The 70,321-nt window shown below is 44.1% G+C and overlaps 3 protein-coding genes and 1 pseudogene across 5 annotated transcripts in view; 2 read left to right on the top strand and 2 right to left on the bottom strand.

Moving 5' to 3' along the window:
• The window catches only part of Wdr53 (WD repeat domain 53), a 13,291-nt gene extending 12,872 nt beyond the window's left edge, over nt 1-419 (bottom strand). The window contains exon 1 of the mRNA XM_070029939.1: nt 386-419. The gene's annotated coding sequence lies outside the window, so the exon portion shown is untranslated. The remainder of the gene's footprint in view (nt 1-385) is intronic.
• The window catches only part of Fbxo45 (F-box protein 45), a 21,978-nt gene extending 53 nt beyond the window's left edge, over nt 1-21,925 (top strand). The window contains exons 1-3 of the mRNA XM_070029944.1: nt 1-553; nt 10,402-10,758; nt 17,795-21,925. The exon at nt 1-553 is cut by the window's left edge and continues 53 nt beyond it. Coding sequence (XP_069886045.1) covers nt 242-553; nt 10,402-10,758; nt 17,795-17,980 — 855 coding nt within the window. The 5' untranslated portion in view covers nt 1-241 and the 3' untranslated portion in view covers nt 17,981-21,925. The remainder of the gene's footprint in view (nt 554-10,401; nt 10,759-17,794) is intronic.
• A 14,468-nt stretch (nt 21,926-36,393) lies between these two features.
• Nrros (negative regulator of reactive oxygen species) lies at nt 36,394-68,321 on the top strand. Of its 3 annotated transcripts, none has more exons than XM_070029933.1 (4): nt 36,394-36,490; nt 38,851-38,934; nt 64,861-64,981; nt 65,618-68,321. In XM_070029933.1, exons 3-4 carry the CDS (start codon nt 64,874-64,876, stop codon nt 67,586-67,588), a joined length of 2,079 nt encoding a protein of 692 aa, XP_069886034.1. In that variant the 5' UTR covers nt 36,394-36,490; nt 38,851-38,934; nt 64,861-64,873; the 3' UTR covers nt 67,589-68,321. The 3 variants fall into 3 exon arrangements, with proteins under 3 accessions (XP_069886034.1, XP_069886035.1, XP_069886033.1); XM_070029934.1 differs by lacking the exon at nt 36,394-36,490 and adding an exon at nt 38,652-38,728; XM_070029932.1 differs by lacking the exons at nt 36,394-36,490; nt 38,851-38,934 and adding an exon at nt 53,052-53,159.
• Nucleotides 39,066-53,125, bottom strand: LOC138831844 (pre-mRNA-splicing factor SLU7-like; annotated as a pseudogene).
• Nucleotides 68,322-70,321: the final 2,000 nt, after the last annotated feature.

Here is a 70,321-nt window from a genome sequence, read left to right as displayed (position 1 = left end):
CGCCCGCGCTGAGCTGCGGGGGAGGGGAAAGGGACGCTCGTGCAACCGGTGCGTCTGCCCTCAGTGAGGCGGGGCGCGCAGCGGACGCCCCGGGCAGGGGCGGGAGTGGTGGTGGCGCCGGTGCCTGACACTGAAAGGGGCGGTGAGCGAGCTGCTCGGGTCTGGAGGCTCGGCTCGGCCTCCTGCGCCAGGACGGAGGGAAACGGCAGAGGCGGCGGCCCTCGGGCCGGCTGGTGAAGTGATGGCGGCGCCGGGCCCGGGGGCTGGGGCAGCCTCGGGCGGCGCTGGTTGTAGCGGTGGCGGTGCAGGCGCCGGCGCGGGCTCTGGGTCCGCGGGGGCCGGGGGCCGGCTGCCCAGCCGGGTGCTGGAGCTGGTGTTCTCCTACCTGGAGCTGTCCGAGCTGCGGAGCTGCGCCCTGGTGTGCAAGCACTGGTACCGCTGCCTACACGGCGACGAGAACAGCGAGGTGTGGCGGAGCCTGTGCGCCCGCAGCCTGGCAGAGGAGGCTCTGCGCACGGACATCCTCTGCAACCTGCCCAGCTACAAGGCCAAGGTAAGGGAACCCCCGGCCGCGACGCAGCCCCAGGTTCTGTCCTTGCCGCTCGCACTGCTTTCTCATCCAAGCTGCTGGGTCAGACGCCTGTAGCCTCACCATCCGCCACCGCTCCAGTCAGTACATTCCTCTCCCCCGCTTCCATACAGATCTTGGGGATTGAAGTTCCACGCAACCCACTCCACTTTTTAAAAGACTAGTTTCCTATCGCTCCTACTTTCGCCAGTCTTTGCCCTCAGAGTAACCAGACGATTGTACCTTTTAATAACTATTATTCTTTTCCCTGGCCTCCTAAAAGACTTTTTTGTTACATTACATTCTTTCCGCTGCTTTTAATAGGAATTAGTTTCTAAGATCTTGCATTTACCTCACCTTTCCTAAGCTCTGATTTGTAATCACATTTTATTTCATGTTTCCCCCCTCCCCCTCATATTTTCTTTAGTTCACTATATTTCAGGCTTACAAGTGAATGTCCTCGGTCTTCTGCTAAAGAACTTTTGAGATTACAGGCTTTCATAAACCATTGGTACCGCATAGCTGTCATTCTGCCCTTTGTGACTATTATTTATTGGCTGCTTCCTTGCTAACTTTTTCATAGTTCTACCTTGGGAATGTCTCATCATCTGTTCCCTTTGTCATAAGTTTCTGAATCCTTTGTTTTCTCCTAGCTTCTTGTCCGTATTCTTTCACTGTCATAGTACAAAGTAAAATGTCGAATAACAGATTGTGGTAGGGCTGTGGGGATTCTTGAGGCCATGTAAACAAAGAGCCTTAGATATTGTTATTCAGTATCCATCAATATAGATGAAAGAGGATAAAGTCTGACCTGGAGTGTAATAAACATCTTTTTTTTTTTTAATGCTATAGTCAACGAAGGGTCAGAGGAAGAAGTCAATTATTTTTTCATGTAGAATGTGTGTTTGTGTATGTATATATTTAATTTTGATTTTTCTTTATTGAGACAGTCTTGCTGTTTGTAGCTCAGTCTGGTCTCCAACTCACCATCCTGCCATCCTTCTGCTTTCTGAGTCCTGTGATTATGGGCCTGTACTACAACTCCTGGTTTATTCGTCTATAAAGACAAATCTTAGTTTAATAAGGTAAAGAATAGTGTTATTAAAGATGTCAACTATTAGATCTATTGTTTTTCTCTTTAAGTTAACATTTTCCAGGAGAAATTGTATAATAGATACTTAATGGATACTAGTTGTAGTTTATAGAAGAGTGTAGAAGATTAGTTTTGTCCTAATTTGTTTAATGTGTGGATTTCATTTAATAATTTTTAATGGAAAAAGTTCCATAAGTTTACTTTTTTGGCTTAGTTTAAGACTTTTCTAGTAATAAATATATTCATGAGTCATGAATGTATAACTCATGTAACAAGTAATAGATTACATGCCTATGTGAGTCAAGTTTCAATAGAAGCAAAATAATATAAAGAAAAATGTCTTCCTTTGGTGCTTACCCTCCTTATCCTTTCCTTCCTTGAAGGCAACCTATATTATCATTTGTCTTGTATCCTTCCAGAGATATTTTTGTTTTCTTGCCTGCCTGCCCTGCCTGCCCTGCCCTCCCTCCCTCCCTCCTTTCCTTCCTTCCTTCTTTCCTTCCTTCTTTCTCCCTGCCCACCTTTCCCTTCCTTTCATTTTGTGCCAGTTCATGGCTTAGATGCTGTCCTTGAGGGTTTTTGTTGTTGTTTTGTTGTGTTTTTATTTTTGTTTTGCTCAAGCCTGGAGCTCTGTCACCACAACCACAGCTCCACTTCTAGCTCTTTGGTGTTAAATTGAAGATAAGAGTTTCATAGACTTTCCTGTCTGGGTTGAATTTGAACTGAGATTCTAAGATCTGTCTCCTGAGTAGCTAGGATTACAGGCATGAGCCATTGGTGCTCAGCTTATTTTAGTTTTCTTAAGCTTTTAGTATTTTATATACCTTTCTACTATGAACACTACAGTATTAGTCTTGTACTAGTGATAGATTCTTTTCTGGTGTTGCATGACCTTTTCTGAAAATCTTGAGGATGAAAGGGGTTAGATAGTCTAGTAGGAAACTCTTAAATGTGGTAGAAGAAGGAAAAAGGTATAGAAATAACTTTAGTGCATGGAACACATTGCTCCTTACTGTTAGATGTAAAAAGGTCTACTAGAAAATCCAGTGAAAGAAGACAATTAGCATTTGAGTGGAGAATTTATAAAGATGGGATGGATTTGAGTAGTTTGTGAAGAGGAAGTACTCTGAACAGAAGAACAATAAGAGGAAATACAGGCACCATGGTGAATTAAAAACACAAACTTATCGATGCTGTTCCCATTGGGAAGTTACTTGGTAGTGGAGGAATGGATATTAATTGAATATAGTTGTAAAACTATATTTGGTAAGTATGATAAAGGAGAGATTCTTGATATCCTGAGAGTAATGGAAGATTGGATTTAGGTAGGGAGGTTAGGGAAGGCTTTCTTAATACATGGCCTAAGCCATGTATTAAGAGAACATTTTAGAATTGAACACGATGATTATGAGGAAAAGGAAGAATGAAGCTGAAACATATCCAGCAAAAGTGATGCTGGTATGAGATAAAATGGAAGAAATAGTCTGGGGCCAAATTATAGGGAAGACATTTCCAAATATAAGCAATAGATTTAGGGACATATGGATTGGTAACATGATTATTTTGCTCTTTTCATTAGTATACATTATTTACACAGAGGGAGGAATTTCATTGTGACCTTTGCACACATTTCCCGAGTATGCCAGTCAATCTGATCCCCTCTCTATCGCTTTCCCTACCCCACTATACCTGATTATTTTTCTTTTTCTTTCTTTTTTTGGTTGGTTTTGGGCCTTGATCTCTGGGCTTGGGCGCTGTCCCTGAGCTCTTCAGCTCAAGGCAAGTGCTCTACCACTTGAGCCACAGCGCCACTTCAGGTTTTTGGGTGGTTAATTGGAGATAGGAGCTTCATGGACTTTCCTGCCTGGGCTGGCTTTGAACCAGGATCCTCAGATCTCAGCCTCCCGAGTAGCTAGGATTAAAGGCGTGCCACCAGAACCCGGCTTATTTTTCATTTTAAAGAGGTTATTTCTGATTTCACTGTGGATGGGGGCATTAAATCAGTTAGGAAGTAGGTAGTGAGGGAAATAGAGATAAATTGGCAGATTCAGGAAATAAAATGATAGAATTTGGCAATAGGTTTAAAATAGGGGTGAGGAAAAGGGAGGTGCTAAGGATGACTGGTAGGTATCAGACTTACATAATATAGGGATTACTGAGTTAGATTTTGCAACAGTGGCAACAAGTTCAGCAATGATAGATTAAAATTCAGTGGTTTTGAGACAGCTAGAAGTTGGAAACTTATGAGGTTAGAGGTTAGTGAAGGGGTCTAGGCTAAAGATCTGAAACATTTATTTAAATGAAGGAAAACAATGGTTGTAAGGTAAGCTGGAACTTAATATATCATTGAAGGTCTTTTGAAATACAATCTTAGATCTGTTGTTTGGGTTTTCAAAAGAGGAATGATGGACTAAATAAAAGTTGTACTTTTGAAGAGATTAGGTCTAAGAGATTAGGTCTATAACAAAGGACAGGGGTTAGTCTATATACCGAAAATACAGTATAGAAAAGAGAAGGATATGGCTGGGAGAACTTAGAGAACAATTGACATCTGACTGGGTAAGTGAAATGAGGGAAAAGGCAAAACTAAGGAGACAGTAATAGAGAAGAATGAGAACATATTTAGATAGCATAAAGGTGGAAGGTACTTGAAATTGGTCTATTTGGAACCTTTCTTCCTCCCTTCTCTTTTTCCCTTTTCTCCCTTCTCCCTTCCATGCTTTTCTCCCTTCCCCTTTTCTCCCTTCCCTTCTTTCCCATCTTTCCTTTCCTTCCTTTCTTTTCCCTTCCCTTTTTTCTTTGCTGTAGATCATACTCAGACCTAATGCTGTGTCACTGATCTATATCAAGGGATTTTCTTTTTCAAAATTCATGTTTTACATTTTACCAAATAATAAGTAGTTATCTTAGCCATACTTTACATCTAACTATAGTTCTCTAAATTTCAGACCTAGCTAGGTCTTAACTATTTTCTATAATATGAAATTCATGAAACTGAGATAGAAACTATGTATGTATTTATTTATTTATTTATTTTTATTTTGCTAGTCTTGGAGCTTGAACTCAGGCCCTGGGCACTGTCCTTGAGCCTCTCTGTACTCAAGACTAACGCTCTACCACTAGAGCCACAGCACCACTTCCAGCTTTTTCTGTTTATGTGGTACTGAGGAATCAAACCTAGGGCTTCATGCATGCTAGGCAAGCACTCTACCACTAAGCTACATTTCCAGCCCTGTTTTTACTTATTAATTTTGTAGTTTTCCATTGCATCTGAAATTTTCAGTATATATTTCTACAGAACAAGGACACATGGTGTGGGTCCTGGCTCAAGTGATAAAGTATTTTCCTAGCATGCCTAAGGCACTGGGTTCATTCCTCAGAACTGATGCCAAGAGGGGAAAGGGAATATTTAATATAATTATTATACTGTTATCATTTCTAAAAGGAAATTTACAATAATTTCCCTTCGTTCCCTCCTCCTTCTCTTTTTCCTTCCATCCCTCCCTCCCTTCTTTTTTTTTTTTTTTTTTTTTGGTCGGTCGTGGGGGTTGAACTCTGGGCCTGGGCACTGTCACTCAGCTCTTCAGCTCTTCAGCTCAAAGCTAGAGTGCTCTACCACTTGAGCTACAGCGTCACTTCCGGTTTTCTGGTGGTTTATTGGAGATAGGAGTCTCATGGTCTCTCCTGCCCGGGCTGGCTTTGAACCGAAATCCTCAGATCTCAGCCTCCTGAGTAGCTAGGATTACAGGACTGAGCCACCAGTGCTCGGCCCCTCCCTTCTTTCCTTTATTTTTTGGGGATGGTTTTGGAGTTTGACTTCAGGGCCTGGATCCATTTTGCTCAAGGCTAGCACTCTGCCACTTGAGCTCCACTTCCAGTTTTTTGTGGTTTATTGGAGATAAGAGTTTCACAGATTTTCCTGCCTGTGTTCCTGACTTGGATATTCTCAGGTCTCAGCCTCCTTAGTAGCTAGCATTATTGGTGTGAGTCACCAGTGCCCAGGTATAATAATTTCTTAATATTAGAAAATCACTGATTTCCATTTTGTCTCATAAATGTCAAATACTGTACTTTTAACTTGTTTATTCAACATCTATATAAGATTTCCATGGAAATATGTCTTTAAGGCTGTGTTAGTCTGTAGATTGACTCTCTGCCTCTTACCCATGCAACACATTTGTTATCATCCCAGGTTTTACTGATATTGTTCCCATAGTATTGATTAACATGCTTTTCTGTCCTCTGCGTTTCCTATAGAGTGCAATTAATTTAAATTTTTTGGCAAGGTTTTTTTCTCATTAGAATCAAGTTTATAGATGTGTTAGAAAATAATACCTGTATAATTAAATATAATATGAAGTAGACAATGGTTGGTAGGAATTTAAGAGAGAAATGAAAGAGTGAGTGGCCCAGGTTAAGAATAGCTTTATGGAGGTGGTGTTAGAAAATGTGTGGGAAGAGGAAAGCAGATATGATACTGTATACAAGGAAAGTAGAAAAGGAAATAGGAAGACTGATCTGGAGGACAAAGAATTTGTAGTTGATGTACTAAATGTGAAACTTATCAAAATTTATTAAAACTGGCATGAGCTGATAAAGGTGTTATTTTAGAATTTGAGGCGATAGAGAAAGGGTGGTCACTAAAAGAACATAGTAGAAGTCATTCCAGTGAAATAGGAAGATTTCATAGATGTGGAAGAGGTTATCAGTACTGCCAAGATGACAAATGAAATAAAAAGTAACAAGAATTTATATGACTTAGGAATATAAGGAAGTATTAAGTCTTTTATAATTAGGAATTCTCTTGATGTTATTCTCTTAAGTAGGTTTTTTTTGGGGGGGAGGGGTTGGTCAGTCATGACCTCAGCCTAGGTACTGTCCCTTTTGCTCTTTTGCTCAAGGCTAGTGCTCTACTACTTTGAGCCACAACTCCACTTCCAGTTTTCTGGTGGTTAGTTGAAGATTAGAATCTCACCTTCCTGCCTGGGCTGACATCAAACCACAGCCCTCAGATCTTAGCCTCTTGAGTAGCTAGGATTACAGGCATGAGCTACTAGTGCCTGACCCAGCTTCGTAAATAATTCTTCTTGAGTTATTTATTTATTTATTTATTTATTTATTTGGGTCCGGACGTGGGGGCCTGAACTCTGGGCCTGGGCACTGACCCTCAGCTCTTTAGCTCAAGGCGAGTGCTCTACCACTTGAGCCACAGAGCCACTTCCAGCCTTTTTTTTTTTCCTGCTTATGTGGTACTGAGGAATTGAACCCAGGGCCTCATGCATGCAAGGCAAGCGCTCTACCACTGAGCCACCTTCCCAGCCCCTTCTTGAGTAATTTAGACAATACTTGTTTGGGATATTTTTCTCCCTTATTTCCTTTTTTTTTTTTTTTTTTTTTTTTGGTAGTGGTGGCACTGGAAATTGAATCCAGAGCCTTGAGCCTGCTAGAAAAATTCTATATCATTCAACCATATCACCCAGCCTTTCTTTCATTAACTCTTACATTCTGATCCCTTAGCTACTTAAAAGTATATACTGATACAGATAGAGAAAACATAGGAATATTTCAGCTTTACAGCTTCCTTAGGAATATATGAGATATACCTGAAAATTGCTATGCAGCAATTTTTTAATGGCTAATAATAAATGAGCACACTTGATGAAAAGACTGAATTCCTGATTTCTGGGCTCCTATACTAATTAGCTGTTGACTTTTAGGCCTGTGTCCTCATTCCAGATTTGGACTAGTCTTAATGCTGAGACTCTGGAGTCTCAGCAATAAGTCCTAGCCTTCTACTGCTATGGGATATTTTTTAAAAATTATTAAGTGGGGGCTGGGAAGGTGGCTCAGTGGTGTCTCACATGCATGACGCCCTGGGTTTGATTCCTCAGCACTACATAAGCAGAAAAGGCTGGAAGTGGCGCTGTGGTTCAAGTGGTAGAGCGCTAGCCTTGAGCTGAAGAGCTCAGAGACAGTGCCCAGGCCCAGAGTTCAGGCACCAGGACAAAAAAAAAAAAAAAAAAAAAAGTGATGTACAAAGGTTACAATTCCATACATCAGGTTATCAGTACAGTGTATCTTGATCAGTGACACCCCTTCCACTCTTCTCCATTCTCTCCTGCTATCCCTACTTTCAACTTATGGTAGTTCAGTTCTTACCTAATGTACATTGAATATAATGACTACATTTGCTCAGCCTGCCTCTCACCTTTTATATGTGTTATGGGATATTTTGATTTAACTTAAGAAGGGATTGTTTATTTTTATTATTTTTGAATTTTATAAATTTTATTATAAAAGTGATGTACAGAGGGATTACCAATTCATAAGTCAGGTAACCCCTTCATTCTCTCCCAATTTAGTTTAGTTCATTTTCAACATAGCTTCTAAAGAGAAGGGATTTTTAAAGTGATGTAGAAAAGTTTTTGTTTTTTTTTTCCATTTGGTCATGGGGCTTGAACTCAAGGCCTGGACCCTGTCCCTGGGGCTGTTTTGCTCAAGGCTAGTACTGTACTACTTTGAGCCACAGTGCTACTTCCGGTTTTCTGATAGGAGGTAAGTCTCTTGTACTCCTGCCTAGGATGGCTTGAACTGGGATCCTCAGGTCTCAGCCTACAGAGTAGTTAGGATTACAGGCATAAGCCACTAGTACCTGCCAAAAGTTTTAAATTATTAAAACACAACAAATTGGGGAGGGGGGAGGCTGGGAAGGGATGTGAAGGGTAAACAAAGGAGGAGGCTGCAATGCTTGGTAAGAAATGTACGCATTATCCTGCCCATGTAATTGTAACTCCTCTGTACAGTATGTTCACAAATAAAATGAGCCGGGCGCTGGTGGCTCACGCCTGTAATCCTAGCTACTCAGGAGGCTGAGATCTGAGGATCGCGGTTCAAAGCCAGCCCGGGCAGGAAAGACTGTGAGACTCCTATCTCCAATAAACCACCAGAAAACCGGAAGTGGCGCTGTAGCTCAAGTGGTAGAGCGCTCGCCTTGAGCTGAAGAGCTGAGGGATAGCGCCCAGGCCCAGAGTTCAAGCCCCACGACCGACCAAAAAAAACAAAAACAAAAACAAATAAAATGAAATTAAATTAAAAAAAAACACAACAAATTGTTACTATTTAAATGAAGTAGCTATTTTTATAGTGTTTTTTGGAGCTTAAATCTACAATTATTGAAGAGTTAAAATAACTTGTCTTATTGGTAGTTTGCTCTTAATGGCTACAAGTCCTATTGGTTGAATTAACTTGCTATGTAGAGGATCTTTATTTGGTAAAATGAGAGTGGCAATGTCTCAGTGTATGAGTAATACCTAGCAAGTATGCTAAGGATCTACGTTAGTTTGTGGTTACTAAAAATTTTCATAAACTGTCAAGCTGTTATGACTAAAGTATTTTATTTAAAAGAGATTTTTTTTCAGTGCTGAGGATGGAAGCCAGTGCCTTGTGCATGCTAGGCATGCACTCTATCACTGAGTTATACCCCCAGCTCCAAAGTATAATTTGTTTTGATTATAGAATTATATGAAAATATATATCTCGGGGCTGGGGGAGTGGCTTAAGGGGTAGAGTGCCTGTTTGGCAAACAGGAGGTCCTGAGTTCAATCCCAGTACCACACACACCAATAAAAACAAAATGCTTTTAAAAAGAAAAAAGAAAAAGAAAAGGAAAAATGTACAAGTGAAAAAAAAATGCCTTAAGGAATTTCTTTATACTGATCAGCAAGTTTTACCAGTGACTCATGACAAATCTAGTTTCATGTTTACCCAACACACTCTGTCTTCCTCTGTCCCTGCATATTTTTAAAAATTTCTACTTACTTTTGTTTCATCCAAAAACATTTTATTGTTTCTAAAATACAAGGATTCTTAGGCATATCTTTTGATATTTTAAGAAGCCTACTTGATAGGCCAGGAAGGTGGCTCAGTGGTAGAATGCTTGCCTCATATGCATGAGACCCTGGATTCGATTCCTCAGCACCACATAAACAGAAAAAGCCAGAAGTGGTCCTGTGGCTCAAGTGGTAGAGCAGTGCTAACCTTGAGCTGAAGAGCTCAGGGATAGCACCCAGGCTCAGAGTTCAAGATCCACGACTGACCAAAAAAAAAAAAAAAAAAGTCTACTAGAAGAATTTATATAGTACAGTTTAGAATTTGGTCAGCAACAAGCAGGTTGGCAGTTGTTTGTTACACAAGGTCTCATTTTGTTTCCCAGGATGATCTCAAACTGGTTGAAATGGTCCTTCATTCTTAGTCTCAAGAGATGACTGCAGGCATGTATCAACATACCTAATTCCATTTGGAAGTTATTTTTAATGTATAATCCTCCTCCTCTCCCCCTATTTGTAGGGCTTGAACTCAGCGCCTGGGCACTGTTCCTGAGCTGTAGTTGCTCAAGGCTAGTGTTCTACCACTTTGAGCAACGTGTCCACTTCTTGTTTTCTGGTGGTTAATTGGAGATAAGAGTCTCATGGACTTTCCTGTCTGGGCTGGCTTTGAACTACAGTTCTCAGGTCTCAACCTCCTGAGTAGCTAGAATTGGAGGTGTGAGCTACTAGCACCCAGCATGTTGTATAATCTTAATGTTTGCTTCCTATCCTAAAACTTAAGCCAATATTTGGAAACACTTGGTTATTTAAAAATATAGCCTTATTATTTAAAAACATAAGCCTCAAATTTGGGTACTTTTCAAATTTAAGAAAAATTAAATTTGTTTTCTTTGATATGTTTCTCATCTTTTTAGGTACGTGCTTTCCAACATGCCTTCAGCACTAATGACTGCTCCAGGAATGTCTATATCAAGAAGAATGGCTTTACTTTACATCGAAACCCCATTGCTCAGAGCACTGATGGTGCAAGGACCAAGATTGGTTTTAGTGAGGGCCGCCATGCGTGGGAAGTATGGTGGGAGGGCCCTCTGGGCACTGTGGCAGTAATTGGAATTGCTACAAAACGGGCCCCCATGCAGTGCCAAGGTTATGTGGCATTGCTGGGCAGTGATGACCAGAGCTGGGGCTGGAATCTAGTGGACAATAATCTGCTGCATAATGGAGAAGTCAATGGCAGTTTTCCACAGTGTAATAATGCACCAAAATACCAGGTGAGAAACAGATATTTTCTCAACTGTAGGCCTTGTTGAAATCACACATAAATTTGTTTAAACTTAGAAATTTTTATTTAGCAGTTATGAGGTTTTTTTGGTTATAATTGTTTAAATGATATATATTGTTTAAATGATATATATTGTTTAAGTGATATTTATTTCCTAATACATATTTGACCTTGAACAACTTATCTTTGCTATAGATCAGGGGTTACCAAGCTTTTTCTGAACAAGACTAGGGTAGATACTTTAAGCTTTGCAATTTGTATGGTCTCTGTCACAGCTTTTAACTGTTGTTACAGCATGAACCTAACTATATTTTTTATTTTTATTTTTTGGGTCCGGTCGTGGGGCTTGAACTCTGGGCCTGGGCGCTGTCCCTCAGCTCTTCAGCTCAAGGCTAGCACTCTACCACTTGAGCCACAGCGCCACTTCTGGCTTTTTTCTTTTTGCTTATGTGGTGCTGAGGAATCAAACCCAGGGCCTCAGGCATGCAAGGCAAGCGCTCTACCACTGAGCCACCTTCCCAGCCCCATGAACCTAACTATAGATACTGTGAATGAGTGAATGTGACTGTGCCCAAGTAACTAGTTATAGTCTTCAGGGCAGATTTGGTCCAGTGACAATAGTTCACCCGCTCATCTCTTGCTTGAAGTTTTCATCTTTCCTATGTTGTGGCACATCCAAATCTTTCTTGTGTATAGGCTAGTACTGAGGCTTGAGCCCAGTAGACATTGCATAGTGATCAAATCAGTATAAAGTAACATATCTGTCATCTTAAACATTTATCATTTGTGCTGAGAACAATATTTTGAAATCTTAGATAACATTTTTGTTAGAGTTCTAATATTACACAGTACAATTTTTTCCTATCTCACTATAATTTTGTACCTACTGATTCTACTTATATTGAGTAAACTATTGAAATCTTCTGATGTACCTTGTCTTTTTTTGGTTTTGTCAGTTTTTGGTTCATAATTTAAGAACTGTTATTAGATGCCTATATATTTCTAATTGTTACATCTTCCTGTCTCTTGAGGTTTTTTAATTCTTATATGGTCTTTGACTCTGTTCATATTTTTTGTCTTTAACCGTTTTGTCAGATTTTAATTTTAGTCCTTCTAGCTTTTTTATGCTTAATATTACAGAGCACTTTTTTCCCCCGACTCTCAGTTTTAACCACTCTTGGGTTTTTTAGATCACTTTAAATGGATCTTGTTTTCTTTTTTTGTGCCAGTCCTGGGGCTTGAACTCTGGGCTTGGGTGCTATCCCTGAGCTCCTTTGTGACCAAGCTAGCACTCTACCACTTGAGGCACAGCACCACTTCTGTAAACTGATTTTTTTTTTCTTTTGGTCCGTCATGGGGCTTGAACTTGGCCTGGTGCTGTCCCTGCGCTCTTCAGCTCAAGGCTAGCACTCTACCACTTGAGCCACAGTGCCACTTCCGGTTTTCTTGTGGGTGATTGGAGATAAGAGTCTCAAGGACTTTCCTGTCCGGGCTGGCTTTGAACCGTGATCCTCAGATCTCAGCCTCCTGAGTAGCTAGGATTACAAATGTGAACCACCATTGCCCAGCTAACTGATTTTTTTTTTAAATTATGGAAACAGCTTTATTCTCTGAAGTATATGTTTTCTTGTAATAATAGACAGTTAAGTTGTATAAACCCAAACTTTAAATTTTGTCTCTCATGTGGTATGCAGCAGCAAAAGAACTTTTTAGTGTGCTGTTTTTGGTGTGGTTCCTTGGTACTTGTCCTGCCAATGTAATCCCTGTGGTCTCACTAAAATTTGGGCAGTTAATTCTCAGATTTGGAGGCTTATCCTTTCAGTAGTTCCATTGCACTGGAGTTTTCACAGTTCTCATTGTTCTGCCATTCCAAAGTACCCCAACAGTAAAACTTCTGTTTTGTGCATGTGTGTCTGTTTGTATGTGTGTTGTTTATATGTGTGTTGGTCCTGGGGCTTGAACTCTCAGGGTCTGGGCACTGTCCCAAAGCTTCTTTTGCTCAATGCTAGTGCTTTACCACAGCTCTACTTCTGGCTTTTTACTGGTTAATTGAAGATAAGAGTCTTAAGGAGTTTTCTTTCCTGGGCTGGCTTCAAAGTTTGATCCTCAGATCAGCCTCCTCAGTAGCTAGGATTATAGGTGTAAGGCATCAGCACCCAGCTGGATTTTGTTTCTTATATTGTGTACATGGTATACACTTCAAAATGAAGCATACTTGTGAATTTCATTATTTATTTAGCCAGTCCTGGGGCTTAAACTCTGGGCCTGGGTGCTGTCCTTGAGCTTTTGTGCTTAAGGCTAGCACTGTACCACTTGAGCTACAGCTTCAGTTCTGGCTTTTTTTTGGTAGTTTTAGTGGAGATAAGAATCTCACAGACTTTTCTGCCCAGGCTGGCTTTGAACCATTATTCTCAGATCTCAGCTTGCTGATGAGAAGCTAGGATTTTAGGCATGAGCCACCAGTGCCTGGCTAGTAGTATTGTTTTTGTCTGCTTATTTTTATCTCCCATAAAATAGTAATAACCCTGAGATTGATGTAAGGTTAAATGGGATAAAGACAAAAGTCAGTTACTCAACAAAACATTAACATTTTGTGGTTCTGAGGATTGAACCCATCCTTAGGACTTTAGGCCTGTCCCCAGCTCTTTTGTTTGTATTTTGTTTCTTTTTTTTTTTTTTTAATTTTATTTTATTTGTGAACATACTGTACAGAGGGGTTACAATTACATGGGCAGGATAATGCGTATATTTCTTACCAAGCATTGCAGCCTCCTCCTTTGTTTACCCTGCAACAATGAGAGTACAAGTTGTCATGTCCAAAACGAGCTTTACAATGTCGGTGGGGGGGGGGGAGGGGGGGAAGGAGAAGGATTGTATTTTGTTTCTGAAATAGGTTCTTCCTTGCTTTGCTTGATTGATCTGGAAGTTGAGAGCCTCTTGCTTTAGCCACTCACGTAGCTGGAATTAAAGGAGTGTGCTACCACACCTTGTTTTTGTTTGTGTATTGTTGGGAGCAGTGGTGATGATGATGATTTGGAGAGTTTTAGGTCCCTAAAATAGATTATGGGTTAATGAGTTACTTGGGAAAGAGAGGCAAAAAAAAAAAATTGCAGTTATTTGTGAGAATATCATGAAAAAATTGATTTTTTATTATAAATGTTAAAACTTTCTATCTCTTCTTCTTCTTTTTTTTTTTTTTTTTGGTCAGTCATGGACCTGGGTCTGGGCCTGGGCACTGTCCCTCATCTCTTCAGCTCAAGGCTAGTGCTCTACCACTTGAGCCACAGCACCACTACCTACTTGTTTTCTGGTGGTTTATTGGAGAAAAGAGTATCACGGGCTTTCCTGCCTGAGCTCACTTTGAATTGCGATCCTCAGATCTCACCCTCCAGAGTAGCTAGGATTACAGGTGTGAGCCACCAGTGCCTGGCTTCTACCTCTTAATTATATAGATTCAGAATTCTTTTTGTACATGCAAACTATAAAGGCAAGATAGTCTTCTTTCAAAATAGTAAAAGCACTGGATATATTGAGTTTCCAGTTTAGTTTAACAAATGGTGCTGCTGTTCCTAAAGCAATTAAGTGTTTTAGAGCAATAGAACACAAACTGTTTAATAAGTCCCTTTTATTGGGGGAGGAGGGAGAAAGCAGGGGGGAAACATGGGTCTTAGGCCTTGAATTCAGGACCTGAGTGTCCCTGACTTTCTTTTGCTCAAGAGTAGCACTCTACCACTTGAGCCACAGCACCACTTCTGGCTTTTTCTGAGTAGTTTATTGGAGGTAAGTCTTATGGTATTTGCTGCCCAGGCTGGCTTTGACTCTGATCCTCAGATTTCCAGCCTCCTGAGTAGCTAGGATTACAGGAGTAAGCCACTAGCCCCCTGCTGCATTTTTTGGTAGTAAAAATGATAAAGTTTATTAGGAAAGAAATACGAAAGAGAAGGGAGGTTGCATGGCACAATATTATGAGAACCACTCTGCATTTTTAGCATCTACAGTTACGTTATTTATGATTATATAAATTCTACATTGTATGTAAAACTGCTTTATAAACTTCAAACCCATTATTACTAGAGTGATTTTTACAATTAATGTTTTTGGGGGGTTTTGTTTTGTTTTGTTTGTCAGTTGTGGGGCTTGAACTCTGGGCTTGGGCGCTTTCCCTCTTCAGCTCTTGAGCTCTTCAGCTCAAGGTGAGCTTTCTACCCTGCTTGCACAGCACCACTTTCAGTTTTCTAGTGGTTTATTGGAGATAAGAGTCTCATGTACTTTCCTGCCTGGGCTGGCTTTGAAACGTGATCCTCAGATCTCAGCCTTCTGAGTAGCTAGGATTGCAGGCATGAGTCACCGATGCCCCGCTACTCCTAGCTTTTTTACGCCCGGCTCAATTAATGTTATTTTAACCTTTTTTATGTTACAAAAATTATTTTATGCTGGATTCTGGTGGCTCACACCTGTAATCCTAGCTACTCAGGAGGCTGAGATCTGAGGATCGTTGTTCAAAGCCAGCCCAGGCAGCAAAGTCTGTGAGACCCTTATCTCCAATTAACCACCAGAAAACCAGGAGTGGTGCTGTGGCTCAAGTGGTAGAGCACTAGCCTTGAGCTGAAGGGCTCAGGGACAAGGGCCCAGGCCCAGAGTTCACCCACAGCTTCCCCTCCCCCCCTCAAAAAAAATTGTGCCAGTCCTGGGGCTTGAACCTGAGCTTTTATTCTCAAGGCTAGTCCTCTGCCACCTGAGCTCCCTTTCTGGCTTTTTGATGGTTCATTGGAGAGAAGAGTCTCATGGGCTTTCCTGCCCAGGCAGACTTTGAACCACAATTCTCAGACCTCAGCCTCCTGAGTAGCCAGGATGAACCACTGGAGGCAGCACCTGTTGTTGTTGTTGTTGTTTCTCCCCTTTAAGCTAGGGCAATACTAGAGTTTGAATTCAGAGCCTTACACTAGCTAGGCTCGAGCAATACCACTGATCCATCCCTCCAGCTCTGTGTGTATGTGTGTGTGTGTTTGTGTGTTATTTAGGATAGAACCTCCTCTTCCTCCTCCTCCTCTTCTTCCTCCTCCTCCTCCTCCTCCTCCCTCTCTTCCCTCCTTTCCCTCTTCTCCCCCTCTTCTCCCACCGTCTCCTCCTCCTCCGTCTTCTCCTCCTCCCTCTCTTCCTCCTCTCTTCTCCCCTTCTCTTCTTCCTTCCCCTCTTCGTTCGATCCACCCCCCTTCTTTCCTGCCCAGGCTGGCTTCAAATCCAATCATCAGATCTTAGCCTCCTGAGTAGTTAGGATTACAGGCATGAGTCACCAGTGCATACAGGTTCAAGCTGAACTGCTCCAATTTACCTTCTGTGGTCATTTGGGCTTACGTGTTTTTTTTTTTTTTTTTTTGGTCCAGTCGTGGGGCCTGAACTCTGGGCCTGGGCGCTGTCCCTCAGCTCTTCAGCTCAAGGCTAGCACTCTACCACTTGAGCCATAGCACCACTTCCGGCTGTTTTTTTTCTTTTTGCTTATGTGGTGCTGAGGAATCAAACCCAGAGCTTCACGCATGCAAGGCAAGCGCTCTACCACTGAGCCACCTTCCCAGCCCTTGGGCTTATTTGTTTCACCTGGCTTGGCATCAGAATCTTTCTCACCCCAACCCCTCAAATAGCTAAGATTATAGGCTTGAGACATGGGTGCTGGGCTTTGTCATTCTAATTATTTTTAAGCATTCAGTTAAATGGAATTAAACACATTTACAATATATAATCATAACACTATAGCCAAAACATCCTTCATCCTCAATATAAACTTGTTACTCACTAAACAGTAACTCCCCATGTCTCCTGTTCCCCAGCCCCTGGAAATCTATATTCTATTTGTGTCTCTGGTTATACTAAGAACTTCATATAAATGGAATCAATGTAAAGACAATATTTGTCTTTTTATGTCTGGCTTATTTTATTTAGCATAATGTGTTGTAACAGGTTAACATTTCTTTTTCTCTCTACTATTACATTATATGTAAATGCTATAGTAATTTTCAAAGACAATTTAGGTAGACTTTTTATAGTAAAATATACCAAGTTGTAGAAAAGCCTTTAAGTGAAGAACAAGGAAAAATGTAAGGGCTGTTCAGGGGAACATTTGAGATGCTTATAACTAAATGTAGATCTTATATGAGTTAAAAAAAAAATGATCAGGGGCTGGGAATGTGGCTTAGTGGTAGAGTGCTTGCCTAGCAGGCATGAAGCCCTGGGTTCGATTCCCTGGTACCACATACACAGAAAAGGCCAGAAGTGGCGCTGTGGCTCAAGGGCTAGCCTTGAGCATAGAGAGACTCAGGGACAGTGCCCAGGCCCTGAGTTCAAGCCCCAGGACTGGCAAAAAAAAAAAAAAAGATCAGAGTAAGAGTGAGCATTTGTGGAAAGAATGAAGTGTGTTAGTTATTTCTCCTAGATGGTTTCCCCTGGCCAAAAAGTTTTCCTGAGCCAGGTGCCTGTGGTTTATGCCTGTAATCATAGCTACTCAGGAGGCTGAGATCTGAGGATCACTGTTCAAATCCAGCCCCGGCAAGGAAAGTCCGTGAGACTGTTATCTCCAATAAACCACTAGAAAACCGGAAGTGGCGCTGTGGCTCAAGTGGTAGAACGCTCGCCTTGAGCTGAAGAGCTAAGGAATAGCACCCAAGCCCAGATTTCAAGCCCCACAACCGACCAAAAAAAAAAAAAAAAAAAAGAAAGGTTTTTCTTTCTAGATAGCTTTTTTTTTTTTTTGGTCATGGGGCCTGAACTCTGGGCCTGGGCGCTGTCCTACTACTGGAGCCACAGCGCCACTTCCTGCTTTTTCTGCTTATGTGGTGCTGAGGAATTGAACCAGGGCCTCATGCATGTGAGACAAGCACTCTACTACTGAGCCACCTTCCCAGCCCCTCTAGATAGCTTTTAAGATATATATTCTTAATTATGTTTTCAACTTCTTAATTGGTGTCATTTTTTTTTTTCTGGCTGTGCCTTTGGTGGATTTTCTTCTAACTTTATGTAATGTCTGTTTACAGATAGGAGAAAGAATCCGAGTCATCTTGGACATGGAAGATAAGACTTTAGCATTTGAACGTGGATATGAGTTCCTGGGGGTGGCCTTCAGAGGACTTCCAAAAGCCTGCTTATATCCTGCAGTTTCTGCTGTATATGGCAACACAGAAGTGACTTTGGTTTACCTTGGAAAACCTTTGGATGGATGACAGTGGCTTTTTTGGGTTGAAAGACAGAGTAGAGGAGACCTACTTGTGGAAAGTAGAATCATGAAGTGACAGTCATGTGTGCATGTCCAAGAAACATCCTGAAAACACATGAAGTTTAAACTGGAGAAGCAACTCTACAGCAGAGATTATCTTAGTGTTTCCTCTTTCCACTGGGCCAGAATAATCCTCAGGGTTGCAGTTGGTTGAGTGGGCAGTTAACATATGCATGTTACAACAGATTTATCTCCTAAGTTGTCAATGTGTTCTTTCCAGCGTTAAAGGTGAGATGTTAGAGGTGCTGTAAAAGGGATAAGATAAGGAAAAACAAGATTTTTAAGTAGTTTGTTTGTGAAGAAAGATTGATTCCATCTTACAACTGCCTGTTCTTTCTCCAGTCTCCAGTCCTTTTTTTTTCCCCCCCAGCCAGCTTGACTATTAGATAAGTATGAAACTGGTTGGGGTTTATTTAATATTTTTAATATATTGAGAAGCATGGTCTGCCTGGACTGCACTTCTCTAGCAATGAGAAATAAAATTGTGCAGCTATTTTAAAAGTTGTATATACAATATGTGTGTAAAAAAAAAAAAAAGGACAAAGGGTTGCTTTGTTCTAGTTAAATTTCTTAAATAAACAGACCACTACATGGTACAAAATTAGAATAATATTCGGGGAAAATTGGGTAACCATAAAGAAGAGGACTTTAAGAGGACATGTGTTGTGTTGGCTCATTTTGTGTTATTTTTGGTTTACAGTTCCTATAGTTATTACAGTTGTCTTTAAAAAAACAAAAACAAAAAAACCCCAACCAGCATCATGATAATGGTAAAGATTCCTCACCTCCTGACTTAAGATTGAGGGAAGGTAATTCTTCTAATTATACCTATATCAGTAAAGATTATTCTAAAACATAATAGTAATATTCATCTTTTGGTACCTGGTTTCATTTTTTGGCTTTCTGAGAAAGTGTCTCATTTTACAGGACAATGCTATGTGCTCTTATAGTCCTCAAATATGAGAGCTGTTTGCCATAAACCGTAGGAAAAGAAATGGTTAATGGTTCTTTCATTTTCTAACTTTATAATGGTGTAGATGTTGTCAGATAATCTTAATTTAATATTGTTTACAACAAGCAACAGTCTAAGCCTCAAACTCTTCATTGGGGCTATCAAGAAAATGTTTACTCACCCATATGAAATAGCGCCAACCTGAGCTCAGGTTAAGAATATTCTTAATCTCATTATAGGTAATTGCTCCCATGGGACTTGAAATACAACACATTGTGCTGAAAATTTAGGGTTGGCAATATTTTGAAAGTTGTACTGGAGAAGAGGTTAACATTTCCTATTTTACCTGATAAATCTTATCTCTTCACTAACTCTTGAGTTAATAATCCAACACATAAGAGCTGAGATTTTTCTTTTGTTAGAAGAGAAACATCTTTCTGTGTGAAAGTATAAATTGTATGGTTTCAGATACATAAGAATTGATCAAAGCAAGTGAAATCTTTGTACTTTTTAGATTATTGCTCTATTTATATTTTGCTTTAAATCTAACAAAATTAGGGACAGCAAGCAGCTTGCTGGGGTTCTTGGGTTGCTCCTAGACAGTTAAAATGAACAATACTCCTATGAAGCAGGAGATTTCAGCCATAGAACAAAAATTTGTTGTTGCTACCTGAAAGGTTTACAAGTATTTATTATGTTTCTGGTCCATTGCTTGAAAAGTGAAATTTGTTATTTCCTTTTGATAGCCCTATCAAGAAGAAACTTAGTTGTATAGAGTGAAGTTGTATGTTAAATGTATTTGAGACTGTAGTTGACACAGAAATTGATTTTTCAACTCAACTCAATTTGATGAGATGTAAAATTTGACTAACGATGAGAACTGGGTCAGGATGAAAAATGACTGTTTAGACAATGATGAAGTCCTTTAAATACTTGTTGCATTTTCAGGTTGTGATGCAGCCAATTTCAAGAGCTTTTGCTGATAATTTCATTTGTAACTTCTGTTTGTCCCATTAGTAAACATTTGTAACCTGGTCTTGAAGGTGCTGATTGGAAAAACATATAGCAAACACATAGGTGTTTAATACTGAACCTAGGATCAGATAATTGCCTGACTATTTAACAAGCCATTTGGATCTCAAAGATTTGAATTTGCAAGTTTTATAAAATAGAAGTTGCTAGTTAGTGTGAACATTGGGGGAAATGAAGAGCCTTCATTTATAACCTGATAAATGACTGGTTACTAGAGACTAATAGCAGCTATCCAGATTATTAAAACGAACTGTTCAATGTTCAAGGAAATCCCTTTTTTCATTGGTGCTGAGAGCATTTAAGTAGAAGACAGTTGCACCTGAAGGTGGTATGTAACTCACCCTAAATCATTGCTTCTCAACCTTGGCTGTGCTTTGGAATCACTTCAAAATACGTTTTTAAAAATATTTATGCGCAGATCCCATGCCATAGTTTCTGATGGTGGTTTGGGATATGACCTGACCATAAGGATTTTTTTTTTAACTTTCTGATGGTGTCAGTATGACATTGAGAACAGTTGATCTAAAATTCACATAGGATTTTCTTATCTGCAAAACAAAATTCTTGCTCCCTCCCTTCACTACCTCACAAAGATACTGAAGGTAAAGGAAAAAGTAATGGGAAAGTGTGCTGTGAACAAAAAGTACTATTGGGAGACAGTAGCACTTTCAGCCACAACAATGATCAGGAAAAAATGTGCAATCCAATTTACAGTGTTGCCTTGGGAGACAGGGAGCATTCCTTTGGTTCTTTAATGAAGCATGCAGATGTGGAAGCAGACATTACTATTCCTCTGAATCATACTATGGTCTTCTGTTGTACTCAAGATCAGCTGTTTTAATTATCTGGTTTGACGTAGGAAGGAAGAAATATTAAGGGGGAAGCCTGTAATGTTCATTGCTCATAATTCATTAAAATTTTTTCGTACAAGGAATTCTGTGGTTTAGAAATCATTTCATAGTTGCCATTACAGTTTCATTGTTTGACTTTTCAGTGTTCAGCTGTTTATTTCATCTTATTCCTGTAAGTTTAAATACAGATTTGATTATATACCTAAAGCAAGAGGGCTTTGCTCAGTTGAGTGTTTGAAATTGTGTCTCAATGATTAGGCATCTTTTTCTCTTTAGATAAAACTTGATTAGGGAGCTTTAAAATTAACAAAGACCCAAACCCTACTGAATTTATCATTTTAACTCCGTAAAGTACTGTTTATATAGATTGTAATATTAGAATTTTTAAATTGTTTTAAGAAATGAGCATTGTTTTAAGAGATAGAAGCTTAAAGAGTTTTAAATATTAATGTTGAACCCAAGACCACATAATTGGGACTGTGGGATCTAGGACCACTTTGAAGCCTTGTATATTAGGAAAGAATAGTCCATACCCAACCCAGATGTTGTCCTCAGAAAGCATTCTGCATATGCTCTAGCTGAATGTAATTGCTTCTTTGACATTGTTCTTATTTTATATTTTATCTGTACTAACTCATATTGTGTGACTTGTACCTTGTACAAAATATTTATATTTATTGATTATTTATTGGTGTCTTAGCTCCCTTACATTAGGATGGGACCTTTGATGGACTTATCTTTGTGCTCACATCTCTAAGCTCAGTAGGAAGGTGCCCACATAGATGCTGTGGAACAGACAAAAGCTCCTCTAAACTTATAGGAACAAAGACAGGTGAGAAAGACATTCTCTGCCGTAGGTCAAGGAACAAGGAAGTTAAGGGATGCAAAGCTGAGGCTAGCAAAGAAATAATTACTACAGATGCATTTTAGCCATTCCTCTTTATTTACAAATATTGTAGATTTCATATTTGTTTAGAATTGAAGTTAGAATTCTGTATTTTAATTTTTTGGGATTCTGTTGTTTTGCTTTAGTTTCCTAATAAAAAGTTAAAACAAACCTTAATTACCTGTGATTGCTTACATCTTATAAGGAAATTTGTTAACTCTGGTCAAAATTGGGGTGCTGTAGTGGCTAAAGGTAGTGATGGGACTGACATAAATTTCATGGCTTCTAGTTTACTACATTCATAAGGGAATACTATAGAGAAGAGTAATCTCTAGGGTCCTGTCCTTACTGGCCCTCCCTGCAGCTAACAGTTGACTATGTAGTTGTTTGCTAACTCCTCTATTGGGTGGATAAGGGACTCCTGTGAAGCAAAACCTTCCCAGAGGATCAATTCATCATGTTGTTAAAGTTGTTTGATATAGTAATATGTTAAAATTTATACAAGCCATTTTAATTTTTGAAAAGGTAGGGGTGAAATTTTCATGAGTGGAAAAAGATCAGAAACAGCTTTACTAGGCTATCGTCCTAGTTTCTTTTTTGGATCCTTCCTCAAAACAATTGCTTCTTATTTAATGCATTCAATAGAATACTGTTGACAGAATATACTTCTGTCAACACCACTTCTGGTTTTCTGGTGGTTATTTGGAGATAAGAGTACTATGTACTTTCCTGCCTGGCTTGCTTTGAACCACAATCCTCAGGTCTCTCCTAAGTAGCTAGGATTATAAGCAGGAGCCACCACCACCCAGCTTAGAATACATTTTGATGGAAGTAATCACTCAAGATTTCAGACTTGGGGCTGGGAAGGTGGCTTAGTGGTAGAGTGCTTGTCCTGTATGCAGGAGGCCCTGGGTTCAATTCTTCAGCTCCACATAACCAGAAAAAGCCAGAAGTGGCACTGTGGCTCAAGTGGTAGCGTACTATCCTTGAGCTGAAGGGACAGTGCCCAGGCCCAGAGTTCAAGCCCCATGACTGGCAAAAAAAAAAAAAAAAGATTTCAGACTTGTACGTTGGATACTCACTGACAGCTCAATTTCTGTTCTTTTAAAAATATAGCCAGGCATTTGTGGCCCCCACTGGTAATACTAGCTACTAAAGAGGCTGAGATCTGAGGATAGCAGTTCAAAGCTAGCCTGGAGAATCTGTTAGACTATATCCAATAAACTCAAAAAGTTGGAAGTGGTGCTGTGGCTTAAGTAGTAGAATGCTAGCCTTGAACAAAAGAAGCTCAGGGACAGTGCCCAGGTCTAGAGTTCAAGCCCCAGGACCAACAACAAACAAAACAGGGAAGTCAAATCCTGCCTATTCTATATGCAAGGCATAGTGTATTTCTGATCCCTTCTTTCCTCGATAAAATGGGGGTGGGAGGTACATGGCTTTGAGTTCTATCTTCCTTGGAGAAAGGCTCTTTGAGGTTATTTACTAAAATGCTAATGTCCCAAGTTGGTTAGTTAGAGGCATATTAAAATGTGAATAGGGGGCTGGGAAGGTGGCTCAGTGGTAGAGCGCTTGCCTTGCATGCCTGAGGCCCTGGGTTCCATTCTTCAGCACCACATAAGCAAAAAGAAAAAAGCCGGAAGTGGCGCTGTGGCTCAAGTGGTAGAGCGCTAGCTTTGAGCTGAAGAGCTGAGGGACAGCACTCAGGCCCAGAGTTCAGGCCCCACGACCGGACCCCCCCCCCAAAAAAAAAAAAAACAAAAAAAAATGTGAATAGGCTAAATAGTTTTTGGTTTTTTTTTTTTGGTCAGTCATGGGGCCTGAACTCTGGGCCTGGGCGCTGTCCCTCAGCTCTTCAGCTCAAGGCTAGCACTCTACCACTTGAGCCACAGTGCCACTTCTGGCTTTTTTTCTTTTTGCTAATATGGTACTGAGGAATCGAACCCAGGGCCTCATGTATGCAAGGCAAGCACTCTACCACTGAGCCACCTTCCCAGCTCCAAATTATATTTTCTTGGCCACCTACATCTTTGGAGGAGAGGAGACAAGGTTAAAATGAGCCGGGCTCTGGTGGCTCACGCCTGTAATCCTAGCTACTCAGGAGGCTGAGATCTGAGGATCGTGGTTCAAAGCCAGCCCGGGCAGGAGAGACCATGAGACTCCTATCTCCAATAAAACCACCAGAAAACCAGAAGTGGCGCTGCAGCTCAAGTGGTAGAGCACTTGCCTTGAGCTGAAGAGCTGAGGGACAGCACCCAGGCCCAGAGTTCAAGCCCCAGGACCGACCCCCAAAAAAAAAAAAGGTTAAAATGAGAGTTGTCATGCCATTCTCTCCCTCTTATAGGCTGAACAGCACAGTGGTAGTGGGGACTAGCTGCATTAAATCTCAGGAAGCAGTTGAATGTATCCACCCTTCCAAGCATAGCCTAATGGAACAGTGAACTGACGTAAGTTGTAGAATCTCATGGAACTGTTAGTGACTCTAAGCCACACTGCATTTTGTTTGTTCTGTAGTTAAGACACTATCTGAAGTTATGAAGTAATAATTCAGAATTCACTAAATATTTCCTTTCACTCATTATATACCGGATTGTTGCCAGGTACTAGGGATGGAGAAATAAAAAACAAAAACCACCCAAACCAAAGTAGCTTGTTCTTAGATTATTCACATGCTGCTATAAGAAGGAATGTAGAAGTGGATTACCATAAAGCAGTGGAATAATTGTGGGATAATAGTGGGATTTTTATATTAGGTCTAATGTGGCATAGGAGAGTGAATATATTTGACAAACTGGAATGATATCTAGGTGGTATTGCAGGAGATGAGCAGACAGGTTGCATATATGCACACTGTGTCTGTGTGTGTCTGAGTACATGTGCGCGCCTGTCTGAGTGCACTGCTACTATGGCTTAAAAACTCAGGACCTCAACCTTACTAGTTTTCTTGGTGCTACCACTTGAATCATTCCTCCAGCTCTGATTTGTACCATTAATTGGAGACATTCTCATATAGTATTCTGTCTGGGCTGATTCTATCTGGGCTTTGATTATCAGATCTCAGGCTCCTGTGCACTAGAATTAGAAGTGTGAGCTACCAGTGCTCAGCATCCCATCATTTGATGGGGCCCAGCCTGCACAGGAATATGGGAAGCAAGGCTAAGATATAGGCTGGAGCCAGTCTGTAGATTTTGGAATAAGATGTAAGAAAAGGATTATTGAGGGGTTTGAACATTATTCTCTTAATAACATAGTCTTAAATATTTTTCCTCATAATAAGCATTGGCTTTAGGAAGGTAACTATGCTGCTGATAAGCCAAAAAAAGACCAGATAATTTAGGCCTTATTCAAAGCCTTTCACTGGGCACCAGTGACTGCTTTTGAACAGGCCTGTACACACAAGCCAGGTATTGGAGACATTTCCCACACGTTTGTTTTGGTGCACAGCTCTATTTTTTTTTTTGGGGGGGGTCCGGTCGTGGGGCCTGAACTCTGGGCCTGGGCGCTGTCCCTCAGCTCTTCAGCTCAAGGCTAGTGCTCTACCACTTGAGTCACAAGCGCCACTTCCGGCTTTTTTCTTTTTGCTTATGTGGTGCTGAGGAATCGAACCCAGGGCCTCAGGCATGCAAGACAAGCGCTCTGCCACTGAGCCAACTTCCCAGCCCACGGCTCTATTTAAATACTGTTTTATTTCCTGGACCTGACCCATCTTCTCATGTTCTCCCTGGGGTCCAGCAGCATCGTTTCAGCAGGGGGCAGCAGCAGCACACTTTTGGTGCTCAATGGAGGGTGCAGGAGGGTACCCTTGGGGAGGAGTTTTGCAGGAGGAAACCCCATAATATGAAAGAAGCTTGGTTGTTCCTCAGTGCACCCTGTGGTGAGTTTAGCCATGTGTTTCTTGAGGAAAAGGGAAGAAGAGGGCACCTTTAGGACTTTTATGGAGTTCCCTGACTGATTGTCCTTTCTTTTCCAAATTCAGCATCCTCTACTTCGACCATGTAAGTTCTAATTCCTCTCACCTTCCCTTCTTCCATTTCCAACATTTTCCAGTGTTTATCATAGTTATGATGGTGGGTTAGTCTGTGTTGTTCCTTTCTAGTGACTATGGGAGGCCAGGGCAAGCTGTTAAGCTCCCCATGTCCTCATGTAGGATAAGGGGTGTCACATTTATCTCCATTACCCTGAGTGGCTGGAAAGCAAAGGCCTGGAGCTTCTCACACATTTCTTTTTCTCACTCACTTGCTGGATGTTCTGCTGAACAGAACAGGGGCACACACCTGCCATGTGCAAGCACCTTTGTCCACTCCTAGATATTACAATGAGGAGGCCTGAAGGCAGGACATGCAGGTTGGGGATCCAAGTATATAGTGAAGAAAAACTGCAGGGATCCCCAAGGAATGTGATTCCTAGGATCTTCTCAGTACCCCTCTCTGCAGTCCACTACAATGTCCAAATGTGTCCTCATATCCAGGGAGCACAGTATAAACCACATGTGTAGGAGAGTGCCATTTCGAGACTACTGGGGTGGGCCAGTGGCCTCATGCTTGCTTTAACACACTGCATTGTGGGCAGGTTATTTGCGTTTTTAGAGCCTCACAGTCTTCTTATCTCAAGTGGGTATTAATGCCTTCCTAACTACCTCACAGAATGAGTTACTCAAGGAAGATAAAGTGATAAGCAAAGATTTTATCTATGTCAAACCTTATTGTTCCTCCTACTTCTTCATTTCTATGTTTCTGGCAATACTAAGGTTTGAAGTCAGGGCCTTGCATTTGCCAGGCAAGTGTTCTTTACCACTTGAGCCATGTCCTCAGCCCTTTTTGTTCTAGTTACTCGTCAAATATGGTCTTATATTTATTCCCACACAGGCCTGGACACCAAACTTCCTGATCTCTGTCTTCTAAAGTAGCTAGGATTACAGGTGTGAGTCTACAGTATACCTGACCAGTACTAGAGCAGGAGCTCAGGGCCTGAGTATTGTCCCTTAGCTTTTTCACTCAAGACTAGTGCTTTACCACTTGAGCCACAGCTTCACTTCCAGTTTTTTGTTGGTTAATTGAAAATAAGAATGTCACAATTTTTCCCCCCAGGCTGGTTTTAACTATGATTCTCAGATCTCATTCTCCTGAGTAGTTAGGATTACAGGCATGAGCCACTAGTACCGAGTTCATAATTTTAAGTACATTGATCTTTGTTTTCTGGGTATGTTGAACCAAAACTGTGGAATTAGGTGTAGGTAAATACTGGATTCTTGAAGGTTAGGAGCTATTGACAGGCAGACAGGATGGGAGGAGTGAGCTTATTATTATTATTATCTTTTTTTTTTTTTTTTTGTCGGTCGTGGGGCTTGAACTCTGGGCCTGGACGCTGTCCCTCAGCTCTTCAGCTCAAGGCGAGCACTCTACCACTTGAGCTACAGCGCCACTTCCCGTTTTCTGGTGGTTTATTGGAGATAGGAGTCTCACGGTCTCTCCTGCCCGGGCTGGCTTTGAACCGCGATCCTCAGATCTCAGCCTCCTGAGTAGCTAGGATTACAGGCGTGAGCCACCAGCGCCCGGCTTTGAGCTTATTATTTTTAGGCATTTGGCTTCTAGCCCTTTGGGAGAAAAGTGGGTTTATTTATTTATGTTTTTCTGGGGCCAAGAGAGGCTGATAGAGAGATCTACTTCTAGAACTTGAGTCAGAAGACCACCAAAATACTATCATTTCATTCAGGTCATTTCCCTGCCATCACTGGGCCACATAACCCCTTTGATGGATAAGAAAGAATGCCAGACTTTAGTCTATTTTCTGTTTTGAGAGAGAGAGAGTCTTCATTTTTTCCCAGATCTTTCAGGGCTAAGTATTTTTGATAGTGAGGTTTTGTTTTTGTTTTTGTTGGTGATGGAGCTTGAACTCTGGGCCTGGGCACTTTCCCTCAGCTTTTCAGCTCAAGGTGAGTGCTCTACCACTTGAGCCACAGTGCTACTTCTGGTTTTCTGAGTGGTTTATTGGAGATAAGAATCTCATGGCCTTTCCTGCTCAGGCTGGCTTTGAACTACTACCCTCAGATTTCAGCCTCCTGAGTAGCTAGGATGATTACAGGCGTAAGCCTGGCTTGGTTTTGTATTCTTAATGCCTAGTCTTCTGGCTACCATTGTTGCTTTGGGACAGAGTAGAGTCGATTGATCTTTATATCCTGTCCAGGCCTTGAACATAGCAACCCCAGGGTCCAATTTGTTCTTTTCTGCTTATTCCTTCCTGCTAGAGATAATAGGCTGGTCACTGTTCTTTGTCAGCTTTTATTACCATATTTACAAACATGTTCCAATAACAGCACATAACTTCTCTTCAGTTTTGCAGCTTTCAGGATAGACTGGAGGGTCAACACTGAACTCCTGTTTCTGCTCTCAGACTATCTGTCCCTGAGCTGTGGCTATTTGGCTGGAACATTCAAATGAAATCCGATATTGAAGGAAAGTGCTTTCTCCACATTGTGAGAGATAGGAAGCAGCTTGGAGGAGCGGGATTCTAGAGGTAAAAGAGACCAGAGAATAAGCTCATCTTGGCTGACAGGGCTGCTTCAGACCTACCTGCCTTTTCCTGGGTCCTGGCAGCTGAGACTGCTGAGGACTGTGGAAGTAAGTCATCCAGGCCACCTTCTACCACCAACTCACTCCCCAAGATGTCAAGCCTGTGAGTGATGTGAATCTGTTTCCCACAGATCAGCTGTTTGACCTTTGCGCCATCTGGAAAATCTTCCTCCTCCAGTCTACCCCACCACTCCCCCCTGGGCCTCTCTCTCTTCCCAAGGCCTAGCCTCTAGTAACCACCTCGTAACTGCTTCTCTTGAAAGCAGTGGTTTCTTAGAAACCCATGAATCCAAAGGGAGTCAGTCAGGAAGGCTGAGCAGGAAGGAAGTGTAGAGAACAATGTGTGCTGCCTTCCCTTGCCCAGAACATGCAAGTGCAGGCAATGGCTTAACCTTCATGTTTCCATATTAACTACAGTCCTCCCTTCTGGTGCCCAGAGCCTCAACAGACAAGGGAGCCCTGTCCTTTTTTTTTTTTTTTTTGGTCGGTCGTGGGGCTTGAACTCTGGGCCTGGGCGCTGTCCTTCAGCTCAAGGCGAGCGCTCTACCACTTGAACTACAGCGCCACTTCCGGTTTTCTGGTGATTTATTGGAGATAGGAGTCTCATGGTCTCTCCTGCCCGGGCTGGCTTTGAACCGCGATCCTCAGATCTCAGCCTCCTGAGTAGCTAGGATTACAGGCGTGAGCCACCAGTGCCCGGCCCTGTCCTTCTTTTTTAGGGGGGGGGGTGTGGGAGAATGTTTATTTGTCCTATTTGTAGCCCAGGCTGGTGGATCTTGCTGGCCTAGATCTTGTGGCCCTCCTTGCTCAGCCTGCCAAGAGTTGGATTGCAGACATGCATCACCAGGCCTGGCTCATTAATTTCTTACTTTATTTATTTATTTTTGTTTTGGTAGTACTAAGTTAGTGCAGTGAGTCCCTTCCCATAGCTTAGTCCACTCCTTCCCTTCTCCACAGCTTAGCATGCTCCCTTCCTAGGCAATACTAGGCCCATGTAGTAAAGGCAGTAAATAATCAACTTCCAGCCCCCTTTACCTTGGGATGGCACTTCTCTGGGGTAGCTGCCACCATATAAGGCAGCAAGAGCCCCTTAGAGTGACCTTCAGGTCTGGGCAGCTGCAGGGCCCCTTATCTACTATTTGGACAGCAGCCATAAATCCTAGTCCACCATGATGAAGCCCCACATGTCACACCAGGGACTCTACCTCCTAGCCCCTTCTAGCCCCTCCTAAACCTCTAGGTTATATAGGTCACGCCAGACAATAGCTGGTGCTTTCTTCTCCTTCCTCCCTTGTGAGAAGGAGTCTTGCTGGCCCCCTTTCCCAGCAATAAACCTTTCTTTGTTCTCTGTACCTGGATGTCTGCGTGGTTCTCTGGCAAAGTCTATTAATCTTAATTTTGCTAACACTAAGATTTGAATTCAGGGCTCATGTTTGCTAGGGAGGCACTCTATGCTGAGTACCTGGCTACTGTGCCCAACCGGTGTTTTTGTGTGTGTGTGTGTGTGTGTGTGTGTGTTCATGTGTGTGTGTTCATGTGTGTGTGTGTGTTCATGTGTGTGTGTGTGTGTTTTCATGTGTGTCTGTGTATTGGTCCTCAGGCTTAAACTCAGGGCCTGGGCGCTGTCCCTGAGCTGCTTTTGCTCAACACTAGCACTCAACCACTCAAGCCACAGCTCCATTCTGAGCTTTTTAGTTAACTAGAGATAAGAGTCTCATGGACTTTCCTGCACAGGCTTGCTTTGAACTCCAATCCTCAGGTCTTAGCCTCCTGAGTAGGTAGGATTACAGGTGTGAGCTAACAGTGCCTGGCTATACTACCTCTTTAATGAGCTATGTTTCACAATAGAATTCTATCTAGGAGAGACCAACCTTAGAGATTTTGTACAGCCTCAATTTACCCATGGAAAATGAGACCCACTGATGGCAGCAGGTCTGAGTCTGCAAAATAGATCTCCCTACCTACTCAGTGCTTAGCATCATTCAGCTCTATAGGTTTCCTGGTTACTTGAATGAGCTCCTCAGGAAACATACCCAAGTACAGGAAAAGATAATCAGGCTGTTAAGAGGGAATTTTATTTTACTGAAACTCTGTTATGAAAATTTACATGTGTTTGGGGCTGGGAAGGTAGCTCAGTGGTAGAGTGCTTGCCTTGCATGCATGAGGCCCTGGGTTCGATTCCTCAGCACCACATAAGCAGAAAAAAAAAAAAGCTGGAAGTGGTGCTATGGCTCACGTGGTATCGTGCTGAAGAGCTGAGGGACAGCGCCCAGGCCCAGAGTTCAGACCCCACGACCGGACCCCCCCCCCAAAAAAAAAAGAAAAGGAAAAAAAAAAGAATTTACATGTGTTTGTTGTAGGTAACCTATTTACATGTTCAAAATGATTTTTGTCTGAGTACAGTTGCTCATGCTTATAATCCCAGCTTCTTGGAAATTGGGATCTAGAGGATCAGGGTTCAAAAGTAGCCTGGGAGTGGGTGCCGGTGGCTCACGCCTGTAATCCTAGCTACTCAGGAGGCTGAGATCTGAGGATCGAGGTTCAAAGCCATCTCGGGCAGGAAAGTCTGTGAGACTCTTATCTCCAATAAACCACTAGAAAATCGGAAGTGGTGCTGTGGCTCAAGCAGTTGCCTTGAGCTGAAGAACGCAGGGACAGCACCCAAGCCCAGAGTTCAAGCCCCACGGCCGACCAAAAAAAAAAAAAATAGCCTGGGCAAATAGTTAACAAAATCCCATTTGAACAAGCAAGTTGCTAATGGCATTTCTCACCTGGAACCCAGGTAGCTACCTGGGAGATGTAGGTAGGACAATCACCATTTAAGCTAAGCCCTAAAGTCATGGAGGAAATGTGAGATGCTATCTGAAAAATAACTAAAGCAAAAGGGGCTAGGCCTGAGCCCCAGTGGCTCATGCTTGTAATCTTAGCTACTCAGGAGGCTGAGATCTGAGGATGACTTTGAAGCCAGCATGAGTAGGAAAATCCACAAAACTCTTACCTTTTTTAAACACCAAAAAAGTCAGAAGTGGAGCTGTGGCTGAAGTGATAGAGTGCCAGCCTTGAGCAATTAAACCTCAGGGACAGAGCCTAGGCCCTGAGTTTAAGCCCCAGGACCAGCACACACACACACACACACACACACACACACACACACACACACACACACACACATGGGCTGGGGGCATGCACACACACACACACACACGGGCTGGGGGCATGACTTATATGGTATAGTGTGTCTGCCTAGCAAGCCTAAGATGGGGCTGGGGGCATGACTTACATGGTATAGTGTGTGCCTAGCAAGCCTAAGATCCTGAATTCCCAACAACAACAACAAAAAACAACAATATTTTACTTTCTTTCTTTTTTTCTTTTTCTTTTTTTTGCCAGTCCTGGAGCTTGAACTCAGGTCCTGGGCACTGTCCCTGAGCTTCTTTTGCTCAAGGCTAGCACTCTACCACTTGAGCCACAGTACCACTTCTGGCTTTTTCTCTTTATGTGGTATTGAAGAATTGAACCTAGGGTTTCACGCATGCTAGGCAAGCACTCTACCACTAAGCCACATTCCTAGTCATAGTATTTCTTAAAGAACTATGTACCCACTGTACACATATTGAGAGTGTGGACATCTGGTGGATGAGGCACTAGCTTAGAAAACAGGAACAAGGGGTAGAGACCTGGGCTCCACTATCCTCTATGCACAGTGAAGAGAAGCTGCTCTAACGGGTCTGTCTAAAGTTGCAGAGGGTGGTTATCCTTTCTGTTTGCCAGCATCCTCCCATCTGATAAGAGCACCTTGCTTTTCTTTGGGGTATGACTCCTCATCCACATTTAGCTCATGTGCCTTGGGCAAAGCTTCAGAAGTAGGCAAGGGCCCAAACCATTTCATCCCCCCACCCCCACCGTGGCTGACTAGGGAAGAGGCGGGCCACCAGGACTGTGATCTGGAGGCCTCTTTCCCAGGGTTTGCTGCACTGGTGCATCCTTGTTCTGAGCCTTCCTCCACAGCCCCCAGAGGATTCTGTTGCTTTGGAGTGGAGAAGAGAGCAGACCCAGAGGTCTTTTTCAAAGCACTGATTAAGTACCTCACCCAGTTGGGCTTGCCACCAGTTATTTCAGTTAGAGGAGCCAATAAGACACACACACTTTGTGTGTGTGTGTGTGTGTGTGTGTGTGTTTGTGTGTGTGTGTGTGTGTGTGTGTGTGTTGTGTGTGTGTGTGAGAAAAGGGGGGGGGAGAGTATCCTGGTACTGGAGCTTGGCTTTTTCACTCAAGGTTGGCATTCTACCATCTGAGCCACAACTTCACTTCGCTGGTAAATTGAATGTAAGCATCTCGTGGACTCTTGGTTTTCTGGTTTGGATACTCAGATCTCAGCCTCTTGCAGAGCTAGAATTACAGGCATGAGCCACCAGTGCCTGGCCTAATAAGTCCTCTCTTTACAGCTTTGCATTTCTTTCCATTTTTCTTTTTAAAAATTATGGTTAGAGTCAGGGTCAATGTTGCCCAAGTTGACTTTGAACTTGTGATTCTCTTGTATCTTCCTCTTGTGTAGCTGGGATTACAGGCATACACCTTTAGGCCCAACTTGAGTTGGGTTTCTATTACTGATAATTTTAAAAATCCTGTTTATTTCTAATTGTATGTTAAAATAGTTACATAAATTATCCAGCTGAATATAGTGGCTCAAGCCTGTAATCCTGACTGCTTGGGATGCAGAGATTAGGGGATTGTGGTTTAAGGACAGCTCAGGCAAAAGAAAGTTCTCAAGACTCCATGTTGACAAATGGCTGGGCATTGTACTGTCCACATTTCATCCCAGTGATGCAGGGATGACAAACAGGAGAATCACAGTCCAGGCAGGCCTGGGCACGAAATGAGACACTATCTCAAAATATAACATAAAAATTAAGGCTGGCAAAGTAGCTCAAGTAGTAGAGTGCTTGCCTATGAAGCACTAGATCTTGAGTTCAAACCTCAGTACCACAAAAAAAGATAATTATGTAAATTATCTGGAGGATGGTATAAGTACTATACAAATGATAGTGCAACTCAGATTCATCATTATTATTATTATTTTTGACATTAATGGGGTTTGAACTCAGGGCCCTCAACTTGCTAAGAGTTCCTTATCACTTGAGCCATGCCCCCAGCCTCAATTTTGCTTTAGTTTTTCAGAAAGTCCTCATGTTTTTGCTTGAGTCCAACCTCAGACCACCCACAATCCTCCTGCCTATTTCTTCCAGTTGCTGATATTACAGAGACAGATACCATAATGCCTGGTTTATTTGTCAAAATGTAGGTCTCACAAATATTTTTGCCTGGACTGGCCTCAAATTTCAATCCTCCCCATCTCTACCTCCTAAGTAGCTGGGAGTGTAGGTATAGGCCATCATACTTGGTCTTGAATTTTTTTTTTTTTGGTCGGTCTTGGGGCCTGAACTCTGGGCCTGGATGCTGTCCCTCAGCTCTTCAGCTCAAGGCTAGCACTCTACCACTTGAGCCACAGTACCACTTCTGGCTTTTTCTGCTTATTTGGTGCTAAGGAATTGAACCCAGGGCCTCATGCATGCAAGGCAAGCACTCTACCACTGAGCCACTTGCCCAGCCCCTTGAATTCTTTTAGTTAATACAAAGTAGGACTGATGGGAATAGTTCCCATCAGAATTTTTTTTTTTTAATTTCTAGGGTTCCAATCCAGGGCCATGCATATACTACGTAAATAACACTGAGCTACCTACCATCTCAGCCCCCTTTCCTGGGATATGGTGTAAAATTATGTTAGAGAAAAGAAAAATGACTAGGGTTAAATTTCAGTCTAAGCAAACAGCTGGCAACAAATTCAGAAAATGATTTAAATTCTATTCATTGTATGACAAATTGTAAAGCAAAGGAAACTAATATAACCCCTTACAAACATCCTGTTGCATTAGAAAAGCAGACAGAAAGCCTGGGACCTCATTCCTCCCCCACTGCCCGGCCCCCACTGCCCACTGCACCCTGCTGTCCCTTGCCATCTTCCAGGTCTCCTCTCTATCACCATCCTCAGGATGGTGGTACTGGACTGTGACTGTCCCCAGTGCTCTTGTCCTTTGGTTTCTCATGGGGATCCCTAAAGGAAAGCCCTGGTGAGAGGTGAGTGACAGGTTTGTATCTCCTGTTCCTGCTCTTGGGTTTCTCTCCGGGCACTGCCTCTCTAAAGCAGTGCTCAGGACTCAGGGAGGAGTGTGTCTCTGTCCCCCTCCATGCTCTCATGTCATGTGGATGTTACCTTCTGGTTGTGATCATCACTGTCTCCCTTTAGAGCTGGGGTGTCAGCAGCCCTGTGTGGCAAGACCTGACTCATGTGCCGGTCCCTCTATCAACACCTTCAATATCCCAGTTTGCCTGTGCCAGCTCTTTCTGCATTGTTCCAGTATGTCGTAATGCACTCAGGATAGTGCCCAGACCCTGAGTTCAAGCCCCAGTACACACACACACATACACACACACACACACACACACACACACACACACATGCATGCACATGCACACACACACACGCACACACAGAGGCAAAACAAAAACTGCATAAAAAATGCCACCCCTGGGATCAAAATAGCAGGCATCCAAATATTCTCCAGCACTAGACACTGACTCTGGGTAACCTCTGCCTCTCTGAGGTACACATTAGCATCTCATTCATTTGTTTTGGTTCTGGGACCCCACAAACACAAAGGTTTGTGGAGCTGAATTCTGTTATAGGTTGTAATAAGGGTTGGCTCTGCAGCACTGGCCTGGCCAGTGAATAACATGCAGCTAGATCTCTGGATTAGACTATGTTCTACTCAGATCACAGGACACTTGCTGAGACCCTGGAGAGATCTCTTGTCATTTTCCCTTCCATCAGGGGTAACTTTTCCACTGGGCTTTTCAGTTCTTACTACATTCCCTTTGGCGGAGAAAAACAGAAGCTGAGGACACATTTTGAGTTCTGTTTTCTCCAATGTGACAACACTGACCGCAAGCAGAGGATCCCTTTTCTGCTTTGAACATGACTTTACCCCATTCAGGTCTCCGGGCAACGTGCCTTTTGCTTTCTTCAAGGCACCTTCCCTCCTGTCCTCTGTGGTTGGGATGTACCTTGAACTTCTCTTCCAGCCAGAGAGCCAGAGAACCAACTCTACAATGACCAAGCAGGGGCTTCCTTCAGCCTTTCCCTTTTGTCACTGCCTTGAGATCTCTCAGGAAGTGTTTCCAAGAAGGAAATAGAACCTGAGGAGATGTAGCTCAGTGGTACAGCACTTGCTTAGCACATGAGACTTTGTATTCCATCCTTACTTTCCCCTCCATTGCCCTCTCCTCCCCTCTCCTCACCCCAGAAAGTTACACAACTTTTTATATTTTGGTTGTACTGGGCTTTGAACTCAAGGCCTAGTGCTTGCTGGACAGGCACTCTATTACTGGAGTCATACCTCTATCCTTTTCACATTCATTTGTTTATAGATAGGGTCTTCACTTTTTGTTGTTGTTGTTGGTGGTCATAGGTTTGAACTCAGGGTCTGGGCGCTGGTCCCTAGAGCTAATTTGCTCAAGGCTAGCATTCTACCACTTGGAGCCACAGCTCCACTTCCAGTTTTGAGTGGTTAATTGGAGATGAGTCTCACAGGGACTTTTCTGCCTGGGCAGATCTCAGCCTCCTGGGTAGTGAGGATTATAGATATGAGCAACCAAGTGCCCTGCAGGGTCTTCACTTTTGTTTAGGTCCACCTTGGACCATAATCTCCCTACCCCGCCTCATGAATAGCTAAGATGACAAGTGTGAAAAAGGTATTAAAAACTTTTGAGCTTCTTCCTATTGTCTTATTCTGTAATATTTGGAAAGAATTTAAATTCAACAAACACATCCAATTGTCCTATCACTTCTCACAGCCACCAACCTGAAGACAGCAGCCGCTTTCTCCCAAGCTTTCTGTACTTCCACTCTGCCAACCAATTCCTCCTTTTGGCCAAATTTAGATTGAGAGTGGCAGTTCCCCTTATTACTTCCCCTGCTGCTCCCTGGAAGATGGAACTGCCAGCAGCAATAACATTAGCTAACATACCGAGCACTGGAGTGGAGGGCCTTAACCACCAGCTGAGGAAGGCACAGAGAAGCGACACACCTTGCTCGATTTTGTCCAGCTGGCAGGTAGTGAAGCTTGGGTTCTTCATACTCTGTATATATTTGCAGCAGGCCCGAAGTTGGCAAGGTCTCCTATCCCCAGCTCCTGCCCTTGGAGTTGCTTGTGTGTGTGTGTGTGTGTGTGTGTGTGTGTGTGTGTGTGTGTATGTGTGTGTGTGTGTGTGTGTGTGTGTGTGTGTGTGTGCACGTGCGTGCACACGCATGCACATTCCCACGCACAGGTAGTGGAGCTTGAACTCAGTGCTTGGGTGCTTGGCTATTTTGCTCAAGGCTGGTACTCTATTGCTTGGGTCACATCTTTTTTTTTTTTTTGCTGGTTAATTGGAGAGAAGAGTGGTATAGATTTTTTTCTGCCTGGGTTGGCTTCAAACCACAATCCTCATGTCTCAGCCTCCAGAGTAGCTAGGATTATAGGCAAGCCACCAGTGCCAACTTCACCTTTTGGGTTTCTTAATTTTGTTTCATCTGAATCACTGCCCAAAGCTACTTTTGCTTCCATAATTATTACAAGTAAAGTGACTTTACCCTCATTAACCCATCAACAATCCCAAGAACAATGAACACGTGCATGGGTCAGGCATGGTTACAAGATTTACAGAATTAACAATGTTTCATTAAAATTCTCTGAAGTATATATTGTTTTCATGGTCTTCTAAGTGTGAAACAAGCACAGAGGCCATCTACCCATGGAGTAGGTAACTTCTGATAATCCATCCAGTTGAACCTAAAATAGGACAGTTTATGCAAATTTTTTATTTCACAAACTTTCTATTAATTATTTTCAACAAATCCATATGGCTGACTTGTTCCCAGGTAGAAAGAAATATTATTTTACTGAAATTATCTTAAACTTAGTTTTACTGGCTGGCTACCAATCTGTTGTTGGGCACCAGTGGCTCATGCTCAAAATATTAGAGAAGCATTAACAAACAATAAATGTTAATAAGTAAAGTAATTGTGTACCAAACATAAAATTAAGAATTAAGCCAGGGGCTGGGAAGTTGGCTCAGTGGTAGAGCGTTCGCCTTGCATGCTTAAGGCCCTGGGTTCCATTCCTCAGCACCACATAAGCAGAAAAAAAAAAAGCTGGAAGTGGCGCTGTGGCTCAAGTGGTAGAGCGCTAGCCTTGAGCTGAAGAGCTGAGGGACAGCACCCAGGCCCAGAGTTCAGGCCCCACGACCGGACCCCAAAAAAAAAAAGAATTAACAAGCCAGGTGCTAGTGGCTCACACCTGTAATCCTAGCTACTCAGAAAGCTAAGATCTGAGGATTGCTGTTCGAAGCTAGCCTGGGCTAGTCCATGAGACTCTTATCTCCAATTAATCACCAAAGAAGCCAGAAATGGAGCTGAGGCTCAAGTTGTAGAGCAAAGCCTTGAGTGAAAAAACTAAAAGATAGCACCCAGGCTCTGAGTTCAAGCCCTGTTATTGGCATATACACACAGGAATCAACCTGTAAAACAGTATAAGTTCAGAAAGCTTTATTTTCTTCTCAATAATTCAAAGAATTGGATTTGCTATTATAATTATATAGAATTAGAATTTTTGAATACATTGAATAGTAAATATAAGTGAAACTGTAAATATTCTATCACATAACTAGTAAGTAAATGATGTTAACTCTTTTTTTTTTTGGGGGGGGGTCGGTTGTCCAGCCAGTTCATTGGTCCTGGTTGATTATTCCCTCAGTTTTGGTTCTGGGAGGGTCCTAGAGAAGTTATTATTGCTGTCATCACTTGAAAGGAGCAATCTGTTCCTTATGAGGTGATTACTCCTCCTCTGAGGTGAAGCCTCAGCATTATGGGTAACTGCCTCAGTTTGAGAGGTTAGCTCATCTTGGAGTGATCTGTCTTACAAGCCTTGCTGTTCCTTGGCAGTAGTGTCAGTCTCTTGTCACAAGATGTCTATCAGTGTTCCTCAATTTCTGCAGAAGAGAGAGACTCAGGACAAAAAAAAAAAGCTAAAGAGGCCGGGCGCCGGTGGCTCACGCCTGTAATCCTAGCTACTCAGGAGGCTGAGATCTGAGAATCGCGGTTCAAAGCCAGCCCGGGCAGGAAAGACCGTGAGACTCCTATCTCCAATAAACCACTAGAAAACCGGAAGTGGCGCTGTAGCTCAAGTGGTAGAGTGCTCGCCTTGAGCTGAAGAGCTGAGGGACAGCGCCCAAGCCCAGAGTTCAAGCCCCATGACCGACAAAAAAAAAAAAAAGCTAAAGAGGAAAATTGGGCAAAAGAGGACAAAATGAAGTGAGTTATGCCATGGACCGGTGCCCTCCTTCAGTAGTTCTTTCAGAGAAACACAAGTTCACATCCTTCACCTATTTCTAGATTGGATTATTATTGAGTCATAAGATTTTTTTTGTTTCCAGTGTTGGGGATTAAATCAAGGATTTGGAGCATGCTAAGCAAGTGCTCTACCACTGACCTACAGCCTCTCCCTGTGAATTCTGAATGTAAGTAAATTTGTTCTTGTTTTAGTGCACTCGTGTCAGAGGGTCTCTGTGATGGAGGAAGCTCTCAGAGAATCAGGAAGTTTGCAGCCCAGTGCTGTCAGGAAGAAGAAAGCAGTTAGCAGAGCATGTCCTTATTCATTTGTGGTTATCTTTTTTTTTTTCTTTTTCTTTTCCAGAGCTGAGGACCGAACTCAGGGCCTTGCACTTGCCAGGCAAGTGTTCTTCCACTGAGCTAAATCTCCAACCCCTTGTGGGTATGTTTTGTCTTGTTTTCCCCTTGTATACTATTCTCACAGTTTTAAATACTCCCATGATGTGGTGCCCAGGGCTGGCTGTGATTTGGGCAAGTGTAGCTGCCAGGTGTAGGGAGCCGAGGCGAGACTCCGCCCACTTGGTGCTTGGCGGGACGCCTGGGCTGTGCGCGTGCACGAGCCAGGTAGAGTTCCCAGCCAATCCCATGACACCTGGTGACGGTGAAAGGCAGGCGACCAACAATAGAAAGACCCGCGTTCCGATTCTCATATATAAGCGGCTGTGTTTCGGGTGCACGCTCTCTCGCGCCCAAGCTCTCCTACAACTAAAAGGCTCTCCAATAAAGCGTGATCTGAGAAGACTCCTGGTGTGGTAGTCGTTCTTCCTCGCTGGTCGAGTAGACGGTCACTACAGCCAGGAGTCCAAGTTCTAGAAGAGTTAGGAGGCATTTTACATAAGTAGAAATACAGTAGGTTGAATAGAGTGGGACGTTACTCCTTGGTACTGGGGAGGTGAGTCTTGTGTTTTAGAAGGAATGGGGAATAACTGAGAGAGGAGAGCCCAGGCCCAAGGCTTGTGTGTGTGTGGGGATGTGGGTGTGTGTGTGTGTGGAGGAAGAGAGGGAGGGAGGGTGCAAGGAGGCATTTGAAAACAGTCCTGGAGGAAGTGGTTCACAAGATGAATGAGAATCACATTGATGTGAGTGATCTTGGTGACTGTGGGGAGAGGTGATAAAGCTAAGCTGATGATAACTGATAAGCTTGGCTTCTTCTGGTTTGTAGGTGTAGAAAGAGTGATTGCTCCTCCATTTCCGCTTCACCAGTCCCCCCTCCTCTACTTCACCCTTCCAGCCCCAACTTGTGGCTAAACTGCCAATTAAAACCCACATTTCCCAGCATGCCTCGCACCACCCAGAAGCCCCAGTCCCAGCCATTTACCTTGCTCCTTAGCCGAAAGGGGCTCTAGCAAATCACCTTTGGCCCCTGTAAGGCCTCTCCCGCTCTGGAGCCCCCTATTCCACCTCCCACTGCATCCCCCAACATCCCTGACTATGATTGACCCTACTGCCACCTGATAGCAAGCCACACTGGATGAAGAACTTGGCCCATTGAAATTGTGCCAGGCTGTGCACCCCTCTGCAGGCAGCTGCTGGGCCTTTGCCCTTCCTTCCTTCTCTGGGCCTCAGGAGACCCAGCAGGGGACCCTCTGGGAGCTTATCCCTAACATGGAGAGCTTCTAGGTGGGAAATGAACTTGGGAGCTCTGGTCCTCTACTTCATGGCAGTTTGCCCTCTGTCCCACTCTGGCAAGGCCCTTCTGGTGTGTGACCAAGCTTTATTTCCTCACATCTCTGGAACCTCTAGCTGACCCCTGCTCCTGTACCCCTCCCTGTTCTAGGAACTCGCCACCACTTTTTGGCTTCCTTTGCTTTTCTGAGCAGCCAAAACTTGCCTCATGGGCGTGCCCGCCTCTCAACTGCCATGCCACTATGCCACAGCTGTTGGCAACACAGGCCAGGCAGGGAAGAAGGCAGGTTTCAGTTCTTGATAGGATGATAGGAGTCCACAATTCTGAACTCTACAAAGCTCTGAAAACCAAAGAGGTTTTTTGTTTTTTTGGCTTTTTTGTTGTTGTTTTTTATGTGTGTGTGTGATTTTGGTGAAAACTCACTTGTCTACAAAACCTAAGCTCAAGTGGGAAAAGCTACTCTATTTTCTATTGGATGTAGGTACTTATCATTTACTGTGGAGGGGCTGGGAAGGTGGCTCAGTGGTAGAGCGCTTGCCTTGCATGCCTGAGGCCCTGGGTTCGATTCCTCAGTGCCACATAAGCAAAAAAGAAAAAAAGCCAGAAGTGACGCTGTGGCTCAAGTGGTAGAGCACTGGCCTTGAGCTGAAGAGCTGAGGGACAGCGCCTAGGCCCAGAGTTCCGGCCCCACAACCAGACCCCTCCCCCCCAAAAAAAAACAAACAAAAAAACATTTACTGTGGAAACACTACGCATTGATTGGTGGTCTTGATTCTGAACCCTGTTGGAGGAATTAGGTAATATAAGGCACCCACAATGTGTTACCTCTCTAAACCATGAAAAACTGTGATCTTTGAAAGTCTCCGCTCCTTTGTCGAATTTAGGAGAAGAGCTCTGTATCTGTGTTATCAAGCCACACAAAAGAGGACCCCAGTAGTCTAGGCTAGATGTTCATGTGCTAGAATACTATGGAGCCTATCAAAATCACATCCATGAGAATGTAAGGAATAGAAAAGCAATCTCTCTCTAGATAGATAGATAGATAGATAGATAGATAGATAGATAGATAGATAGATAGATAGATAGATAGATATGTAGATAGAGAAGATAGATAGATAGATAGATAGATAGATAGATAGATAGATAGATAGATAGATAGATAGATAGATAGATAGATAGATAGATAATTTTTTTTTTTGGTCAGTCAAGGGCACTGTCCATAGCTCTTCAGCTCAAGGCTAGTGCTCTACCACTTGAGCTACAGTGCCACTTCTGGCTTTTTCTGTTTATGTGGGGCAGAGGAATCAAACCCAGGGCCTCATGCATGCGAGGCAAGCACTCTACCACTGAGCCACCTTCCCAGCCCCCCCAATATATTATTATAAATTGTATATGAAACTTACAAAAGAGTAGGCAGAATCAGGTCCCCACCTTATAGACATGTATGTACAAATATAGCATTACCTCTATACATGGAAAAAGCTTGGATGGCAACATGCCTTAATGTTAACTATGAGCACCATCTGCATGATGTGGGCCTATGATTTCTTCTTTTTGCCCTTCTTTACCAGTAGCCATAAAATATTATTGGAATCAGAAGCTTGAAAAAAACAATGACTATTCCCAAAACTAAGTTGGTTCTGATACTACTGTGTGGCCTTGAGCAGGTCACCAAGGCAGTCTGAGGCCAGATTTTCTCCTCTGTAAGTTGGGACTATTAATGCACACCCAGCATTCACTGGTATGTGTGTGGGTCATGTGTATCCCTGGGCAGAGGCAGCTATGATTGTGAGCCCTTTGTAAAAAATCTGCTTTCTCCCCCACCAGGTGTGAGAACACTCATGAGTGATCATAAAACAATACAGGCTGAGTCTCCCCATAATGCCTGCCATTTTCCAAATGGGTCCTTGCTGAGGATCACCCTGTCTTTGGGTCTTCTTTTCCTTTCCTTATCACACTGCCTTGATTTCATATGCACCAAGTGGGTTTTCCTCTTTTGCCAAGGTTAAACATCACTGTACAGATACTTGTCCCATCTCTACTCTTCTTTCCCTGCCCTACCCTGCCAAGGACAATGGGTATACTTCCATTGTATATGAATATACTGATCCTTCTCTTCATTTTTTCCTTCCTTCCTTTCCCCCTTTTCTTTTTCTCTTTTCTTCCCTCCTTCACTTCCTTTTCCCTTTTTCCTTTAATCCTCCCTCCCTCCCTCCCCCCTCTCTTCCTTCCTTCCTTCTTTCCTCCCTCCCTCCCACCTTCCCTCCCTCCCTCCCTCCCTCCCTTCCTTCCTTCCTTCCTTCCTTCCTTCTTTTCTTATTTTCTTCTTTCCTTCCTCTTCCTTTTATGTTCCTTTTCTTGTTTCTCCCCTTGTCTCTCAATCTAGAGTCTGTCTTGCCCTGGCTCTTCTTGAACTCTTAGGCTCAAACAATCCTTCATTCCAGCATCCAGAGTGGCTGGGGTTCTAGGTAACACCATTGCTGGTGAAATTACCTAATTTCTTTTTTTTTTAAACTTAATTTCTTGAAAGAACATTTGTCCTTCCCTGTTTTTACTTCAGTAACACCATTCAGTAACTAATCAACATGTGCACCTGGCTCCCGGCCCCATCACCCTACTGAAACTTCTCTTTGTAAAATCAACCATTTCTTCTCTCACTCTCCACACTCATGGAGTCCAAAGACGTTTATAGGCAGCTGGTCTACATCAGGTTCTGTTGTAAGGCCTATGATACAGTCATGAATAAACAGACAAGGGTTTTTCCCTCAAGGACACATAGTGGAGGGAGGCAGGCACATAATTAACAACTACATATATGTGAAATATTGGCAAGTGATCTAAGTTAAAAAAATACTATGAAGGAATGGAAATGCCTTTCTACAACTACTTAAAGATAATTTTTTTTTAAATACTGTAAAAGTAGGGAAAAGAAAGTGACCGAGAAGGAGCTGTTTGGGAAGTGGCGCTGTGGCTCAAGTGGTAGAGCGCTTGCCTTGAGCTGAAGAGCTGAGGGACAGCGCCCAGGCCCAGAGTTCAAGCCCCTCCACCAACAAAAAATAAACAAAAAAAAAAAAAAGAGAAGGAACTGTTTGGTGGTTTAGTCAGAGAAGGCCTCTTTGAGGAGGTAACCCTTGAGCAGAAGCCTAAGGGAAGTTACGGAGTGTGCTGTGTTGTGTGGGGTACACAGGAAGGTAAAAGCCAAAGACAGAAGCCTGCTTGGCTTGAATGGAGAGCTGCCAGGAGGACTTCCACAGAGGAAATGGGGAAATGGGGCAGGGGGTGTAGCCAATAAAGGACAGGGCAATTATGATTGTGAGGGTGATTCTTAGAATTCTTAGACCTTAGGTTACTAAGGGTTCTGGTGTTTGTTTTTCAGTTATGATTAAGGACTTCGAAATGACCAACAAATGACTTCCAGGGTCCTCAACCTCTCCACGTACTCTAAAGCAAGCATAGGCCCTACAAGGCCTGACACTGAGGATTGCTTGTTCACATACAAATATGAACAGATCATAGTTCCAGCCTGCCAAGACTCAGTGTCCCAGGGAAAATCCTCAATGCCTAGGATCCCATGGAACGCTGGACAGAGCCATAGACAGAGTCCTGTAGAAACAACAGATGCCATGCCCCTCCTCAACGTGGTCTTCTCCTGATTGTCATTGTCCTCATGTCTTCTCCAGTCTCTGACTGGACATTCTAGTTTAGGTCTTTCAAAAAGTCTTGCTGGAAATCTCCCACTGTTGTTCTCTTCCATCACAAAGCTTCCAACACTTCCTGTTTCCCACAATTTCTTCCCATGCTGACCTGATCAGTTCTATAGTTATTGTGTGGCCTATCTCCCCACTGTCCCACTGCTAGCCATGCCGTGGTGTTGACAGGATGCTTCTATGAGCATCTTGCTCTCTTTGTACAATGTGAAATCTTTGATTGTATGTTGATTTTTTTTTTTTTGGTCAGTTGTGGGGCTTGAACTCTGGGCCTGGGCACTGTCCTTCAGCTCTTCAGCTCAAGGCTGAAGAGCTCTACCATTTGAGCCACAACACCACTTCTGGTTTTCTGGTGATTTTATTTGGAGATGAGTCTCACGGACTTTCCTGCCCAGGCTGGCTTTGAACCAACATCCTTAGATCTCAGCCTCCTGAGTAGCTAGGATTACAGGCGTGAGCCACTGGTGCCTGGCTTGATTGTATGTCAATACTTTTGATGTCTCCAGAAAAGGAAGAGGGGTGTCCCCACAGAGGTAAGTCACCGGAGTTGGTGGCTGAGGAAGAGCATGGGCAACAGGGAACAACAGGAACAGATCTCATCTTCTAGATGGTTAGGAAAGAGGAATAAACATGTCAGGAAGGACACTCAGCCAGCCTTGACCCCCTTTCCATCCCCAAAGCTTAGGGGTCTCTGCACAAACCCCTGAGCTTTTCCAGGACTAGCATCATGGGGTGCTGGGTGGGTAGTATCACTGTGGGTAGCAGCCATTCTCCTTTCTGGTTTTGATTTTTTGGTTCTTTAAAACCTCAATCCAAATGAAGGAACTGAAACTCTGAAGACTCTTGCTCAGCAGCTGGTTGATGTCAGGCAGCAGAACAATTCCTAGTTAAGGCCCCAAAGGAAACTCCCTTCCTGTCATGTGCCCAGGTTGTGAGAAGTGGGGGAGCTGCTAGCTCGGGCCCAGGCAGAGGGTGAAAGTCAGGCTGGCAAGGCTGCTCTGTGTGTGTCAGAGGCAGAAAGCCCAACAGCAGAAAACACTAGAGATAAGAGCAAGAGGAACCAAGCCAGTTCCTACCGTGGTACCGCTGGGCACTATGAACTTTCTCCTCTCTTATATGGAGTGCTCTGCGGAAGGGAAACTTACCCCTGCCTCTCTATCACTTGCATATGTGCCCTTCACAGTCTCCTTCATAAGTCTCCTCAACTCCCCTGGTTCTGCAGTAACTGGTTATCGCCTGGCAGAACAGTGAGAAGGATGAACAGATGCTCAGGTTCCCTTTTATCTCCTTGGGAGACTGAGAAATGCCACAGGTGACAAACTAATATGAAGCTTAGTTTAAGAGAGAAGACAAGGGGCTAAAGCATGGCTTAAGTGGTAGAGTGCCTGCCTAGCAACCACAAGGACCTCAGTTCAATCCCCAGGCTTGCTATAAATAAATACCTTTTTTAAAAGAAAGAAAAAACACAAAACAATCCTCAGAAGGCAATACATAGAGAATCATAACCAGGGTAGATCTACTGTTCTTTCCTCTCTTTTCTCCCTTTCTCTTCCTCCTCTTCCTCCTTCTTTTTGCTGTTTTATGTCAGTACTGGGGCTTGGAATCAGGGCCTGGGTTTCTGTCCTTTTGCTTTTTCACCCAAGGCTCTACCATTTGATCCACAACTCCACTTCCAGCTTATTAACTGGAGATGAAAGTCTCATGGACTTCCCTGCACAGGCTTTTGAACCTTGATCCACAGATCTCAGCAACCTGAGTAACTAGGGTTACAAATACGAACCACCAATGCTTAGCTTCCTCCTTTCTTCTTTGAGCAAATGTTTATGAGCCTCTGTATGTGCAGCATGGTCTTTGGAGTAACACATGGCCACTATGCTCAGAACTTTACAGTGTAGTTGGAAAAACAAATAGAAAATTTTAAATCACAACTAAGAGCTGTCACAAGGCTGTCTAAACTTTAGCATTAGTATCATGTGTTTAGAAGAAGAGGAGGCTTGAGGTGGAGGTTTCCCAGAGTAGGAGGGGAACCAGCCCAAGGCATGCCTTTGAGATGGGGAGGGCTGGATGGGCAGGCTGAGACAGGCCTTCCCAAGCAAGGAAAGCTCCTGAGAGAGCAGAGTAGGGAAATGCTGTTGTGTTTTCACAGATAGGAACAGACTGGATGACACGCCCTGGCAGGTGATGAGCTGAAGGGTAGGAGGCCATAGAGAGGCACCAGCCCAAGAGGCACTTGGCTTCCCCTCTGGGAAATGCTGGTTCCTCTGGCCCCCTGGCATCTCCATCAGCTGCTGCATGATCCACTCTTGCTTTATTTCTAGAGGGTGGGAACAAACACAACCAAGGTCCAGGCTCCAAGAGAGGCCCTGCCTCTAGACTCTCAACTACTGGCCAGACCACCAAAATGCAAAGAAATTCTGGTTTGTGTGGGAGTGTCAGTACTCCCATCTTTCTGCAGTATACCTTAGAGTTGTAAAAGGAGTACCCAGCCAAGCACCCAGCCAAACTAGAAGGTCCTAAACTGTGCAGTCAGGCTCATAGCTTACAGCTTACAACTCTGTTGGTAGGAACTCTTTTGCTCAAGGTTAGCGCTCTACCACTTTGACCCACAGCTATACTTCTGAATTTTGAGTGATTGATTGGAGATATTAGTCACATGGGGACTGTTCTGCCCTGGCTGACTTCGAACAGCAATCCTCAGGTCTCAGCCTCCTGAGTAGCTAGGATTAAAGGCGTAAGCCTCAATGCCTGGCCTTCTCCTTCTCCTTTTCCTCTTCTTCCTCTTCCTCTCACCTCCTCCCTCTCCTTCCTCCTCCTCTTCTTCCTCTTCTTCTTCCTCTTTCTCTTCTTCCTCCCTCCTCCTCCTTCTCCCCCACCTTCTTCTCTTCCTTTAGTTTTTCTTGGTGCATCTCCACAAGCATTTGTGGTTTCTTCATGGACTCTTCCAGTCTCATTACTTATCACACATTCCTCAGAGTTAAGAATCTCCTTTCCTGCTTCTCCAGTGCAATAAGAATACTTGAGTGACAGCATTTGTATCCCCATTGGCCTTTTTTCCAGTAAGATCCCAGATGTGTATGTGTGGTTGTTGATCTTCGTATCCACCTCATACTTGGCACAGGTTACAGCCTGCTTCTGCCCCTGGATGGCCCCATACCTTGAGTACTTGAGTACTCCATGTAGAGATCCATGTAGACTAAGAGCAACTCAGCTGGAGGAGCATCCAGGTGTTTTTGGCCACTCTACAGGATGCTTTCTTTCTGGTGTTTTTTTTTTGTTTTTTGGTGCTGAGCCTGGGGATGCTGTCCTGAGCTTTTATGCTCAAGGCTAGTACTCTACCCATTTGAGCCACAGCACCACTTCCAGATTTTTCTGACTAGTTTATTGGAGATAAGAGTCCCATGGACTTTCCTGCCCAGTCTGGCTTTAAACTATGATCCTCAGATCTCAGCCTCCTGAGTAGTTAGGATTCTAAGTGTGAGCCACCAGCACCTGGCTCTGCTTTTCTTCGAAATCTTCTTTTTTTTGCCTTTGAAGTTGTTATACAACAGTTCTAATTTTGTCAGATCTGCCTACAGATGTACTTCTGAGCCCTTGTCATAGGCCTTTCAGGCAAACAACTGTGTCTGTACCATTGCAATAGTATCTCCTCTGCATCTGATGAAGTTTTCTTCTGCATAACATACTTTGGATTTGTCTCTGTACTGACATAAGAATTTTCTCTTGCTGCTTTAGTTTTTGGATCACAGTAGGCTAAATTTCTCAAATATTTTGCAGTATCTTCTCAAATCCTGAGATTCCAGACCATAATTTGTCTCTTAGAGTCAAAAATTCTGCCCAGGCATGTCAATATCTTGTGTAGTTATTTATCTTCTTCCTCATCTTCACTGTTGTGACCTTTTTCCATCTGAGCATTTGGTTCCTCTTCTCTCCACTCATGTTCTGGAGAACTAGCTTGTTCCACTAATTTTCCTGAGGCTAATTCTTCTTGTAGTTTCTGGGCTTTCAGCGTTTGTTTTTGCCAGGTCAACTTTGGCATCTTCTCCCATAATTTTCACATGTGTTCCTCTGGATTGTAGCCATTCCAGTGAGTTTTCTTCCTGTAATGGTCAAACATCAGCCAAGGTTCCATGTGCTCATCTGCCGGTAAATTTGTTGCCAACTCATCTGAGTCTCTCAAAGCAGTCCTTCTTGTGTGTCATGGCCCCACAGTTCTGGCAGGCACCTTTGCCTGGTTGGTGGCTATGAAATTTTCTTTTACACCTCTCTTGTGCCATTCTCCAGATGAAATGCACTGCCTTTGTTGCTCTGGTTGTGCCCTCTGAAGCTTTAAGGTGGGTCTTTTTGGTGGATACTGAAGAAATACACTGAGGGACCTCCATACTGCTTTTCAGAGTGGCTGAATAAGTTCACACTTCCATCCACAGTGTAGTAATGTTCCCTTTTGGCCATATCCCCACTTGCATCTGTTGTTACTAGATTTCTTGATAATGGCCAGTCTTACTGGGGCAAAATAGAATCTCAATGTTGTTTTGATTTGCATTTCTTTTATGGCCAGAGATGTTGAGCATTTCACGTGCCTATTGGCCATTCTTATTTTCTGTCCAGAAAAGTCCTTTACATCTTTAGCTTACTTGTTAATTGGGTGGCTATTTCTTTGAGGATTTGTTTTGGAAGCATATTATTTTATTATTTATTTATTTATTTATTTATTTTGTTGGTCCTGGGGCCTGAACTCTGGGCCTGGGCACTGTCCCTCAGCTCTTCAGCTCAAGGCTAGTGCTCTACCACTTGAGCCACAGCGCCACTTCCGGGTTTTTTTTGCTTATATGATGCTGAGGAATTGAACCCAGGGCCTTATGCATCTGAGGCAAGCACTCTACCACTGAGCCACCTTCCCAGCTCTAAGTGTATTTTAGATATGAAGCTCTTGCCTTTTGTATGGATGGTGAAGATCTTCTCCTATTCTGTGGGCTTTCTATATATTTTGCTAGCTATGTCCTTTGCCATGCAGAAGCTCTGCAGTTTAATGCAATCCTATTTATCCAAACTTTCTGGGTCTTTATTAAGAAAGTTTCAACCTGTGCCAAGGAGCACTGATGTCTGCCCTATTCATTCCTGTAACATTTTTGGGGTATCTACTTTTACCTCGAGGTCTTTGATCCATTTGGAGTAGATCTCACACTCTTTTGCTCCAGAGGTATTGTGAGATTTGAGCTGCTCACTTCCCTGATTAACCCCTGCTGGTGAGTGGAATCTCTTTGCTCGTTATGTCTCTTTTGCTACCATTTTTTGTGTCTTTGCTTTAATGTAGGGAGTCAGTCATCTGATGTTTGATAAGGGAGCTGAAGACATACAGTGGGGGGAAAAAAACCTCTTCAATAATTGGTGTTGGGGAAAGTGGGCATATGTATGCAGAAAACTAAAAGTAGAGTCCTGTTTATCACCATGTACAAATATTAACTTAAAGTTGATCAAAGGCCACAACGTCATACCTGAAACTTTGAAGTTACTGTAGGAGGGAGTAAAATAAACACCAGACATAGGCAGAAACTTTTTTTTTTTTTTTTTTTTTTGCTAGTCCTGGGGCTTTAACTCAGGGCCTGGGCACTGTCCCTCAGCTCCTTTTGCTCAAAGCTAGCACTCTACTACTCAAGGCTATCAAGGCTAGTACTCTACGAATTGAGCCACAGCACCACTCCTGACTTTTTCTGTTTATGTGGTACTGAGGCTTCAAACCAGGGCTTCATGCATTCTAGGCAAGCACTCTACCACTAAGCTACATTCCCAGCTTGGCAGAAACTTTTTGAAGAGTCTCAGGGGCACAACAGACTGGAGAAACTTGACAAATGGGATTTCATCAAACTAAAAAGTTTCTGCATAGCAAAGAACATAGTTACTAACCTAGAAAGACAGCCAACAGATTATTAGAAGACCTTTTCAATATATTTATTTAAAACAAGGTCTCACAATGTAGCCTGAGATGGCCTTCAACTTGTGATCTTCCTGCCTCCCAGTGCTGTTATTGAAGGTTGTGCCAATAAACTGAGCCTTATAAGTAAATGTTTTAGACAGCAGAGATTTCATGCATGCTTGAAGCACAAAGAAGAAACTTGCTTCTATGTTCTTTTTTTTTGGTCCTGGGGCTTGAACTCTGGGCTTGGGCGCTATATCCCTCAGCTCTTCAGCTCAAGGCAAGCGCTCTACAGCTTGCGCCACAGCGCCACTTCTGGTTTTCTAGTGGTTTATTGGAGATAAAGAGTCTCACGGACTTTCCTTGCCCAGGCTGGCTTTGAACCATGATCCTCAGATCTCAGCCTCCTGAGTAGCTAGGATTACAGGTGTGAGCCACCAGCGCCTGGCTGCTTCTGTGTTCTTAGGACAGCAGTGCTGTACAGCATCACATCACAGATCACTGAGCTGTATAAGCGCCTCAACCCTGCAAGAGCCTACCAGCGGTGGTGTGAGATTGCAGGGATGTGTAGAGCCTTTCTCTGTTCCTATATGGCCGCCATATTGTCACTCAGCACACACTGGCATTGCACACATTTTACCTTCTCCACTAGAGGGTCAGCGCTTAGAAACAAGAGCTCTAAGATACTATGCATCAAAGTCTTCGTGCTGTATTATTTTGGTTTTGTTTTCTGTCTTTTCAGGCAGGGTCTAGCCAGGCAGCCTAGGTTAGCCTCCTGAACTCAAAATCCTCCTGCCTCACACTCCATATTTTTTGCCACTCCCTCCAGCATGGTAGCTATATTAATAATTCATTTGTAATCATCTTTTTTTTTTTTTGGTCTGGTCCTGGGGCCTGAACTCTGGGCCTGGGCGCTGTCCCTCAGCTCTTCAGCTCAAGGCTAGCGCTCTACCACTTGAACCACAGCACCACTTCCAGCTTTGATCTTTTTGCTTATGTGGTGCTGAGGAATCGAACTCAGGGCCTCAGGCATGCAAGGCAAGCGCTCTACCACTGAGCCACCTTCCCAGCCCCTGTAATTGTCTTTTGAATTCTTGGCAAGAGCTAGCAGGGAACTTTATATAAATTAGATATTAAATTTATGCTGTTTATCATCATGGTACTAAGCAGTTCATAATGCAAGTTCCATTTCTTTTTCATTCTCCTGTTTTTAAAAAACTACTTTTTTATTGTTATTATAAAAGTGATGTACAGAGCAGTTACAGTTACAATAGTCAGGTAAAGAGTATATTTCTTTTTCTCTCTTTTTCTTTCTCTCTCTCTTTCTCTCTTTCTTTCTTTCTTTCTTATAGGTTATGGGGTTTGAATTTGGGGTCTGAGCTCTTTTGCTCAAGGCTACCACTTTGAGCCACAGTGCCCCTTCCAGTTTTCTGGTGGTTAATTGGAGATGAGTATCACAAACTTTCCTGACCAGGCTGGCTTTGAACTTAAGTATCTAGGATTACAGGCATGAGCCACCAGTACTCGACTAAAAGTACATTTCTTTTTTGGGGGGGAGGAGGGGTCCGGTTGTGGGGTCTGAACTCTGGGCTGGGCACTGACCCTCAGCTCTTCAGCTCAAGGCTAGCGCTCTACCACTTGAGCCACAGCACCACTTCTGGCTTTTTCTGCTTATGTGATGCTGAGGAATAGAACCCAGGGCCTCATGCATGCGAGGCAAGCGCTCTACCGCTGAGCCACCTTCCCAACTGAAGTCCATTTCTTTTTGGACAATGTTGCCCCTTCCCTCACTCTCTCCCAGTTCTTCCCTCCCATCCTCACCCACAAGTTGTATAGTTCATTTTCAACGTAGTATCCAGTGAGTACCACTGCTGCATTTGTTCACTCCTTATATCTCCATTTGCCTTGTTTTTAAGCCAGTGCTGGGCCCATAAGATAACTGATAAGAACTAAGATGTGTGGACAGAAATACTAGTGAATGGATGATCCTTCCTGTAAGGTCCATTCCTGGACAGCGAACAGACCTCGCCCAGTACCTGCGTTACCTAGGCAACTGGGACACCTGGAAGAGGTCACATCCGCATCTGCTGAGGTCACATCTTAACCTGATGTGGCCACACCTTTCTCCCACCTGATCCCACTTCCCTTTACCTGGACACACCCTTCCCCGCCCCCTACCCTATATAAGGCCTAAACCGGGGGCTGTTTTTCTTTTGCCAGCCACATGGAGTGCCGACCTTGCCTGGTCCCAGCAGGTCTACTGAATAAACCTACCCCTTACCTGAATACCACATGCGTGGTGCAGTTCTTACTCGGCTACCTCTTTTTAAAAACCTAACACTTCCAGCCTGTGGACTCCTCCTTGGAAACCCTGTGTGCTGCCCTTTCCTAAAGAGTCTGTTTCAGCTTGGTGCTCCAGACTTCCTGGGCCAGGACTCCATACCTATCCCCCCACTCTGACCTCTCCCCCACACACACACCCCAAAAAAGAAAAAAACTACAATAATAAAGCAAAACAAGGGCCGGGAAGGTGGCTCAGTAGTAGAGCGCTTGCCTTGCATGCATGAGGCCCTGGGTTCGATTCCTCAGCACCCCATAAACAGAAAAATCTGGGAGTGGCGCTATGGCTCAAGTGGTAGAGTGCTAGCCTTGAGCTGAAGAGCTGAGGGACAGAGACCAGGCCCAGATCAGGCCCCACGACCGACAAAAAAAAAAAAAAACACTGAAGAGAGAAAGCCTGGGGGGCCTGCTTAGCATGGCTAGAAGAGGCTAGAAGATTATTACCACAAACACCCGCCAGCCTAGGTCACCAACCCCGCATTCTCTCCAAGGCCACCCCCTCCGCAGCCCTCCCCTTCCCACCTCCTCATGCCGCCCCCAGGTTGCACTTCCCCCTAAGACGCCTGCTGTGTGCGCCTGCCAGCCCCTGAGCTGAGTCGCTGAGCATGTCGCTCTCCATGTGACTTCAGTTTCCGTCCTTTCCTTCCGCAAAGTGCTAAAATAATCTGATGCCCCAGAGCGAGGAGGCAGCTTACGCTGGCTGCTGTCGAGGAGGCCGGGGTCCTGGAGACCATGCGCCCGGGGGAGTCACCTGGGCCTGCAGGAGCCGTGAGTATTGCCTCCTCCCCCCCCCCCGCCCCCCCCGCCCCCCCCCGCCCACGCACCCCCCTGGGGTTTCTCCAGGTGGGCGAGCTGGAGCCACAGTGAGTGTGGTTGGAGATCAGGAGATCAGCCTTAGTGGGGCCTGGGCGTGTGGGTGGGGGCAGGGTTCTGGCTGCAAAGCTCCAGGCCTCTAGGCTGGGTTGGGGGCACCAGGCTGTGTGTAGGTGGAAAGCCCTCTCTCGGGAGTACTTAGGGCTGGAAGAGGTGGTGTGTGGTGTAGTGGAGAGCCATCGGGGCTTCCTTATCAGTCGTGGGTTTGAGTCCTGCCTCTGCCTCAGTTTTCCCATCTGCAAAGAGGGAACATGATGAGCTCTCCCGGAGCTGGACTGGGGCTACTTGGTGGATACTCTAGGTGCTGAGTGTTTGGATCTCCTATCCTGCCTCACAACATCGATTACATATCCCCCATTTCATACAGACTGATTTTAACAATACATAATTCCACATGGTGTTCAAGTGTCGAGTATGTGTGTTCAAGGCCATGGAGGTGCAGCGAAGGACACTGGCAAGCCCTGTCTTGGGAAGACTAGGGATACAGAGCCCCAGAGCCCCAGAGAGAAAGTGTTAGAGGGAGGCCAGAGTCAGGCCCTTCTGAGTTCTGGTCCTGGGCTCTTGTGTAGCCCTCAGGTGGGTTTTAGGGCTCAGGGTATGAGCAAACCCCAGAGCCTGGCAGGAAGGAATGCTGCTCTCAGGGCCCCTTGTGGGCTCCAGTTGCCTCCTGAGAGAAGTGACCACATGCTGTGTGGCTGGGACTGCAGGAGGCTGGGGCAAGACCCCAAGATGGGTGCCAGTGAAGGGACTCCACTGGGAGCGAGAAGAGCAGGACATGGGAACATTCACAGTTTATGGAGCTGGCCCTCCTCTATTTCCTGTGCCCCAATTTACTTACCAGAAGTGAGGCACAGAGCTGCTGGCCGTGGGAGATGATCTCTCACCGGAGTAGGTTCGTTAACAAGTCTGCTAGTGTTCCTAGTGGGCTTATAAAATTATGGATCCCAAAAACAGCAGCAGCAGCAGCAACAACAAACCTCCAGTCTTTAGGTTTAAAACCATAACCAAAAATGGCTTCAGAGAGAAAGTACTTCCAGCACATGGGTGCCCTCCCGGAACTTCATGTACACCTTCTAAACGTCTTCCCCTGTAGTTCTCAGGCTGTCATCCAAAGCCAGAATGCCCCAAATATGTCTCCGAATGTCCCTGTCCCAGGGACAGGCTCTCTGTGCCTGTGTTCTGAGGTCCATGAGGGAAATGATTCTTGCTCCGGGGTCTTCTAGACTCAGGCAGAATGTGCTGCTGGTGTGGATCACAAGCTGACTCTGGCTGCCAAGTATGTCCCACCACAGCATGGACATCTGAGCAGCCTTCACAGTGGTCAGATCCACCAGCCACCCACGCAGGGGAGGGTGGGCTTTCTCAGGACTGCTTGTCTATAACATAACTTCAATTATTTTCTTCTCGCCTGTTCATCCATGTGTCACTGAACCATGACAAAGTCTTCTCTTTTTTTGCCCTTGGTAGATTAAAAAATACACCTTGCCCACAAGCCATTTTTCTATTTTTCTCAGCTTAACCACTGGACAGATTTATGGGTCTTTTGTTGGGGGAGGGGACAGGGGGGGTCTCTGGGATAGGTAATGATTTTGAAATCTCATTCTTAGATCTTATAAAACTTCACACGCAACTATCAACCTGAGTTCAAGATGAGAATTGTTTAGTTAGTTGATCAATTAATTAGTTAATTAGCTAATTAATCACTTAATTTTACAGTGCTGGAACTGAAAGTTAGGGCCTTGTGCATGCTAGATCAGTGCTCTGCCACAAATCTACATCCTCAGCCTTAGCTAGTTATAGTTACAAGCACAGAAAACACAACTCCAATGGGATTTCAAGTAACTGAATGGCATTGAAAGGTTTCAGGCTTTCTGGATCCAGATTTGGAAAACATGTGCCAGGATCCCTGCCTCATTTCTTCAGCTCTTCTGTATAGATGTCAGTCCTGCACCAAGTCCTGGACCTGGTATAAAGTGGTCTACCCATGGGTGTTTGGCATCTGAGGCAGGAAGAGAGTAACTGCTTTGAATTAGTTCTAGCAAGTGTCCTTTGATTCTTCTGGGATCAGCTTCTTTAATGTATGTACTCAGCACCACTGAACTTCACATTCTTTTTTCTCTTTTTTGGTCCAAGACTGGGACTTGAACTTGGTATCTGATGCTTTCACTCATTGGCTGGCACTCTATCATCTGAGCCATGCCTCCAACCCCTGAACTTCACACTTAAAAATGGTTGAGATGATAAATTTATGTCATGTGTATTATACCAAATTCAAAATGAAAACAATAAAAAAAGAAAGAAAGAAAGGAAGGAAAGAAAAGGCGTGGTTTCCCCAAAGGGGAATTAAGGAGTTGTTAGCAGCAGAAAGAGAAATTAATGTGGTTTGGAAAAATCAATTGATTCTTATAGCAAATGAAGTTAGGTACTGAAACCAAACCATGTGATCTTTTCTGTGTGTGTGTGTGTGTGTGTGTGTGTGAGTGTTGGTGTGATTTCTGGGGCTTGGACTTAGGGCCTGGGCAGTATCCCAAGGTGGTATAGAGATTGAACTGATGCAGAACTCACAGATTTGTGTTGGACTTGCATCTGTGCATTCTCTAGGTGTGTGGTCTCAGTACACCATATGGCTGATAATATTGATTTGCCCAGATCATTCAGAGATTATTCTATGTAAAGCATGTGAGCTTGTACTTACTCCACAGTGAGCATTCAGTCAGCCTCCTAGCAGGAACTTTAAGCTATTAGTCACCCTCAAATACCATCCTCCCAAGCCAAGCAGACCCCAAGAACCCATATCAGTCCTCACTTGTGCTCTTTAAACCAAGCTGGGGAGGGTGGCTGTTTTTCATTCTCATTGCACTCCAGGCTGCTAGCCTCAGTCATCACTTGATCCCTATCCATGGTGCCATGGACTCTTGATTATCTCAAGTCCCGTTGGCATCAAAGGTCCACATGGATGGGAGGAGTTCATCTTATCCATTCCCTTCATCTTATCTATCCCAGCACTAGTTTCTGTTCACTGGTGACACTCACTGATTCCAGGTGAGGATTTTTGAAGTTTCATTCTAGAGGCAGGGACTCCCAGTTAGTGTCCTTGACTTTGATCATAGAATAAGAATTTCCAGACTAGTCACAATGGTAAGAAAACTTATTGAGTAAGCAAGCAAGTAGGCAGGCAGTCGAGCAGAAAGGCAGAGGCCCACTCTGACAGATAGAGCGTGGGTGCTCAAAGGGAGACACCGCTCTCTGTCAGCAGGGCTCTCTGTATATGATAAAGGCAGACTCTGACTTAAAGTTATTCTAAGGTAAGTGTTTATCTTTGCTCTTTGGGTCTCTAAGACTAACCTGCTTTTTAAATTTTGACCATTATGGTTGGGTATCACTTTCAGGAAAGGATGCATCCCGCCATAAAAAGGTAGTTAACCTTGAGAGAAGTACTTTGTGCCAGGAGGAGTCATTATTTCAAGTATTTGCTTTTCCAGGATACATGTTTGGGTGGTTTTTGTTTTTGTTTTTGTTTTTGCCAGTCCTGGGGCTTGAACTCAGGGCCTGGGCACTGAGCTTTTTTTGCTCAAGGCTAGCACTCTACTACTTGAACCACAGTACCACTCCCAGCCTTTTCTGTTTATGTGGTACTGAGGAATCAGCTTCATGTATGCTAAACAAGAACTCTACCACTAAGCCACATTCCCAGTTGCCAGGCAAGGTCAGGTGGAGAAAGCTCCTCTTTTTTTTTCCCTCATTAATACTGAAGTTTATTAAGGAGTGTAAGGGTTAAAGCAAAGAAGATAGTGTTTCTATGTTTCTAAACACATTGTTTCTGAATTCCTGGCTCTTATTTACCATGCCTCATTTTTCTAATCTATCCTGCCTCAACACTAGCTAGTCCTATTCCAGGACATGTCCACCCCCTAAGCAGGGAGGGGCACTGGTGCAGGCCTTAGATGAGTTGGTGGGAGTCCTTGACCTCCAGTTCTTGAAATGAAGTCCACAACATTTCTTTGTCTGGACCAAGCTTTTTGTCCCTCAGTCTTGACATAACTCATTGCAATCTAAAAGGCTGGCATTATTGTCACCAAGGCCACCACTGGAATGAAGGAAGTAGACATGGGCCCAGGTCTCTTACCCTGGTCTACCTACTTCCTCTTAACAAGAAGGATGATAGGGGCTGGGAAGGTGGCTCAGTGGTAGAGAGCTTGCCTTGCATGCCTGAGGCCCTGGGTTCAATTCCTCAGCACCATATAAGCAAAAAGAAAAAAGCCGGCGCTGTGGCTCAAGTGGTAGAACACTAGCCTTGAGCTGAAGAGCTGAGAGACAGCGCCCAGGCCCAGAATTCAGGCCCCACAACCGGACCCCCCCCAAAAAAAGAAGGATGATGCAGGTGGTCCCCTTCTCAGAAGTGACTTCCATGAACAAACTTGCCTTTATGATGTGAACTGAGAAGCCTGAGATTATGTGGGCTTCTTATATACAGAGGTCACAATAGAGACTGTCCACCAGCCACAAACAGACACACAAGAGCAAAATGCTATCTCCCAATGAGAACAGATTTCCTTGTTTTTATTTTTCGGGTGCTGGTCCTGAGGCTTGAACTCAGGGCCTGAACACTATCCCTGAGCTTTTTGCTTAAGACTAGCCCTCTAGCACCTGTGCCACAGCTCTATCTCTTGCTTTTTGGTGGTTAATTGGACATAAGAGTCTCACAGACTTTCCTGTCCTGATTGGCTTGGAACAGTGATCCTCAGATCTCAGCCTCCTGAATAGCTAGGATTATAGGTATGAGCCACTGATAGTGGCTCAGATTTGCAGTCAGTTGACTCATTTGTGTCCCTGTAGGAATGAAGTTGAGCAGGAGGTCATTGAACCTTGGAGTCACAGTGAGAAAAGCCTTGTGACCCTTAAACCTCAGTCAGAGTAGGGCAGGGCCTGAGCTATTTCCATGCAGACTTTCACAAGCTGGGGTCAAGCCTTTAAGCCTCAGAGTGGGAACCTGAGATTTTTATTTGATCAATTCTTGGGAAGCCTCCTCTGAGTCACCTAGTTTACATCATCCCATCTCTCTGGCCTGAGAGGGCTCACCTCCAAAAGAGTGGGGGTAGGGAGAGAGAAGGGCTAGGTTTTTTAGAAACACTGCTGTTCTTAAAAAGATAGTTACAGTTTGAATGAAAGCACACTTGCCTGAAGAATGAAGCTTGAATGAAAGCACACTTGTTTGCAGCAGAGCTGTCTTTCCTCACATAAATTAATTGTGGCACAACTATGTGATAGAGTATGATCATCATTACATTATACTATCACTGTAGGGAATCTACCTGCCTGTGCTGCACACACCGAGAATGGAAGATGGTTGCTTTAGCAGCAGATGATAGCTCTGACGGGACACCTCTGAGACTTGATTATTCCTCTAGCTCCAACAGAATCATTCTAAGTGTACTCATGATAGTATCATTTTTTTTTTTTTGGTCCAGTCATGGGGCCTGAACTCTGGGCCTGGGCGCTGTCCCTCAGTTCTTCAGCTCAAGGCGAGCGCTCTACCACTTGAGCCACAGCATCACTTCCGGCTTTTTTCTTTTTGCTTATGTGGTGCTGAGGAATCGAACCCAGGGCCTCAGGCATGCAAGGCAAGCGCTCTACCACGGAGCCACCTTCCCAGCCCCTGATAGAATCATTTTTATTTATCTATAATAAATTCTTCCAGGGTGCTGGTGGCTCACGCCTCTAATCCTAACTACTCAGAAGGCTGAGATCTGAGGATCACAGTTTAAAGCCAGCCTGGCAGGAAAGCCTGTGAGACTCTTATCTCCAATAAACCACCAGAAAATCAGAAGTGGTGCTATGGCTCAAAGTTGGTGGAGTGCTAGCTTTGAGTGCAAAAGTTCAAGGACAGCATCCAGGTGTTGTGTTCAAGCTCCATGGCTGACAACAACAACAAAAGGAAATTCTCTACTTCAAAAATATTGAGTAGGCTGTGATTATGGCATATATTTTAATTTTTAAGTTATGACACATTAGTTCTATCCTTTTGGAGCTAGCCTTCATACAAATTAAAAATTAACACAAAAATTTAAAATATGAAGAAAAATACAGACATGGAAAAGGTAAATATCAGGGGGACAAATCTCTCAATTTCTGAGACACACTTTCAAATTTTTATTTTATTTTATTTTATTTTTATGTCAGTCCTGGGGCTTGAACTCAGGGCCTGGGTGCTGTACCAAACTTTTTTTTATTGCTCAAGACTAGTGCTTTACCACTTGACCCACAGCTCTACTTCTGGCTATTTGGTGGTTAATTGGAGATAAGAGTCTCATGGACTTTCCTGTCTAGTCTGGCTTCAAACCAAACCCCAATCTTCAGATCTCCACCTCCTGAGTAGCTGGGATTACAAGCGTGAACTGCTGGCTCAAGACTGACTCTTGAAGAATCCAAGTGGCTAGTTTGGCAGGACATTGTGCACCTGCATGTGTTGGAGTGCTCATATGCCTGGATTCAGGGCATGTATTTTTGCTAGGGGACTATAGGGGTGGTTCCCCTCATTTCTGAACTTGATCTTGGCCCCAGAGGCAGAGAAATAATGGTGCTCTTAACTCTGGTACACAAATAGGCTCAGAATTTCAGGTGGACTTACCTCCAGAGGCTAAATTTGAACTTTGGTGAAGGTTGAAATAATGCTAACTTTTGCTAAGAATCAAAGAGATCAAAGGTGCTTACCTGGGGCTTTTCTATGTCTCTTGGTAGTAGAAGTGGTTTGAAGTCATCAGTGGAGTTCCATTTCCCTGTCTGTAGCCTCTGACCAGCTGCCCTTCCTTTCTTCTGAGATCCAGATGGGGTATGCTATTTTACATTTGCACAAAGGCAGACTTGCTTTCTCCTGGAACTCTCTATCTAGTTGTAGGTCTGTCTTTATTCACTTCCTCTTCACACATTGCCATTGTTGCGGGGAGGGACACCCTGCTTCTGAAAGTGCCCCCCTACACCACCTGTAAACACCTCTCATCCCTGCCACTTTTTTCAAAGCTTTGAGGAAATTCTCAATTAGGTGGTAATATATGTATAACACTTGCCAGTATTTCCTTTAGTGAAGTGGTTCTAGTCCTGTCCCAGTAGCAGCTGCTGCCGTAGTAACAGTTTACAGAGGTGAGCGGGAAACCATCCTATGTACACAGGGGAACAATGACATTTTCCAATGAGAGTTGGTACCCATCTGTTGACCCTAGATACTTTGCTGTGCCATAACTCTGAGGACATTTTCTGTAGTTACATGATTGTTTCTTGACCTAAATGGTTGCTGTTTTGAGGTGTGTGTGTGTGTGTGTGTGTGTGTGTGTGTGTGTGTATGTGTGTGTGTGTGTTGTGTGTGTGTGTGTTGTGTGTGTGTGTATGCATTGCTGGGATTGAACACATGGTAATGAACTTGCTAGATGGGCACCACTTGAGCCACTCCTCTACTTCTTGCTTTTTGCAGGTTAACCAGAAATGAGTATCTCACATTTTTCTGCCTGGGCTGGCTTTTAACTTTGATGCTCAGATCTCAGCCACTTATTTTGTTGTTGTTGTTTACAAAGCCTGGACATTGTCCCTAAGCCTTTTTATGCTCAAAGCCAGCACTCTACCACCTGAGCCACAGCACCACTTCTGGCTTTTTTCTTTTTGCTTATATGGTGCTGAGGAATCGAACCCAGGGCCTCAGGCATGCAAGGCAAGCACTCTACCACTGAGCCACCTTCCCAGCCATCAGCCTCTTATGTAGCTAGCATTACAGGTGTGAGCCACAGTGCCTGTTTCCTCTCTTTTTTTATTAGTAAATATTGTAAAAAGGGATTTTATTGTGTTATTTCCATACATACATAACAAAATTTGACTAAATTTATCCCCTCTACTAGTTTTTCTTATCCTTCTCCTTTTTAAAACAATTTTAACAGGTTTTATCATTGTAATTTTATACATGCACACGAAGTCTTAGGATATTGTTAACTATTCACAGTTAACAAAGCACTTTTACATAGCTTATAATACCAGACTCCTACAAAACTCGGTGTCTAGTTGTTATTCTTGATTTATGGAAGGATTATATGAGGCTTGAGGATTTTACATAAATCACTCAAAGGAAACAAACTAGAATTGAAACTCTGAAATTCCATAATCTTCCCTGGACACTCCACTCCTGGATGCATGGTGAACTTCTTTTTTTTTTTTTTTTTTTTTAATTGTGAAAATACTGTACAGAGGGGTTACAATTACATGGGCAAGATAGTGAGTACACTTCTTATCAAGCATTGTAGCCTCCTCCTTTGTTTACCCTTCCCATCCCTTCCAAGACTCCCCCCCCACCCCCCTCACCCAATCCTCCCCCCCTCCCCCCACCAGGAACTTCTTTCTGAGCTGGTTGGCTTAGTTTAGGAGGAAGGAGGTAATATATTTAAAATCCACAAGGTTCCTGGTGACCTAGAATTTCAAATGACACTTTTGGGTGTGACTCCATCCTGATCTAGCATTCCAATCAGAAGAGTTATGTTCTCCTGAAGACATTTCCTATGTCAGCATAGACAGTGGCTGTTCTAGAAAGATCAGAATTACAGCAGCATGTGCCAGCTCAAGCCTGATAGAGAGCAAGCGAGGGAGATACCAGTGAAATGTGAGTGTGAGCTAAGCAAGGCTTGGTGCGTCAGATGTTCAAATGGTGTCTGGCACTTGTTAAATCTAGCTAGTTTATCTCAAAATGGGCAGTGGTCCCAGGGTTTCAGGGGCGTGGGTGTGTGCTGGGAGGACACTGGGGACAGGAGTCCATATGGTTTTGCATTTGCCATCTGTGCCCTGGACTGGCCATGACGTAATAATTCCTGCACAGGTGCAGAAGAAGAAGGAGGGCCTGGGGTGGGGCAGAATTTCAGTGTCAAGTCAGGACTGATGATACTGAATTGGAAATGGTCTCTGAGCTAAGGAGCACTGATCTGGCCTGAGTTGAAGGCTGTGGTTGGTTTACCTGCTTAGCTTTATTTGTTTTTCCTCCAAGACTGGAGGATGAACTCAAGGCCTTGTGCTTGCTATGTAAGTGCTCTACCACTTAAGACACGATTCTAGTCCTTCGCTTTTAGTTACGTTTCTTCGGAAAGAGTCTCATCCATATGCCTAGGGCCAGCTTCCTCTGGCCATTCTCCTATCTCCACTTCTCCTGGAGCACTTAAACCATTCTGTTAGTCTGTTTTCACAGGCAAGAATCCAGATCTGGCCAGGAAGTTAAAATCACCTTGTCAGGATGGGCAAACTCACTTTGGGGGGGGAGGGCAAGAAGAAAAGGCTGCAGGTGTCAGCAGAAAGGTCTGTGAGTGGGACAGGATTAGGTGTGGAGGCGTGTGAGTATGGGGCTGCTGGCAGGGAGGACACTTCGGAACTGACCATGGTCCTTACTGAGAGGAGGGTTTGACACCCTGGGCAGATGGAATGCTGGGCCAGGCACTCTCTCCCACTCTGGGGAGTCCAGAGCTTCAATTGGATGACATTAGGCCACAACCCTTGTAACAAGAGGATAGTCAGTTCAGCAGTACCTACGAGGAGAGAAATTACAGTTTTTCATTCTGGAATTCAAGCAGAGAGATTTCTTTTTCAGTACTGGAGACTGAGCCCAGGACTTCATGCATGCTATCTAAGCTTTCTACCACTTGAACCATACCTCCAACCCTTATTTTATTTTTGAGTTACGGTCTTGCTAACAGTGCCTGGGCAGGCCTTGAAGTCTTGATTCTCCTACCTCTGCTTTCTGAGTAGCTGGGGTTATAGGCCTGAAGCACCATGCCTGACTTTAAACTGGATCCTTGAAGAGACCAGTTTATCTCTGGGTCTCTGTTCCCTGTAAAAATGTGATAGTGGGGGGAATAATGTTTCCCTTACGATTCCTCTCAGCTTAGAGGCGCTGTGTATATGCTTTTGTTGTTGTTGTTGTTGATGATGATGATTGTGGGGCCTGAATTCATGGCCTGAGCTCTGTCCCTGAGCCTCTTTGTGCTCAAGGATAGCACTCTACCAGTTGAGCCACAGAGCCACTTTCAGTTTTTGAGTGGTTTATTTGAGATAAGAGGCTCACGGGACCTTTCCTTCCTGGGCTGGCTTTGAACCCGATCCTCAGATCTCAGCCTCCTGAGTAGCTGGGATTAATAGGTATGAGCCACCAGCGCCCAGCTTTGTATATAATTTCAGATTTTAGGGCTATTGTCCCGTGAATACTTGCCAAGGAAAAGGGTCAATAACCATACCATAGCCATAATCTTTTTTTTTACATTGCTTTCTCATATGCGCCCCCCCCTTCAGGTTTTTTTACCCTGGCCAGGGAAAACATCAAAATGTGCTTTTCAAAGATGGGTGCTAGTGGCTCACACCTGTAATACTAGCTATTCAGGAGGCTGAGTTCTGAGGATCGTGGTTTGAAGCCAGCCAAAGGCTGTGAGACTCTTATTTCCGATTAAGTACTCAGAAAAGACTGGAAGTGGTGCTGTGGCTCAATTGGTAGAGTACTAGCGTTGAGCACAAAGAGGCTCAGGGACAGCGTCCAGGTCCTGAGTTCAAGTACCAGGAACAGCTAAAAAAAATTTGTTTTCACTTTTAAGCTGAACACTGGTGACTCATGCCTGTAATCCTATGTAGGAGGCTGAGATCTAAAGATTATTGTTCAAAGCCAGTCTGTGAAGAAAAGCTCTTGAGACTCTTACCTCCAATTCATTAGCAAAAAGCTAGAAGTGGTAGACCTCAAGCCTTGAGTAAAAAGGCAAGTGAGGTCTTGAGTTCTAGCCCTAGTACTGGCACAAACCATATGCATGCATGCATACATACATACATACATGTATGTGTGCATGCATGCATGCATGCATGTATGTATGTTTATGTTCACATGAATTAATCAATGAGATCTATAGCATTCTAGAGCCTCAGGTTAGTGAAATAATTAGTAGTTGTAGGAACCAGAGGCTTCAATTCATATTTCATTCCCAGTTTACCCTTCATTTGCTCATTCATTCATTTTTTTTTTAACTTTGTTGTAGGGCTTGAACTCAGGGCCTGGGCGCTGTCCCTGAGCTCCTTTGCTCAAGGCTAGTGCTCTACCACTTTGAGCCACAGCTCCACTTCCAGTTTTGGAGTGGTTAATTGGAGATAAGAGTCTTACAGACTGTTCTATCTGGGCTGGCTTTGAACTGCAATCCTCAGAGCTCAGTCTCCTGAATAGCTAGTATTACAGGTGTGAGCGGCTGGCACCCAGCTCATCGAGCTCACAGGATGTACTGGGAAGAATTAAGCCAGAGGGGAAAAACTTCCAAGGTGATGCAAAATTCTAGATGATTGGAGTGCTGGTCCCTTCAGTCCCCTGCCTCTCTGTGCTGCACTCTCATTGGAGTTTCAGCATGGCGCTCATCAAACGGCACGAAAATGAGTTCTTGTGGGTGGTTTCAGTGAAAGAAATTGAGGTATTCAAATCATCTGTAGGTTACCACCTCCATGCACCTGTGGACCTCTAAGGCCAGATATAGGTAGGAACTGGCTCCTCCCACTGAAAGCCTCCCTCTGGGATATCCTTGTTACTCCCTTCTTCCCTATCCTCTGTCCACAGTGCTGCCCTTGAGATGGAGTTGCTGCCCCTTTGGCTCTGCCTAGGTCTTTACTTCCTGACTGTGGAATGGAGGAACGGAAGCAGGACAGCCACAGCTGCTTCCCAAGGGAGCTGCAAGTTGGTGAGTTTCCCCTTGACCCTGACTTTTCTGTTGCTCCTGTCTTCCAAGGTTTTGTTCACTTGGAAAGGTAAGGGATTGTCAATCCAGGAGAGACTATTTTTGGTGAAAGTAAAGACCATTTCCTATCCTATTCTAAAATCATAAAATCATAGGGCTGAGGGTATATCTCAGCAAAAGACCTTGTGCTCAGTGAGTGTGAAGTCCTGGGTTTAATCCCCAGCATCAAAAACACAATGATCATTAACAATAATCTACCTGGGCGCTGGTAGCTCCTAGCTACTCAGAAGGTGAAGAATGTGAGGATCATGTTCAAAGCCAACCAAGACAGAATAAATCCATGAGATTCTTATTTACCAGCAAAAGACTGGAAGTAGAGGTATGACTCAAATAGTAGAGTGCCAGCCTGGTGAAATGACAACAACAAACCAACTGATAAGAGCTTAGGGCTCCAAATTCAAGCCTCATCAGTGTCACACACACACACACACACACACACACACACACACACACACACACACATCTATAGAGCCATTCCAAGTGGTTGCTGAGACAGCCCAATAAATGAACTCTGTTTCTCTGTATAGACCTCTGTCTCCATGGTCTCCTCCCCACTGACCCATGTGCTTTTGGATTTAGATAGATGGAGTTGCTGACTGCCAAGGGCAGAACCTTGTTTCAGTGCCCAACAACCTCCCATTCCACACTAGTATGCTCATCCTGGATACCAACCCTCTGAAAACCCTGTGGAATTACTCTCTCCAGCCTTACCCTCTCCTGGAAAGCCTCAGCCTGCACAGCTGCCTCTTAGAACGCATTGGCCACTACGCCTTCCAAGAGCAAGGCCACCTGCGCAGCTTGGCCCTGGGTGACAACTCCCTGTGGGAGAATTACAAAGAGACAGCCGCTGCTCTGCACACCCTGCCTGGGCTGCAGAGGCTGGACTTGTCAGGAAACTCCTTGACGGAAGACATGGCAGCCCACATGCTCCACAATCTCTCCTCGCTGCAGGTTATATCCCTGGCCAGGAACACCCTCATGAGGCTTGATGAGTCTGTCTTTGAGGGCCTGGAGTCTCTGCAGGAGCTGGATCTGCAGAGGAACTACATCTTTGAGATTGAAGGTGGTGCTTTTGATGGCTTGACCAAGCTGCAACACCTCAACCTGGCTTACAACAACCTACCCTGCATCGTGGACTTCAGCCTTACCCAGTTGCGGTTCCTTAACGTCAGCTATAATATCCTGGAGTGGTTCCTGGCGGCCAGGGAAGAGGCGGCCTTCGAGCTGGAGCTGCTGGACCTGTCTCACAACCAGCTACTGTTCTTTCCTCTTCTGCCCCAGTGCAATAAGTTGCATACCCTGCTGCTTCAGGACAACAATATGGGCTTCTACAGGGACCTGTACAACACCTCATCGCCACAGGAGATGGTGGCACAGTTCCTCCTTGTGGATGGAAATGTGACCAACATCACCACAGTGAGCCTGTGGGAAGAATTTGCCTCTGGTGACCTGTCAGCGCTACGCATCCTAGACATGAGCCAGAACCAGTTCCAGTACTTGCCAGATGGCTTCCTAAAGAAAGCACCTTCCCTCTCCCACCTAAACCTCAACCAGAATTGTCTGGTGAGGCTCCACATCCGGGAACATGAGCCCCCAGGAGCACTCACCGAGCTGGATCTGAGCCACAACCAGCTGTCAGAGCTACACCTGGCTCCAGGGCTCGTCGGCTGCCTGAGGAACCTTCGGGTATTCAATGTGAGCTCCAACCAGCTCCTCGGGGTCCCGACTGGCCTTTTTGCCAATGCTAGTGATATCACTACAATCGACATGAGCCACAACCAGATCTCACTGTGTCCCCAGCCAGCTGCCTTAGACTGGGTAGGCCCCACCAGCTGTGTGGATTTCAGGAATATGACATCTTTAAAGAGTCTCTCTCTGGAGGGCTGTGGGCTGAGGGCCTTACAAGACTGCCCTTTCCAGGGAACCTCTCTCACTCACTTAGATCTATCCAACAACTGGGGGGTTCTGAATGGAACTGTTGCCCCTCTCTGGGATATTGCTCCCACATTGCAGGTCCTGTCCCTCCGAAATGTGAGCCTTAGTTCTGGCTTGGCAGAGTTGGACTTCTCTGGGTTTGGAAATCTGAAACACTTGGATCTGTCCGGAAATTCCTTGGCCAGCTTTCCAAAGTTCAAGGGCAGCCTGGCTCTGCAGACTCTGGATCTCCGGAGAAACGCTCTCACCGCCTTTCCCCAGAGGGCTGTGTCTGAGCAGCTCCTGAGGAGTCTGCAGACTGTCTACCTCAGCCAGAATCCATATGACTGCTGTGGGATGGATGGGTGGGGGGCCCTGGAGCACTTAGAGGCCATCGCTGATTTGGCTATGGTCACTTGCAATCTCTCCTCCAAGGTTGTTCGCGTGATGGAGCTGCCCGGAGGTAGGCCCCAGATCTGTAAGTGGGAGCAGGTGGACATGGGCCTGCTCTACCTTGTGCTCCTTCTCCCCAGCTGTCTCACCCTTCTGGTGGCCTGCACCATCATCTTCCTCACTTTCAAGAAGCCTCTGCTTCAGCTAATCAAAAGCCGCTGTCACTGGTCCTCCATATACTGACCCACAACATGCCAGATCAGATACTTCATCTGTGCATACAAGGATGCTTTCCCAGCTAGACTTGAAGATCTGCTGCAGGGGTCAAATTTTGTTTTGTTTTATTTTGTGTGTGCCCATTTTGTTTTGTTTTGAGCCCAGGGCTTGGGTTCTATCCCTAATTTTTTTGGTCAAGGCTAGTGCTCTACCATTTGAGAGCCAGAGCTCTACTTCTAACTCTTTAAGAGTTCATCAAGGATAAGAGTCTCTCAGTCTTTCCTGCCTGGATTGGCTAGAATCCTGATCCTCAGATCTCAGTCTCCTGACTAGCTAGATTATAGGCATGAGCCACCAATTCTTGGCCCCCTTAGAGGTCAAGTTTGATGAGCTGAGGGTTAAATTAAAATTTCAAATGGGGGCTGGGAAGGTGGCTCAGTGGTAGAGTGCTTGCCTTGCATGCATGAGGCCCTGGGTTCGATTCCTCAGCACCACATAAGCAAAAAGAAAAAAGCCAGAAGTGGTGCTGTGGCTCAGGTGGTAGAGCGCTAGCCTTGAGCTGAAGAGCTAAGGGACAGCGTCCAGGCCCAGAGTTCAGGCCCCACGACCGGACACACACACACACAAAAAATTCAAATGTTTCCATCCCTTATTCTTCCTGAGCCATAACTATCCATTCTCATTGTCTGGTTAAAATATTTATTGACATTCTATGAAAATAAAAGATATGCCTTATAAATATTTTTAAATCAAAATCAAATGCATCTTGGGTTTATTCTTTTTTCTAGTGACATTCTCTCTCTCTCTCTTTCTCTCTCTCAAAGCCTTGCACTCTTACCTCTCAATTGGCTTTTTTTGTTTGTTTGTTTGAGGCTAGCACTCAACCACTTGAGCCATACTTCCACTTCAGGCTTTTTGGTAGTTAATTGTAGCTTAGAGTTTCAGACTTTACTGTCTGAGCTGGCTTTGAACCATGATTTCAGATCGTAGCCTCCTGAGTAGTTAGGATTGCAGGCGTGAACCACCAGCGCCCAGACAGCAAGACTTTTGGAGCCTCTCAAGTCACCAGGTAGCTCCCTGTCCTTCCTTCCTGTTCAGCATGGCAGAGTTGCAGATTGAGACAAAGCCTTGCACCTACTGGTGGCTGTGACTTCAGAAGACTGAGGCTCTCCTTCCAGCACTATCGTCCCAACCTAATGACTTTCTAGGTTTCTTTCCATGTGGTGAGAAGGTTGGACCTAACAGATGAATATATTTCTCTCTCTCTCCCTCTTCCCCTCTGCCCCCACCCGTCTGTCTCTGTCTCTTTGCAATTCTGAAGTTTGCAATCAGAGCCTTGCACTTGCTAGACAGGCAGTATACCACTTGAGCAATACCCCTAGCCCTTTTTGCTGCTGTATTTTTTTTTTAATAAGTTCTCAGTTTTTAACTAGGTCAGCCTGGACTATTGTCCTCCTTTTTACAATCTAGGATGACATGTATATACTACCACACCCAGCTTTTTCTTGGTTAAGGTGGGGTCTTATGGACTTTTTGCCAGGCCATCCTTCAAAGATGATCCTTCTGATCTTACCTGCCTGAATAGTTAGGATTGCAGGTATTAGCAACTGTGCCTGGCAACAAGTGGATTTCTGACTCTAGTCTTGAGCTGTAGTTTCTCTAGCTAACTTTGTACCTCTGCCATACTTTGCCCGCCCTGCCTCTACCTGCAGGAGAGGGTACACTCTATAAACAGACCATAGTCTGTTGCAGAGTTCCTTAGTGGGACCCACAACACAGTGGTTCTTCCTCAGTCAGTGGGAAGTGGCCACAGGGCAGTCAAAACAAAGTTCAGAACCCAAGATTGATAATGTCAAAGACTGGTGTCTTAACATGGTTAACTGCTGAATCAGATTTTGAAAATCCAGTCATAAAACAAAAGCTTAGTTTTCCTGAGGCACAATATAGGTTATTATGGGTTATTTTTCTTTTAATGGGCTACAGTTGCAAGGAATTGAATAAACTCTAATCCTTAATCCATTCACTGGCTTTGATCACTATTAATTGTATGCATTACCTTTCATTATTTAATGGTCCAGATAACTTCCCTTTGCACCTCAGATTCCCCCTCCTTACTTCTCTACCCTACCCTGTGAGGCTGACCTCCGGACTCCTTTGCTTTCTGTCTTCCAATTCTAGTTGGCTGAGAAGATTCTGTCTGGACAAATTAGAAAAGGAAGGAGGAAAGGGAGATCAGGGCATTATTCTTCTGATTTCTGCCTGTGGAGTTGACTCTAGAGGGCTTCACCTTCCTCTTAGGGTACCCTCTGTACTCTGCTTCCTGCCTTGAGTCTGGGAGCCATTTGCTTCATTGGTCCCTCCTCTTTGGACTTAGGGATTGGTGACTAGCCTCCTATACCTGATTATCCATTGTGGGGTGCCTTTTCCTGACTACTCCTTTGTAAATCATCACTTTAGGCCTTGTGGAGGTGTCTTCGTTTGAATGTGTTCCTATTAGACCTCTGAGTGTTGCAGTCAGTGGTCATTCAGTCAGTAACCCTGAATCAGAGAAATCCCAGAACTTGCATTAGGAAGTCACAGAGTGCTAAAAAAAAAAAAAAAAAAAAGTAGTCAGAGCAAAGAGGCCAACTCCTGAAGACTGTCTCTCCCACTGATTATGAGTAGACATGACGGAGGAGGTGCTCATAGATACAAAACTCATCATAGTACAACTATTTACAGATTTTATTCAAATAAGAACAGAAGTTTCCAGCCCAGAAG

Source organism: Dipodomys merriami, unplaced genomic scaffold, assembly GCF_024711535.1.
Source record: "Dipodomys merriami isolate MVZ:Mamm:240054 unplaced genomic scaffold, mDipMer1.0.p SCAF_2, whole genome shotgun sequence".
In the NCBI taxonomy this organism is placed as follows: Eukaryota; Metazoa; Chordata; class Mammalia; order Rodentia; family Heteromyidae; genus Dipodomys; species Dipodomys merriami.
The sequence above is the reverse complement of the archived record's forward strand: the minus strand, read 5'-3'. Positions and strand labels throughout refer to the sequence as shown.

Bases quoted from the DNA above. Each gene is read 5' to 3' on its own strand.
- Nrros (XM_070029933.1), top strand. From the start codon at position 64,874: ATGGAGTTGCTGCCCCTTTGGCTCTGCCTAGGTCTTTACTTCCTGACT. The intron at 64,982-65,617 runs GTGAGTTTCCCC...TTTTGGATTTAG, and splicing joins CCCAAGGGAGCTGCAAGTTG to ATAGATGGAGTTGCTGACTG.